The sequence below is a fragment of the Cannabis sativa genome, chromosome 2 (genome assembly GCF_029168945.1).
Source record: "Cannabis sativa cultivar Pink pepper isolate KNU-18-1 chromosome 2, ASM2916894v1, whole genome shotgun sequence".
In the NCBI taxonomy this organism is placed as follows: Eukaryota; Viridiplantae; Streptophyta; class Magnoliopsida; order Rosales; family Cannabaceae; genus Cannabis; species Cannabis sativa.
The window spans coordinates 12577323-12638270 of record NC_083602.1 but is presented as its reverse complement, the minus strand read 5'-3'; the positions used below and the strand labels follow the sequence as shown (position 1 = coordinate 12638270).

Sequence of the window (60948 nt, the reverse complement as noted above, 5' to 3'; positions counted from 1 at the left end):
GCAGCACTTTGGCTCACAACAGATCACAAACGGCTTTTTAAACCGGTGGCAATTTAGGCTCACAACGGACCACAAGTGGCTCTGATACCATGTTGCGAAAGAAACAAAGGAGAAAACAGAGAAAAGAAAGGATATTATTATTGAATTAATTAGCTTATTACAATGAGGGAATATATATATATATGCTAACCACCAACAATCCTTCTAACTAATATAACTGAAAGGAGCCACAAACAGTGGAAAAGGAAAATATAACAGAGAAACCAACTAACTAACACTAACTAACAGTCAGAACTGTTATTACATTGTAATACTTATTAAAGGCTAAAGACTTATTCACTATCTCAGATAATGGTGTGCTACAGTTTAAGAACTGAGTGTGTGTTCTTGAGAAAACAGAAATCAAAAAACAAGTCACATCCATCCTTACTTACCACCCTAGTTGGTCCTCTCCCCAATTGGGCCCAATGGAAATACTTTATTTATTATTATAATAGTCTCATTAGAAGGAAAAATCTTGTTTCACTAAGCTTTTTAATTAAGTGGCACCTTGCTAATCAAGGCCGAAGGGTGCCTTTTCTTATGAATAAAGCAACACCTTGTAAAAGGATCCCTAATTTTGTTCTTAAGCCAAGACGCGGGAACGATTGTGAGAGAACCACTATTGTTGTGCTGATACAACAACTCCCAATAATATTGATTCATGGATTAGGATTCATTAATGTCCGAATCACGTAAAAAATTTCATCTCATTTCATTTTAAGCTCTATTTTTCTTTATTTTATAATTATTAGTTAAGTTATTGAAAATCTCAGTCAACACTAAGAACAAAATATATATAATTAAAATGGTAAAATAGTAATTTTATTTCCTTTAATTATGAACCAGAATTGCTAGGTATTATCCTTTATCAATGTTGGGATGGGAAAAGTATTGTGTTAATAGGTTTGAAACAGGGGCATAATTGGTATAATACTTGAAAAAGAGGGTATAAATTAAATAATTTTAAAAAGGAGGTAAAAATGAGATGTACTGTGTTAAAAAGGCTATAGCATGTAATTTTCCTTTTTTTTTTCCTTTTAATATTCAGCCCATTTCATTTTAAATGGGATTTTTTTCAAAAATATACTTAAAATACAAAATAATTACAAAAATAACTTAACAAATCTCAATTACAATAATGTCTTGCCACGTCATTAAAAAATACCTTAATTCTAAAATAATATGCCTGAAATAAAACGAATCCCGATTTTTTTTTTAATTTTCCTGTGTTTCGAAAGTAACCTTTTAGTTACTTATGATGTTGATAAGAAACAAATAAGTAATTTTTTCATAAAAAAAAAGTATCACTTTTATATTATGTAATATGAGATACATTTTGGTTACTTCTAAAATTTACATGTATACACTTTAAAAATCAATTAATTATTAACGTTATATTAATACATTTGAGTAACCTTCAAGTTTATTTTCAAAACTAATAAGTTATCATCCAGTAAGCTACCATTTTAGTAAACTATATTTAAAAAAAAAAAATATATATATATCATGAGTGTTTATTTCAATCATATTTTTTAAATATAAATTAATATATGTATTTGAATAGTTAAATAAAGAATCAAGTTATAGATAAGTTTTAAATCATTACAAATAAGACACATTTTTTTGGACAAATTAGTTATTATTTCGATAAGATACCAATTGGTTACTTTTAATAAAATAATAAATTTTTTTAATGAATAGATGATGATTAGACCAAATATTCTATAATTAGATATGCCTGTACTCATATATTCCAAATAAACTTATTAGTTTATTTTGGGATATTGTTGCATATTGAAATAAATTTTCATTCTTTGTTTACATTTTTTGTATAGCCTAGCATCATATATGGTAATAAATCTATTAGTTTATTTTGGCTTAAACAAATTTTTATTTTTATATATTTGAACAATAATTCATTTCATTTCATAGCCTACCATTATATATGTCAATAAATCTATCAGTTTCTGTTTGTTGGAATAAGATTTTATTTTTTTTCAATACAAATTAAATTATAACCAAACATAATGATATACGCCAATAAACTTATTAGTCTATTTTGCTATATTGGAACAACAATTTAATTTTAGTTTCAAACATATGTGTGCCTATAAAATAACAACCTAATTAATTAGTTTATTGTTCTTCCAGGTTGAGACATCAAATCTGGTTGTATACAAAGTACATGACTGTAACATGTCTTACAAACTTACATAGTAAATCTCGATAATAATATATGCACTTGTCAAAGATTTAAATATAATGAGATGTCTTGCTCACATAAAATGTCTTGTTCGTAAGATTATTTGGCATATATGGCTATACTATGCCTATTCTAGTTTATTTTGGCATATTTAACTAAATTTTCATTCATTGTTTACACAACATCCTTTTTGTATAAGTTGTACTATTGTATATGTTAATTCCATTTTTGGCATATTTAATTGACAAAAATATTTTATTATTCATTGTATATTTTCGGCTGGTATACATTAATATGGTTTCCTATTTGGTGTATTCAAACTTGAAAGGAAAGTTGTCTAGCTTTCCTATTTTTGGAAAAAAGGTAAAAATGGTAAGTTTGGTTACCCATTTCGTTTTTATCTAACCAGCTGTGTAATCTGATCTTGTGTTGAGTTTCCCATTTTCTTAGATCAGGTTTCTTGAAGAGAAAATCGGAGCTAAACTTTCCTTTTCTATAAAAGGAAAGTTGTAGTTACTGCCCATGATTCTGTAGGTACAGAAACGGAAATTCCTGGACTGATTGAAGAATTATTTTAGGGAAGTTTCTAGTGGGTTAAGGTCTTGTTCAGACCGAATGTAAGCTGTCTATGAGATGTATATTCATTATAAATACATCTTATAGCTACTAGGTTTTGTATCTCTTTCATACACTTAGAATTGCTTTCATATCTTAAGGAAAGAGTGTCTTTGTTTAGTACCTCTCTTGGTACTTCTCTTGTATCTTTGAATTCCATTCATATCTTTAGAAAAGAGAGTCTTTGATTTGTAGAGAAGAGTTGTTCTACTCTTACTCTGTTTATTTGTTGTTTGTATTGTCTTGAGTCTGTATTCAAGTCTACAACGAAGAAGAACATCAGTGCACCTTCGGGAGAAGGGTATTTACAAGCTTTCGGGAGATTGCTTTTGAAGTCTTGCATCGGGAGGATACAAGCACACAACCTTCGGGAGATGGTTGTATAGGCTTTCGGGAGATAGCCTTTAAGCCTTGAATCGGGAGGATTCAAGCACTCTTCAATGTGATCGAAGGGAGTTCGAGCACTTGGAGTTTTATCAAGATTCGGTTAGTAGGTGGAATACATCAAGCTTGCGGCATACAATAAGAGGGAGTCTATTTATGCATAAGTCAATTACTTTGTATTTTTTGATACCGATCTAATGAATCTTATCTCTGGGCGTGACCCCGTGGACTAGTAACAATCTGAAAGGATTGTTGAAACCACGTACAAAAATCTTGTGTGTTTTTACTTTTATGCACTGTTTGTTTTTCTGGGTTTCTCTGGAGTTACAGAGTTGCATTCTGTAACTACAGAAAACTGTTTTCGATACCAGTTTTATTATTCCGCATTTAATTAATCATTTAATTAAATAATCAAACTGGGAATATTAAAATACGGAATTTCAATTGGTATCAGAGCAAGTCACTAAATTCTTAGTGAGATCTTGAGGTTATTCCGTTTAACTTGTTTTGTGTGAGATGTCTTTGTTTGTAGAAGGAAGTTCCATCTCTAGACCTCCTCTATTGAATGAGTCGAATTATCCTTATTGGAAGGTCAGGATGAGAGCTTTCATCAAATCGCAAGATGAGAAAGCATGGAGAGCTATTCTTACAGGTTGGTCTCAACCTACTGAAAATTATGAAAAAGGTAATACTCAGGTAAAATCTGAACTCAGTTGGACCACTGAAGATGAAAAACTGTTTGGTTATAATAATAAGGCTTTACATGCTATTTTTAATGGTGTTGGTGAAGGTTTTATTAAATTAATCTCATCTTGTGAATCTGCAAAAGAAGCATGGGAAATCCTTCAAATTCAATTTGAAGGTACTGCTGATGTAAAGAGATCACGATTTACCATGCTACAAACTAGATTTGATGAATTGAGAATGTCAGATACTGAAACTTTAAATGATTTCTATGAAAGATTATCTGATATTTCTAATGAGTTTTTTGCCTTGGGAGAAAAACTAGATGAATCTGTCTTGGTTCAAAAAATTGTTCGAGTTCTTCCTGACAGGTTTGATACAAAATTGCTTGCAATGGAAGAGGCAAAAGATTTTGGCAAGATGAAGGTTGAGGAACTCATGGGATCTTTAAGAACCTTTGAGTTGAATCAACAAATCAAGAAAAAGAGTAAGCAAAATCTCTTGAATGAGAAAAGCAAAGGTATTGCCTTTAATGCTTCTGAAAATTTTGTTTTTGATGATGAAAATGATGATGAAATGGTTCTATTGGCAAAAAATTTCCAAAAATTCATGAAATCTGGTGGAAATAAAAAGTTCTTTTCAAAGAACCCAAAAGGTAACATTTCTGGTAATATTCCCTCTAAACCTTTTTCATCTAACAATAAAAAAGGTATTAAATGCAGAGAATGTGAAGGTTTTGGTCACACTCAATCCGAATGTGCTAATACCTTAAAGAAAAATAAAAAGGGATTGAATGTTACTTGGAGTGATGATTCTGAGAGTAGTGAGGATGAAAAAGAAAAAGTTGTCCTAACAAGTGTTTTGTCAAGAAATTTGCAGGAAAAAGGAAAAAGCATTTGCTTGAATAATATCCTGATCAATGACAACAAGGAAGAATCCAGATCCGAATCAGATGAGTCAGAAATTGATGAGGATTCCATGGTTGAATCCTACAAGGTAATGTTTGGTAAGTGGTTGGAAACTAGTGCTGAAAATCGCTCCCTGGTTAAAGATAATAAAATTTTGTGTAACAACATTAATGAGTTGGAAGATAAACTCAAATGTTGTGAATCTGAATTGTCTTTAAAAGAGTCAAAAATTATTTCTTTAACCAAGGAAATTGATAACATTAAAAAGAATGTTAAAATGTTAAATCCAGGTTCCACCATCTTTGAAAAAATTCAAAAATTTGGCCAAACCAATCATGCTGGGCTGAGTTATGTTCCAAATCAACCTGTGTCTAATACCACTAATAGTTTTGTTTCTGGAAGAACTGTTTCTACCTCGCAAGTTTCTGTCTCTACAGCAAAGCACTCTGTTGTTACAGAAAAGAAGCAGCACGGTAAGTTTGACAATTTCAAAGGGAAAGGAAGACGTTTCATTCCTATTTGCCATTTTTGTGGAGTAAAAGGTCACATTCGACCTAAATGCATAACCATGCATAACATGTTTAAATCTAATTACATTGGAAATAAACATGTTTTACAAAAACAAAAATGGGTTGTCAAAAACAAATGCTTGGTAGGTTCTACTTGTTTTAAAACTGTTGCTTCTAACATGTGGTATTTTGATAGTGGTTATTCCAGACACATGACAGGTGAAAAAGAATTTCTTGTGAACATAAGACCAATGCACTGTGGAGAAGTTACATTTGGTAACGGTCTTACTGGTAAAGTCATAGGAATGGGAACTCTCAAGTTCGAAGGGCTTCCTAAACTAAAGAATGTCATGTTGGTTGAAGGACTAAAAGCTAATCTACTTAGCATTAGTCAGATTTGTGATCAGGGTTATACTGTGAGCTTTGATAGCAATCATTGCTATGTATATAATATTCTTGATGAAATTGTGTTACAAGGGCTGCGATCTAGTGATAATTGTTATACACTCACTACGCATGCCACTTGTCATTCTGTCATTGAAAATGTTACTGACCTATGGCATGAAAAACTTGGTCACAAGAGTATCCCGGATGTGAATACTACTAGAGTTCTCGAACTCTTGCACATGGACTTAATGGGTCCAATCCAGGTAGAAAGCTTAAATGGTAAAAGGTATATTTTTGTGTGTGTTGATGATTTTTCTCGATTCTCATGGGTGGATTTTTTGAGAGAAAAATCTGATACTTTTGAAGCTTTCCAATCTCTGTGTTTGAAATTACGAGTTGAAAAAGATTGTAACATTGGCAAAATTGTTATGATTAGGAGTGATCATGGTAAGGAATTTGAAAATACCGTATATGATGAATTTTGTAAAGCTAACGGTATTTCACATGAATTTTCTGCTCCTAAAACTCCTCCACAAAATGGAGTGGTTGAAAGAAAGAATCGTACTCTAACAGAAATGGCTAGAGTAATGTTGAATAGCAAGAAGCTTACAAAGCGCCTTTGGGCCGAAGCCATTAACACTGCTTGCTATACCATCAACAGAGTATTCTTGCGTCCAGGTACTCACAAAACACCATATGAAATCTGGAAAGGTAAGAAACCAAATGTAAGTCACTTTCATGTGTTCGGATGTATGTGTTATATTTTACGAGATCGTGATTACATTGGTAAATTTGATTCTAAAAGTGATGAAGGTGTTTTCTTAGGATATTCCACAAATAGTAGGGCATATCGTGTGTATAACATGAGAACCCAAACTGTTATGGAATCTGCTAATGTTGTTGTTGATGATCTAAAAGATTTTTCTGAGTTTTCCACAGAAGAACAGATTGAAGATTTGCTTGAAAAGCCTGCTGCTGAGGAAAAGGAACCTGACGAAGCTTCAGAAGCAGTCGTCGAGGTTACTGTGCAGGAATCTGTTGCTACAGAAAATCCAACAACAAAAGAATCCGAGTATCCTTTAAATTCAATCACTGAACCAATACAGAGGGAACCATCCTCCAGGGTTAAAAAGAATCATCCTTCAGATCTCATCCTCGGAAATTTGGATGAGAGCATGGTTACAAGAAGAAAATATGCCAATATAATTCAATTTTTATGTTTTATTTCTTCTTTAGAACCTAAATCTGTAAAAGAAGCTTTAATGGATGAAGATTGGTTTTTAGCTATGCAGGATGAGCTTCATCAGTTTGTTCGATACAAAGTCTGGAAAATGATTCCAAGACTACCGTTTGTGAACATCATTGGAACCAAGTGGATCTTCAAAAATAAGAGTGATGAGTTTGGCACTATCATTCGAAACAAGGCAAGGTTGGTTGCCCAAGGATACACTCAAGTTGAGGGTGTTGACTTTGATGAAACATTTTCTCCAGTAGCTAGACTGGAATCGATCAGGTTACTTCTTTCCATAGCTTGCATTCTTGGTATTAAATTGTATCAAATGGATGTCAAATCCGCTTTTTTGAATGGGATGTTAAAAGAAGAAGTGTATGTGGAACAACCTAAAGAGTTTGAGGATCCACATTTTCCTGATCATGTTTATAAGTTAGACAAGGCATTGTATGGTCTAAAACAAGCACCACGTGCTTGGTATGAGCGTCTAACTGATTTCTTGCTTTCTCATGATTACAAGAGAGGAAATGTTGATAAAACACTTTTCATCAAAAACATTAATTCTGATGTGATTGTTGCTCAAATATATGTTGATGATATTGTGTTTGGCTCTACCTCTAACTCTGAAGTGCAGGTTTTTGTTTCCCAAATGCAAAAGGAGTTCGAAATGAGTATGGTAGGTGAACTCACTTATTTTCTCGGTCTTCAAGTAAAGCAATCAGATGAGGGAACTTTTGTCACTCAAAGCAAGTATGCAAAGAACTTGGTGAAAAAGTTTGGTCTTGAGAAAGCCAAACATACCAACACTCCCATGAGCACAACTTTGAAATTAAGCAAAGATGAACAAGGAGTAAAGGTAGATCAAACTTTGTATCGAAGTATGATAGGAAGTTTGCTTTATCTTACTACTAGTCGTCCTGACATTTGCTATAGTGTTGGTGTTTGTGCTCGTTATCAGGCAAATCCCATGGAATCCCATCTTTCTGCTGTGAAAAGAATCATTCGCTATGTAAATAGCACTATTGATTTTGGGATTTGGTTTTCAAAAGACACTAATTCTAACCTTGTTTGCTTTAGTGATGCTGATTGGGCAGGTAATGCAGATGATAAAAAAAGTACTAGTGGTGGATGTTTCTATCTTGGAAACAATTTGGTTTCATGGCATAGCATGAAGCAAAACTCAATCTCTCTGTCCACAGCAGAGGCTGAGTACATTGTTGCGGGTAGTTGTTGTACCCAATTGTTATGGATGAAACAAATGATGGCAGATTATGGGTTTGATTTGAAAACTTTAACCATCTTTTGTGATAACACTAGTGCTATAAACATTTCTAAGAATCCTGTTCAACACTCTCGCACAAAGCACATAGACATTCGTCATCACTTTATTAGAGAGCTTGTGGAAAATAAAATTCTTGTCTTAGAATATGTTGAAACTAGCAAACAAATTGCAGATATTTTTACTAAAGCTCTTGACTCGGTCCGATTTATTTCTCTAAGGAAATCCTTAGGGGTTTGTACTGTTTAATGCTTTTATTTTTCCATAGTCCTTGATATTTGAGTTGTCTTAGAGTTCATAATGTCTTGTCTTTGTCCTAGAAGAAAATTTCAACCTTATAAGAATTTCAGTCATTATTTTATTGCTAATGTTGTAATATTATGATGTCATACAGGTTTGTCAGGAAAATTGTCCACTCCTCACAGGAATATTCAGGTTCATCAAACAGTGTTATGTAAGCTACCATTTTCGAATAATGTTGTTCAAAAACTGTGTGTTCAAGCTCCATTGGATGAATAGAGCTACCTATCTCAATGTGTGAAAGCCATCTCTGAGTAAGTTGGAACTATGTAATTAGGAGTTATGTAGAAGATACGCTACCATTGAAAAGGGCTACCACTGAGGTAGTGTGATAGCGTCTCCTATGGGTACAATTTATCAGAAAAAGTCTTTTTGACAAATTGGGCAATGTTCCCTGCTTACACTTTCACACACTAATGCTTGACACAGTTTGTGGTAAAATTTGTTTATTCTCGAAAATGGTGTTATAAAGCTATTACATACTGTTTGATGTGCTTTAATATTCTTGGTGATGGAGTCAATTTTTCCTGTGAACCGGTATGACCTCATTCTATTACTTCATTAGTTTGATAAAATAATTTCTGACTATTCTTATGAGTTTGATTTTTTCATCAGGGACAAAGACAAATGGACATTGTGAATTCTAGTTGCAAAAATATCAAGGTTATTTTATTTTTCTGTCTTTTAATCAAAAAAAAAAAATATATATATATATATATAAAAAAAGGGGGTTCGTGATCGAGTTGTCAAGTGAGCTTTGTTAAAAATTTTGTTATTTTTTTGTTATGTTTCATCATGTTCTTAGACACAATTTTTGCTCTTAAGTGGTGATTAGTGCTTTTTGTGTCTTGGTGTGTTCTCTTGTTCTTTATGTGCAATTTTTCTTTGGGGGGCATTGTTTGAAAAAATAAAAGAAAAAGGGGGGCATTATTTTTTTTCTTTTTCGAATTCATTTTCGAATCCTTGTAAATATTTTTTCTTTTATTTTTTCATTTTATGGAAACATGTTTTAATTGTATTTTTTTTAGAATGTTTCCTTTATTTGTGGAGATTGGGTCTTTTTGGTGTGTATAGGAAACTTGTAATTAAATAATTAATTACTTTTTGTTTCCTTTTTGGTGGCAATTTCGGTTTTGGTAAGGGTTTTTAAATTCTTAGATTTTGTGGGGATTGTTGGTTTCCTTTTTCCATTTAAGGAAACATTGACCAAAATTTTGAAAAACCTTTTTTGGTTTCCTTTTTCCTCTCCACACGTGGGTCAAAGGTAAGGAAGTTACCTTCCTTTTCAGTTTTTTTTCTTTAATTGGGTATTTAAAATTGAAAGTTATATATTCTCAACTACCCATAAACCCACGATCACCACTCTCTCTTCTCCTTCTATTTTTTTTTCTCAAAGGTCTAACATTGTTCAAAGTGTAAGAGGGTTTGTGTTCTAGGGTTTCAAAGAAAAAATGGCCAAAACTAAGAATGCCCAACCATCCAAGAAGCCCACTCGTGGATCTGCGTCTGCTTCTCCGGTGACTCCGCCTGCGCCGCCTGCACCAGCAACCGGAGCTTCTGGTTCGTCTTCTGCTCCGACGAAGTCTGCCAAGAAATCGAAGACCCAAGCTCGAAAATCAGTGGCAAAATTCTCATCTCCTCTTCTTGGTGCCTCTCCTATTGCTTCTCCAACACCTGGGTTGGGTGATCATGATGAATCCCATTCATCCGATCACACATTGTCGAAGTCCTCTTCTTCGAATGGTGCTCCTAATGTCGACCAAGCTTTGGTGACCTTGCCCACGGTGAGTTCTCGAACAAGGTCCAAGGTTTCCACTCCTAAAAAGCCTGAAGTGGTTAAACCTAAAATTGCATCCAAAGGGAAAAAGGTGGTTTCTTCATCTTCAAAGGCCAAAAATCTCAAGGAGAATCCCCCTTCGGTCTCTTCCTCGGATTCTGAACCAGAAGAAAGTGAGGAGGATCATGATTCAGAGGGCTTGTCCGATTCAAGTGAAGAATTTGTGCCCAAAGATCTTCCTGTTATTGATGATTCTAGATCCGAGAGTGAAGAACCAGAAACTGAACCTGTCACTACAGAATCTGTTCCAGGCCCATTGTCTCTACAAATCCTATTCTTCCACAGAAAAGAAAGAGGCCCTCTGGTATTTCTCTTGATAACTTCAAGCCCCACTCTCATTATTTTTGTTATAATGATCATGCTAGAGATATGAAATTCTATGAGAATAGGAATTTTACTGTGGAGAAAAATTTTAATGTTATTGCTCATAAGCCTTTTGGAGTGTATAACATGTTGAAAGAAAGACAATGGGTAGATACCTTGATCGGTTTTGATGGGTATGTGGATAGAATTGTGAAGGAATTTTATGCTAACATCACTGATGAGTTTCTCGATGAGGACTCTTTCATGTTTGGCAAAGTTTTTGTCAGAGGACACTGGTATTCCTTTACTGTGAAGGATGTTGCTGAGGCTCTCAATTTTCCTATGGGAATTGAGCCAACTGATGTGGAGTTTGATCGTCAAAAGGTGTTCGGTTATCTCTCTGGTGATAATGAAATTGAACTCTCCGACACCATGCATATGTCTCAACTCACCTATCGACATCTTTCCTTTCTCATGAGGTTTGCCCTATCCAATTGGTTTCCTTGCTCCAATCCGGTAAATGTTTCAAATGAACTTGCTTTCTTTTTGTATAAAGTTTCAATTGGTGCTAAAATTGATTTGGCTGACATGATTTGGGAGCAAATTGTCTCTCTTCGAAAGGGTAAGAAACCTAGGCTCAATCTCATTTTCCCTCACTTAATCTATAAAATTTTATCTGATCAAGAGGAATTGATTCTTGAGAATGAATCAATTGAGATGCCTGTTGTTGGAACCACTTTCAAAATTCCTGAGAAGCCTCCTCAAGGAAAAGCTGCTCAAAGAAAGGCTCGGTCTGCTTCCCCTGGTCTTGCAAATGATCCTGCTGCTGGATCTGCTTCCACTTCTGCTCCTACAGAAATGGCAGAATTCAACTTGCGTTTGGGAAGAATGGAGACAAGTCAGGCCCTGCTTCTTAGGAAGATGGACAGCATCATGAAATACTTCCGACCCAATGATGATGAATAAGTGGTTCAATCTTTTATCTTTTGCTTTTTATTAATGTTTATTTGAATTTATGACTTTGTTCTTGTTTGTTTTTGTTATCTTTGGCTCCTTGATAGACAAAAAGGGGGAGTAGTATTATTTTTTGGATTCATTGAATTCTTTGTTACAACTCTGGACCCTTGGTTTTAGGGGGAGTTGTTTGTTTGTTGTTTAACACTTTTCCGTTTAAAAAGTTGTTTATGGTTTAACACTTTTTCGTTTAAAAAGTTGTGTTCTTCGGTTTGCAAGCTTTTCCGTCCAAAAAAAGTTCTATGTTTTATGTGTTAGAGAGCTTTCATGCAGGGGGAGTATTTTCTATACTCTTGTATCTTTAAAAAGCTATTTGCTTTGGTTTCTAACACTTGATGCAGGTTTTCTCATAATAAAATGTTTTGTCAATCAAAGTGCCAAAGGGGGAGATTGTTAATTCTATTTTTGGCATATTTAATTGACAAAAATATTTTATTATTCATTGTATATTTTCGGCTGGTATACATTAATATGGTTTCCTATTTGGTGTATTCAAACTTGAAAGGAAAGTTGTCTAGCTTTCCTATTTTTGGAAAAAAGGTAAAAATGGTAAGTTTGGTTACCCATTTCGTTTTTATCTAACCAGCTGTGTAATCTGATCTTGTGTTGAGTTTCCCATTTTCTTAGATCAGCTTTCTTGAAGAGAAAACCGGAGCTAAACTTTCCTTTTCTATAAAAGGAAAGTTGTAGTTACTGCCCACGATTCTGTAGGTACAGAAACGGAAATTCCTGGACTGATTGAAGAATTATTTTAGGGAAGTTTCTAGTGGGTTAAGGTCTTGTTCAAACCGAATGTAAGCTGTCTATGAGATGTATATTCATTATAAATACATCTTATAGCTACTAGGTTTTGTATCTCTTTCATACACTTAGAATTGCTTTCATATCTTAAGGAAAGAGTGTCTTTGTTTAGTACCTTTCTTGGTACTTCTCTTGTATCTTTGAATTCCATTCATATCTTTAGAAAAGAGAGTCTTTGATTTGTAGAGAAGAGTTGTTCTACTCTTACTCTGTTTATTTGTTGTTTGTATTGTCTTGAGTCTGTATTCAAGTCTACAACGAAGAAGAACATCAGTGCACCTTCGGGAGAAGGGTATTTACAAGCTTTCGGGAGATCGCTTTTGAAGTCTTGCATCGGGAGGATACAAGCACACAACCTTCGGGAGATGGTTGTATAGGCTTTCGGGAGATAGCCTTTAAGCCTTGAATCGGGAGGATTCAAGCACTCTTCAATGTGATCAAAGGGAGTTCGAGCATTTGGAGTTTTATCAAGATTCGGTTAGTAGGTGGAATACATCAAGCTTGCGGCATACAATAAGAGGGAGTCTATTTATGCATAAGTCAATTACTTTGTATTTTTTGATACCGATCTAATGAATCTTATCTCTGGGCGTGGCCCCGTGGACTAGTAACAATCTGAAAGGATTGTTGAAACCACGTACAAAAATCTTGTGTGTTTTTACTTTTATGCACTGTTTGTTTTTCTGGGTTTCTCTGGAGTTACAGAGTTGCATTCTGTAACTACAGAAAACTGTTTTCAGTACCAGTTTTATTATTCCGCATTTAATTAATCATTTAATTAAATAATCAAACTGGGAATATTAAAATACGGAATTTCAGTATATACTAATAAATCTATTAGTTTATTTTAGCATATTGAAACAAATTTTTATTTTTCTTTTCGTATATACTAATAAATCTATTAGTTTATATTTTCCAATACAGAGTAAACTATAATCAAACATAATGATATACACCAATAAACCTATTAGTCTATTTTTCATATATTGAAACAACAAATTATTTTTCAAACACAATCTATAATCATGTGTGCCTATAAAATAATATTTTTTTTAGGTTCAATCGAGTAATGAGATAGTTCGAAATTTTTTTTAAAGTTAAAAAAAAAAAAAAAAAAGAGAGAAAAAATAGGTAAATGATGTACTCTTAAAAACCAAACTTAAAGTAAATAAATAAATATTAATAAACTTTTTCTCTCACTTTAAATAATTAAATAATTTTTTTTTATATATATATATATATAAAAAAAAAAAAAACTAATATCTAATATTGTACAGTATGTATCTTTTGTAAGAGGTAATGGTATGTGACATTATCAGTTGACATCAACACCTACCATGCATGTGTTAAGAGTGACTACAAATCCCATAGATTGATAGATATAATGTGAAAATTGATCATGATGTCAGCGAACAATAAGCAACTAAATACTTTGAAATTCAAAACAGCAAAAACTCACGGTAATATTAACAATTTGAACATATACGTTAAAATTGATATTAGATAGAAAAAGATGTGTCTAGGTGTAAAAATCCCTTTTTTATTTATGTAAAATTAATCCAAAGCCCAAAGCCAAGCCCTGGTCTTGTTACAGTTGCATTTGATTGTTAATAGCAATAGATGATCCCTTACCATCAACAAATCTATATAGACAAAGGAGTATTGATTTACAAGTAATTTAAGAATTATAACTATTAGTAACTAACTACCTTATAAAACTATGAAGAATACTAAAACTAAGACTAGTTGCAATGTAATGTAATTTAAAATAATAAAACACTATATAGATAAAAAAAAAAATAATTTAGGGGTGTGCAGAAAGTCATCCGATTCAATCCATTCCAATAAAAAAAATCAGTTAAAGCATTCAATGGATGGAACCGATCCAATCCAATACATCCATTGGATCAGATCGGATCGGATGACTCAATTCAATTGGATTAGATCGGATGACAAAATCCGTTGTCCAATAAATAATTGGATTGGATCGGATGGGTCCAAATCCATTGCATGTGATCCAATGAACACTTAATTTAAAATAATAATAAAATATTACATAATTTAGAATTCAGTTGCAATACTATTGTTCTCAAAAAAAATAAATAAATAAAGCACAATGTTAAGAGTTTAACTGAAAGTCGTCAAATTTTGGGTTGGAGGAGAATATATTGGTTATTAAATTGCATACATTATTTTATTTTGCCTATGATTTGTTTCATCTTAACACATGAGGTTTGTATAAAGCAATAATTACATTATACAACATCAAATAGAAAAATATAGTAGCAACAATTATTCATGCGCTAAAATAATACCAAAAGTAATCACAATACTTAAATCTTAGTTGAACATGTTGACAAAAGAGATACCAACTTCATGAAGTTAATCACTTTAGGGAAAACAACTGAGGACCTGTACACACACACACAAACACAAACATACATATATTAGCATAACAAAAAAAATATATAATCATGATAACTATACATTCCTCTATGTTATAAAATACTAATTAATATCAACAAACATCAATGGAATAGGGAATATGAGTATATACCATACCATATGTATGTAATGTATGTATGTATGTATACATCAACAACAAAAGTAGATGCATACCTCTTCCTTCGTTCTAATCAGCTTCACCAATAATACGATTGGGAACATGAGCAATCTTATGCCAATCTGAGCCTACTTCTGGTTTGCATGCTTCCTGTAATGCATCACAATCTTCAATCTCCAAATGTGTGAGGGAAGTGAGGCCTTCCATCCCATCAGGAAGGGACAACAATTCTGGGCAATTCCTAATCACAAGCTTCTCAAGTGACGTGAGTTTTGGCAGCCACTCCGGCAATCTCGATAATTTGGGACAACTTCCAATATGTAACTTTTGTAGGGTCTTAGCAGCTTGTTGGAGCCATTGGGGCAATTCTGTTGTCTCTGGTAATCCATAAATAAGAAATGCGTGGAGGCTCAACTGAACATCTTTATTAATAAATTCACTTGCTAAGTTGAGTTGATCACAACCACCTATTATGAGAGAACATAATGTATTGCAATTTATCAAGTCATGCGGCAAGGATCTCAAATTTTTACACCCACCAATAACCAATAAACGAAGAGACTTCAAGCATCCAATTCCACCTTCTGCCAAAAAGCTCTGTTTTGTTGTGAACGTAAGAGTCCTTAGGCTTACCAAATTCCCTATATCCTTGGGTATTTCCTCAAGCTCCACACATCTACTAAGAATCAAAGTTTGCAAACTTTGCAACTTGCAAATTGAATCAGGTAGTCTCTTCATATTTCTATTACCGCCCAAGTTAAGATATCTCAAATGCTTCATGGTCCCAACAGAATTAGGCAACACCTCAAAAGATAATCTTGACAAATCAAACACTCGTAAGTGCTTAAATGTTGAGATGCATGTAGAAAGGAATAACTGCACAACTTCATCCTTCTCATCTCCGGTATCCTCAATATGAACACTCTTTAGTTTCTTTAGCTTACTCAACTTTTTTAAGTTATTCTCATTGATAACAACTCTTAAATATCTAACCGTATCAGAAATCTCTCTATCGTCATTGGAATTTACAATTGAGCTCTCATTTTGGGTTATTGAGCATGCAAGGTTGTGAATTAAATCATGCACTCTAAACTCTTGCCACATTACAAAATAATCTTCATGAGGATCAAGTTGAAAGAAAGATCTGTTGCACAACTCTACAAAGCATGAGTCACCGATATCTTCGAGGTGCTTTTTATTTTTAGGCGAAGGAAGAATTCCAAGTGCCATCCAAATACTAATCAACTCAAAGTTCCACATCAAACTATCCTCTTCGAAAGTTGAGCAATAAGCAAAACATTGTCTCAAAGATGGAGACATTGCATTGTAACTTAATCGTAATGCAGGTAAAATGTGACCTTCTTCTTGTTCTAACTCCCAAATTTTGCTGTCTCTTACATTTTTCCACTCATGAGCTTCAGTCTTCAACCGAAGGAGACTGCCCAAAGTCTTCAACGCCAAAGGAACCCCGCTACACTTTTCCACAATTTCTTCACCAATTCTTTTGAGTTCAGGACATTTTGATGCGTCTTCTTCACCTCGAAATGCATACTTCAAAAACAAAGACAAAGAATCCTTCTCAGGTAGGCCCTCCAATTCATAAGGTCTTATTCCACCCATGATTGAAGCAACTTTACTATTTCGTGTTGTCACTATAATTTTGCTTTTCTTAGAACCCACAGACAACAACTCCGCCAATTCATGCCACTTTAAAAGATCCTCATTCCATACATCATCCAACACAAGTAGAAACTTTTTATCCTTCAAAGTCTGACTCAAAGATCTTTGCAACTGATCTAAATTAGTCAAGTTACTAATCTCAGCCTTATTATCAGTTGCACTCATAATAATATCTTTCACTAGTCTAGTAACATTGAAATCTAGAGACACGCAAACCCAAATCCTCAAATCAAACTTTTCTTTAATTGCATCATCATTGTATACTGATTTGATTAGTGTGGTCTTCCCTAAACCTCCCATCCCAATTACAGATATAACATCGATTATTTGATTCTTACTTTCTTGAGCTTGCTCCTTTAATACCATACCCACGATCTCCTCTTTTTCACGATCTCTACCAATAACATCTGAAGGGTTAACAAAAGAGTGAGTCATCATCTCCCTATTGTCATGCATTGGAGGGTTTTGATCCATATTCAGCTGAGTTTTGATCAAATGAAACTTTTCCATATTCTTAACAATCTCATCTAATTGTTGTCTGATCTCTTTAACTCGATGAACAACACTAAAACGATAAACAAGAGGATTGGACCATGAAAAGAAACGGCATACCTTTCTACCAGAAGACCCATATTGTTTGACAACTTGTCTCCTGAGTAACTCACACTCAAATTCATCGAGCACATCCACTGCTTCATGGAACACATCCTTAAGGTGACTGAGCCAGATTTTGAGCTGTGGATTATTTTCTTGCTTAGTTTCAGCATCCAGGAGCACATCTTGGAGGACTAATGTGATTAGCTTAAGCTTGTCAAGATCTTGTTTCATTCCCCATGCCAAGCTAACCTCTTGATAAGCAAGAGAACCCAGTTTGTCCAAGACATTTCCAGCTATGGTGTAAGCTAGATCTGCCATGAGAGATGAGAAGTTGAAGCAGTAGAGAGCAGAGAGAGCAGAATAAAGTTGTATGTTTTCACTTGTTGACTTGAATCTTTCTCATTCACAAGAGAGCAGTAGACATTTTTCCATTTTTTTTTTTTTTTGTGTTTTAATTTGGACAAACAAAAGTAAAAAGAAGAATTTTTTCTTTCTACTTTTTACTTAAAATAAAAATAAAAGAGGAACTGAGAAAAGGAAAAATACCCTTGTAAGCAAAGGAGCCCAACTTGTCCAACACATTTCTAGCTAAGTTGTAAGCTAGATCTGCCATTTTCAATCTTGGTGAACTGAGAAAGTTGTTAAGACTTAGAGAGAGTGAGTGAATAATTATTAATTAAGATAAGAGTAGTTGGCCTCATTATGATCGTTCTCATATATTCAACAACTCTTATAATATATTTAATGGACCCACTTTTTTTTTGATCGAAAAATCAATCTGATTTATTTCGTACCTTTCGCTCAATGAGAAAATAAGTCAGATTCTACAGGATCAAACCTATGGCACTTAAGGAATGATGGAAAAGAAGAAAATCAAAAAAGAAATAAAAAAAGAAAAGAGAGGGAAAAATAATAAAAAAAAGTTAAAGTAAATAAAAATGAAGTAGAAGAGCCCAGATTCAAAATGAATGAAAACGTGACTGAATTGGTCCTAGTTACTCTTCGGAACGAAGTGGAAGAAGGGAGAGGTTCTCGAACGAGGAAAAAGATCCAATGACTTCAAAAGAATTGAACGAGGAGCCGTATGAGATGAAAATCTCATGTACGGTTCTGTAGAGTGGCAGTAAGGGTGGCTTATCTGTCAACTTTTCCACTATCACCCCCAAAAAACCAAACTCTGCCTTACGTAAAGTTGCCAGAGTACGCTTAACCTCTGGACTTGAAATCACTGCTTATATACCTGGTATTGGCCATAATTTACAAGAACATTCTGTAGTCTTAGTAAGAGGGGGAAGGGTTAAGGATTTACCCGGTGTGAGATATCACATTGTTCGAGGAACCCTAGATGTTGTCGGAGTAAAGGATCATCAACAAGGGCGTTAGTGCGTTGTAGATTCTTATCCAAGACTTGTATCGTTTGATGATGCCATGTGAATCGCTAGAAACATGTTGAGCAACACACTGTATTAGGGGCATGTACGTAACTAATGTTATCTTTTTGTTTTCTGAACGTATTTTTTTTCTATACATGAATAAAAAATCAAAAAGAAAGAAAAGGAGAGTCTCCCTTGATATATATATAGAAGAATAAACTTATAAAACATCACATCATAGATAATAGAGAAAGAAATATTTAGGTTTGTGAAGCTTAAATAACTCATTAGACACTCCAATAGAAATGGAATATTTAAAATTTTGTACTAAATTTGTCACAAAAAATAAATTTGTGCTATATTTAATCCACTATTTACAATTACATTTCAATGCGCATGATGTAAATAAGAAAAAATAATGGGATTATTTCACAAATACACAAAAACAACAAAAAAATTACAAAAATACGGTTTCATAGAATTTTAAATATTTTTACGATTTTTTAATTTTATTTATAGAAAATGCGGCATTTTTATGTTGTACTCTTGTTAATTTGTTGTTATTTATTTATTATTTTCTTTTTATTTTGATGTTTCTTTCATGTTACGTTTATGTAATTTTTTTGCTATTTTTGTGTTGTTTCTATGAAAAAAACCGTAAAAAATGTAAAATAAAATTCTTTAAACGTAAAAATATAATTTTTTTTACAAAAAATAGTACCTTTTGTAATTATCCCAAATTTAAATAGCCCATATATTATCAGGGCCCAAATTTAAATGTTGGTTGTAAACACTGCAAGCACTCAGCAAAGCCCCCCAAACTCTTTCGTTGTGCTCTGTTGGCATCTCTTCGAATCGACCATGCATGCATGAATAGTGTTGTAGCCCTGAAACTATTTGATACTTGTAAATCATCAACTTAAAAATCCAACATGGCTGCAACCCAATTGAACTCATACAAAAGCAACAGAACCCAAATTTTGCATAACAGATGCATGCTGAAATCATTGAAATCCATGATACAATTCATACTGTTAAATACTTTACTTGCTTCTTCTAAACAACCACACTTACCATACATATCTAATAAAGCATTTTCCAACACTAAATTTGGCTAAAATTTCTTCATATCAAGAAATTGGGACTGCATCAGGTTCTTTTTCACAATTCTCAATCTGTAGAAATAGATCAAATGCTTCACCAAGCATTGAGTTACAAAAACTGTTATCATCATATTCCATGAAACCAAACTTTTCTAAATTACCAAACATCTTCTTAATGCATGAGACATTGTAAGATGATGTGCAATGCCTCAAAAAATATGTTTTCGTGCATGTCATGTTGTGTCGTGTCGTGCCCTAAAAAATATGTTGTGCCATAATTTTTAAAGGGTAGGCACAATACGAAACTTGATGTTTTCGTGTCGTGCTTTAATCGTGCCAGCCCGTTTTTATATCCGAGCTCAAATTCGTGCTTTACTTTTTCATATTTTTTTAACAATTAAAGAGTTAATTATTAAAATATATGTATATTTATAGTTTTAATTATATTTATATAAATTTTCAACAATATTTTACACACATAAAAAAAAAATTAAAATTATTAAAATTTAAATATTTACTTATGAAATTTCAAATTTTTGTATCACTCTATAAATAAATTAATATATAGTTTTGGTTTTACTTTATAATTATTTTTTTAAAAAAAAATCAAAAGTTTTAATTATGCAATTATAATATTTATTGTTATGTTTAAGTTTTATTGTTATTTTATTTTATTTATAATTGATAAATACACATATTATTATTATAATTATTAAATTATTGAGTTTTTAATGTTTCGTATCATGCTTTTTGGACTTGTCACATACCGTGTCTTTTGGACTAGTCTATTCGTACTTATGTGTCGTGCCAATTTATAGCACGTGTCATATCGTGTCCAAACCCATATTTTTTCATATCTAATCATGCTCGTGCTTTCCGAGCTCGTGTCGTGTCTAAAATCTCGCCTCATATTTACAACACTAGATGCGAGAGTTAGCCATTGTTCCAACATTAGGTCTTTGCCTAAGAGACTCTATTTCTTGACAAACTTCCAATGCATCATCAAACCTTGCATTATGAGTGTACCCTGTGTTTAGGGTTCTAGCTAAACATTTTATAAATGAATATATATTGCTTTAAATATATACATACATCATATATTATATATATATAAGGGTGACTATTCAATGGTTACATTTTTATTGTAACTATATGGTTACATTTTTTTTTAACCTGTAATAGCAGGTTACTAATAAGTAGACTTTCCTTTTTTAGATTTAATTAATTATAATTAACTATTTTCTTAAAATAATTAATTAAATAGACATTCCTTTTTTAGAATTATTTAATTATAATTAACTATTTTCTTAAAATAATTAATTAAATATTTAATAAGACCTCTTTTAGCAATTAATATTTATATTTAAATCCTTACTTGAATTATTTTAATAATTAAGCCATTTAATTATAATATTTACAATAAAATTTATTTTTTTTACAAAAATTAATCTTCTTTTGACACAAATTAAAATTCTCTTCTTATAATAAATTTTCAAATAATTAATTATTTTTAAATGATATTTAATTATTTTGTTACAATTATATGAACTAAGTATGAGGCCTCAAGCTAATCAATCGATAACAAGTGCAGCCATTTTTTTTTCTAAAAAATCATTCAACTTATTTTATTTTTTACTTTTTATATATTTAAATAGTGTAATAATTTAAAATTAAGATTACAAGTATAATAAAATTTAAATTATGAAATTATATGTGTATAATTTTAAATTATAAAAAGTTTTGCTATAAAATTTTAAATAATTTAAGTATAAAAAAATAAATTGCTAAAAGATCCTTATATAATAATAAATTGCAAAAAATTAATTAATAATTATAATTAATTTAATTTTAAAATATAATTAATCTTAATTAAAGTTTTATAAGGAAATAAATGATTAGGTTACTTTCAGGTTACAAGTTATTTATTATTTATTTTTATTTAATTTCCAAATTAATCCCAACCATTTAATAGTAATCCAATGGCTTAAAAAAATGTAACCATGATGGTTACAATAAAAATGTAACCATTGAAACCTCTTCCATATATATAAATATATATATATATATATATTGCTTTAAAAAATAAGACACAAATTTACGTAGTTCAACAAATTTTATTTGCCTACATCTACGGTAGCAAAGAGTCGATACTACATTTTAATTAATATGAAAGACTACAAAGATCAAGAGGAAATAGTATTTATTTCTGTACAAGATGATCAATTTTGGGCATGTATGGTAACTTAGATTAGGTTAGTTTTTTCCTGAGTATTTAGTAGATAAATAGGATGCATTATACAATATAATTATGTTTGTAAGAAGAAAAAAAATTGTGAATAGAGGAACTTATAAGTTATGAACAAGTTTGGTGAATTGTAAACACTATTGACGGATCAGAAGGTGGTGTAAGCACTTTAGTTTATAGAGAAGGTTATGAAATAGATAGCTTAATTTTCATAAAAAGTTATGAATTAGGTTTTCATAGAAGGTTATAAAATAGGCAGTTTGATTTTTATAGAAGCTTGTTAAATAAGCAATCTAGTTTATGTAGAAGCTTGTTAAATAAACAACCTATTATTTTATAGAAGCTTGGTGTGATTAATTAAAAAAACAATTAAGAATGTGATGGTTGTGTATAAAAGAAAAATGATGAGATGAGATGGTTGTGTGTAAGAGAGAAGAATAGGAAGCAATGATGAAATGAAAGCCAGTCCTCTTCTGCGCTTCTGAGTTGTGTGTTGTGAGTTCCATCAGCCTTCCTTTTATAGCAGCTAAGTATTAACCTACCCTACATACAATCTCCTCAACTAATTTCACTAATCTTATCTTTTTATCAACTTGTGAATCGACCAACTTATATGCGGATGATGGGGACAAAAATAATAGTGAATGCATATTTGATGAAAAATTGAATGATGAAAGTGAAAAACTTATAGAGCCATCTATTGCTATGGAGTTTGACTCACACCGTGATGCAAATGCTTTTTATTTGAAATACTCTAAGTTGATTGGATTTGGTATCTCAATAATGCATAGTCGTCGATCAAAAATATTAAGAGAATTTATTGATGTGAAATTTGCTTGTACAAGATATGGAGAAAAAAAAAATCTAGTGCTAGTAATGAACGTCCTTGTTTAAAGACAAATTGCAAAGCCATGTTGCATGTAAAAGTAAGGTTGGATGAAAAATGGTATGTCCACAATTTCATCAAGGAACATAACCATGAAGTTTATCCGAGTCATGCTCATTACTTTCCATGTCATAGACGCATTACTTCATCCGATAAATATCACATGATGCTTTACATGCGGCTGGGGTAAGCACAAGCAAAATTTATTCTACAATGGCCAAACGACATGGTGGATATGAAAATATTGGACACATGGAAAAAGATATTAGGAATCACTTGGACAAAGAAAGACGGCTAGCACTTGAGCAAGGTGATGCCAAAGCAATGCTTGAGCTATTTATGCATATGCAAGAAGAAAATCCAAATTTCTTTTATGCAATGGATTTAGACGAAGAACAACGTCTCAAAAATGTTTTTTGTGTAGATGCTAAAGTCGTGATGAATACAAAATTTTTGGTGATCTTGTCTCATTTGATACAACTTATATTACAAACAAATACAAAATGCCATTTTCTCCATTTATTGAAGTGAATAATCATTTTCAATCTACAATCCTTGGGTGTGCATTGCTTGCAAATGAAACTACTTCAACATTTGTTTGGTTAATGCAAGCTTAGAGCGATTGGTGGAAAAGCTCCAGGTGCTATTTTAACTGATCAAGACAAAGTTATGCAAGCTGCAATTAAAATTGTTTTCCCAAATTCAAAGCATCATTTTTGTTTATGGCATATATTAAAGAAAATTCCTGAAAAGATTGGGCATTTTGTAAAAGAAAATGCAAATTTCATGAGAGTATTTAATAATTGTGTTTACAATTCATGGACAGAGGAAGAATTTGAAAAGAGTTGGAAAAATATGATTGAAATATTTCAGCTTGAAGATAATGAATGACTTGATACCTTGTTTCAAGATCGCATGTATTGGATACCGACTTATGTGAGAGATACTTTTTTTGCTAGAATGTCTACAACTCAACGATCAGAAAGTATAAATTCTTTCTTTGATAAATATGTGAACAAGAAAACTTTATTAAAAGAATTTGTTGATCAATACAAGGTGGATTTCCAAGACAGACAAGAGAAAGAAGTTTATGCAGATTTTAATACATGGCACAAAAGTCCAGCTTTAAAATCTTCGTCACCATTTGAGATACAAATGTCAACAATATACACACACAAAGTTTTTAAGAAGTTTCAAGTTGAGGATATGGGGGCATTTGGTTGCTTTTCTATGAAAGAATTTGATGATGGCATCTTGAAAATTTTTAAAGTGCAAGACTTTGAGAGAAAAGAAAATTTTGTAGTAAATTGAGATTCAAATTCAACAACAATAACTTGTTTATGTCGCATGTTTGAGTATTACGGATTTCTTTGTCGGTATGCAATTTGTGTTTTTCAAGGCCTTGGCATTTTTAATGTGCCATTATATATTGAAACAGTGGTGCAAAGATGCAAGAAGTTTATACTCAACTATACAAAGTCCAAAAAGTATACAATCCATGAAACAACGTTTTGATGAGTTATACCATGAAGCTATCAAGTTGAGTGAAGAAGGGTCAATGTCCTTGAAGAGTTTTGACATTGCATATTATGCTTTGAAGGATGCACTAAAAAAATGTATTATGGAGAATCATTCACTAAAGAACTCCATAAATCCTAACATTGAGTCCCATGATCTTAACAAAAAAAAATATTGATAGCAATGTCATGCGTAATATTTCACTAAATGATCCACAAATTTTAAAGACTAAAGGAGCTCCGAAAAGAATGAAATGTAGAATTGAGAAAAAATCCAAGAAAAACACATCTAAAAAGGTATTTTAATTATTTTGATACATATAAAGTTATTATTATTTTATATTTTCTCAAATTAATATGTAGATTTTTATATTGAAGGCATTGAAGACAGTTAAATTATCTCATGAAGAAGTTGGATGTTCTTCTCAAAAGATGGTTTGTTTATTTATAAAATAATGATTATATTTATATGTTACTTTTATTTAAAGTTTTCTTTATTTGTAAAAATATCATGTAATTATTATGTATACAGGTAAAAAACAATATTGAATTCGCCTCTTATGAAAATCAAGATTTACATTATTATTCAGTAAGTAATTTTAATCAAGACAATTCATTTCAGTTTGTTCTTTAAGTAAGGAATATATTATAGAAAAGAAATATATGTAAATTGTATTTTTTGTGCTTATAGGGAGATGATAACATCTTAAAATTTTTGTCTAATCCACATTTTCAACATTTGGATCAATGATGAAGACAAAAGATAATAGAAATAGGTAAGCTATAATAATTTAATTTTAATAATAATATATATTAATTTGAATCTAATATTTTGTTTGATAAAAATTGTGTTACATGTACAAAGAGGACATTCAAATGTAATTCTTGAAGAAATTTTTGGAGAAATGTAATTTTAATGAAAGACAGCAAGCATTTCCCTTTTCGGATGTCCTATCTCACCTTCGAAGCTATTTTAGATGAGACGGGGGAAGAGGCTCCTTTAGGGCTATTTTTGATCCCTAGAAACCTTAACCATGCTGCACATGTGATCGCATCCTGGGCTGCGTCCTAAAACTTGTGTCGTTTTTTTTTTTCTGTTGGGAGATGTGAACTCGGTTGTTTAACTTTTTGGTTTGTTTTTCAATGGCAGCAGGTTTATAAAAAAAAGGGAAAGACAACAATATTATATATTATTTTTAAATATATATTATAAAATTATGAACACTAAAAGAAATGCATAAATTATTTTTAATTGGTATTTTCATCTCAAAATATATATATATATATATTAATTTTTTTTAGCCTGCTTTATATTATATGAATTATAATAAAAATATAAATTATAATAAAGATATAATTAATAAAAGTAAATGTAAATTTTCTTAGTTGACTGAAAATTGTAAGTTTTTATTGGTACATCTATATATTTAAATAAATATATTTAAATTCACGTAATAATGAAACAAGTGAAAAAAATTAAAATTTGGATAGCTATATATATTTATAGGCGAACGATTTTGTGCCCATAAGTGTGAATCACGGATTGGAATCCGTTGTACGGCAGGTAGGTCCAACGTTATAATAGTTTTTTTTTTTAATTATTTAATTTAGTTGGCAACAGGTTATTCTAAGTTTGTTAATCGGTTGTACAATTGTTTTTTTAATTAAAAAATAAAAAGGTACAATTAAATTACTGTTTACGTTAGTTAATGTAGGAAAAAGTACAACAGCTTTACTGTTCGTGGCAGTTAATTGTACAAATATACTGTAGGCAGTGGGTCCATGTTGTCGGAATGGGGTTATTTTGGTATTTTACATCATGTATGTAATTTTAGAATTGTAGTTGAGTACAAAATATCACGTACCGAGTACATTAATTGTTTATGCATGCTGTTTAGTAAAATTAGTGTAGAAAATATCACGTACCGAGTACAAAATATCACGTACAGAGTACGTTCATTTTTGTTTCGTAGTACATTGTTAAGAATAATTTGTTATAAATTATGAAATAATGTGTTGGTATATATTGAGTTTTACTTTGGTGTATTATTTTTATTTTTATTATTGTGTATAAAAAAAATTAATTACTTTGGAAATTTTGACCTTATAAGATTGAATTTTTTTGGCTAAAATAATTTATTTGTTCATTAATTATAATTTTGAGATTTGTTGAGATAATTACCTTAAACACGGCAAACATAACATGAAGTATATAAATCTAGAGTTTTTGAAGAAATAATTAGAGTCATAAACCTTAAAACATCAATGGTTAAAAATAGCTAGTTATATATATGAATGACCATAGTATGATTCTTGTGTGGAGGAAGGCGGTTCCAGAAAATACGCGTTGGAGTGTTCATTGAATGAGTCAGTTGTTGGTTGATTGTGTGCAGACTGTTGCCCCTGAGATCCAGTATTCTGTTGACGGTTTGGGCACCGTCGATAATCATGGCCTGATGAGCGAAAAATGCGACAATGTCTTGAGTTTCTTGGGATCTGCTCCCCGTTCGGTCCTTCCCTTGGATTTCTCGTACCCTTTGTTCTCACAACTTTGGGGTCTTTAATAATGTTGGGGTTGTTACGATATCTTTCAGGTTGTGGCGTCTCTCCTTCTGGATTGGAACTCATCTCAAATTCTTCCTTGAACATTAGAGTTAGCCGTTCAATCTCTTCCTTTGCACGCATGTACGAATCCTCTGTTTTTGCTGCATAGAAAGTGAAGTTATAAGTTAGTGAACTGAGAGATCCAAACCTAGCCATCTCATAAATGTGTTGTTGTTCTTGTGCCGGGGGGTTAAAATGTAGGTGGAGATTTGTCTTCGCGGATTTGCTCCATCGCTTCATGAGAAGAGTATTAGGTATTCTTCTCATGTTTAATCTTTTCATTGTAGCCCATAAATGTCTACAAGGGTACCCCTGACTTTCATATAGCATGCAGCTACAGTGTAATGCTCGTTGGCCTTCACAGTAATGAACTCGGTGTTGGACTTTTGGATGCTGAAACTTTCCAATGGTGTATATCTACCACTCTCCTTTTTGCTCCTGACTTATGACAAAATAATTATTCTCTAAATCAAGCTGCTCAGCAACCTTGTGGTACATAGTTCTTGTGTAGAATTCAGCACATTAGTTGTAGTACGTGGTCAAGCATGTAGGATTAGGTGGGTGAGGTCGAGTGCATATGCTTTTGAAGTCATTTGCAATCTCGTTGTGTTTGAGCTTTGAGACTGTCATATCTATGGTTGTTACAAATTCACGCAAGCAATAATTCTTCTCTAAAAGTTTTTTTAGGGCGGAGTTGATCGATTCGCAACGTTGTGTGGTTCTCATTCCTGCAACGAATGAACCCCTTAAATAAGTTTCTTCCCACTGTTTTCTTGTGTCGAATGTTGTTTGACACCATTCATTATCTGTTAGTTGTTGGGTTTCGATGACGTCTAACCATCTTGCTTCAAAATTCTCCTCCTCGTAGTAGTTGTACATTAGATCTTTAAATCTTTTCAAGAAGATGGGATCTTTAACCTTTCTGGAAGCATTTTTATTGAGATGCCAAGCACATAGACGGTGTGTAACATCTGGCGTGTGTTCCATGATGGCCTGTTTCATGGCCACATCTTGGTCAGTAACTACAACATTTGGCTTCTTATCTCCATGGCATTCGAGAAATTTTTGAAGTAGCCAACAATAGGATGGAAGCTTCTCGTGGAGGAGGAGAGCGAACCCGAAGATGCATGTGTTGAAATGGTGGTTTACGCCAATGAGAACAGTGAGAGGCTTATTGTACTCATTTGTCATGTAGGTGGTATCAAACCCTAGTACATCCCCAAAAGCCACATAGTCGACACGTGAGTTTCCATCTGCCCAAAATAAGTTAGCCAATCGATTCTCCTCATCCACCTGATATACAACGAAGTAATTTGGATCCCTCTCTATGAGACAATCAAGAAATCCCAATGCTCCTTCCGAGTCCGTCTCTATCTTTTCTTCTCGCTTGGCACCAGCAACCCTGTTGTAGACATCTCGAAGTTGACATGGCATTCTCTCGTAACCTCCACTTTGCAAAGCAACATGAGACAATATGTTGGCAGTTTTAATTCGAACAGAGTTCATCGACCTCACTTGGGCAAGCAATCCATCAGACACTACTCGGTATGATCTCAAAAATTGTACCTCACTTGATGAAGTGAGGTCGTGATTGTGTATTGTGCTGAACTCTTTGCATTTCCAAGTGTTAGACGGTTGTGTGAGTAAAATACGTATTGCTGCCTCACATCCAGTTCTAGTGACATCATGAGGTCTCTTTTTTCTTTGTCTTTCCGTTATTGTGATTCTTTTGTAACCCTCGGAACAACAAACCTTCCTGCGCATTACAATGACTCCTTGAGAACGTCGTACATCATCTTTTCTTGTGCCGAAACCCATCCGTTTCGCGTACATTTCGTAGAATGCTTCCCATTTTCCCAGTTTGTCGAGACTCTTGCCTAGGACGTCACATATTTGAATCTCATTCACTGGTTTTGTGATGTTTAACTCTGCTGTTATGCTTTCCCATTCGTAGGTTTGTTCCTCATTCATGTTCTCTGCTTGAGACTCGACCTCCATATTGTATCTGTTTCAATTAACAATTTAAATGATAAAGTTAATAGGTAAGGAATGTTTGTCGAGAAAGATCCAAAAAAAGGACTTACTGATAAGTAATCAATTGTTCCTTCGACGTTAATGTACTAGAGTAGAGTGTTCGATTGTTATTGATATCCAAGAATTTGAGATGAAGAGTAAGGGAAAGATAGTGGTGAGTCGAGTGAAATTAGATTTTATGAGATTGAATGCCTCAGATTGTAGAGTAATACATTTAAGTCTGTTGGGCTGATATTAATGGGCCTTTGCAAAATTGGAAACTCTATTCCACTGTCTTCATACTTTAGAACAGTGAAATAGTACAATTACATTTACTTTTGAATAAATTAATTGGAAAATAAGGTTATTGTATGAGTTTAGGGTTTAGAAATTTTGTTGAGTTGTATGGGTTGGTGGTAACATTTAAAATTGTTGGGCTTATATGAATGGACCTTTACCAACCTTGTTTAATGAATTAAACCATTTCGTACGTCATGAAAAAAGTAATAGTACATTTTTTTATTTGTGGAAAATAAAGATTGAAAAGTAAGGATCTTTTTTTTTTGGTTAAAGTAATGACATTTTTTAGTAGAATGGGTAGTTTCTCCCATTTATATATGTTGGGCATTTATATATGGGCTGATATTAATGGGCCCTTCACCTACATCTTCTTATGAATTAAACCATCGTCGTTTGTTAGAACAGTATCGTAGTACATTAGGTTTTTGGGAAAAACGAGATTGATGAATAATGTTGACATTTGACCATACTCCGTACGTCTACACATGTATTTAATTGTGTAATTCAGAGATTTAACCACCCCTCTTTTGACACATTAGATGTGCCCAATGGAGTACATCCCAATGGAGTACAGCTAACTAAAAAACGTACTATAACTTATCCTTCACGCCTTATATAACACACTTGAGACGTTTTCCAATCCAGCATCAAGTTTATAGAGAAATGAACTTGTAATTTAGTTATTAGCATTACAATATATCAAGTATGAGTTCAGGTCCACACTGGGTTATTTTCAATGGACCAAATGAAGGTATCTATAGTAGGTACGAAGATGCTGTAAGCAAAAACACTACTTCTGATGCGTCCATAAAAATAATTCGTTATAAATCTTTCATAGAATTTTTTTTGCTTTATGTCTACATGGCGAGACGGGACAATGCTTCACTGGGCAGCAAGTTAGAGAACTTTGCTGTGCTAATGAGTGTCCCTGCATGTGGGATTCTGATGATGATAATGATGAAGAGGCTATCCTTAATTCTGTTTGCTCATTGTTTGATGAGGGTGAATGCTTTGGTGCAAATAAATCACCCGAACAGGACAATGTGAATTATTCGACTGACAAAGGTGAGGACCGAAATGGAGATGATATAGAAGTTGGGGACAAAGGAGGAGTGGATCCTTCTCCCAAAAACAGTAAATGATGCACTGTGTTAGTGTCCAAGTTATGTTATTTAATATTTTCAAGCTATAATGTATTATGAGTGTTTGTTATGAACTCTGTACTTTGGTTTATTTTGGAGTATTAATGTAACTTTCCTCATTAATTAATTGTGAAATTAAAAGTGAAGTGAATAATTGTGAAATCACAACTGCAAACAAAAAGAAAATGTACTTCAAATCTATATATAATGGAGGTAAGTGCTTCAATCTCATTAAATGGCCTAACAAAAAGTTGATTCAACGGCCATATGAGATGAGTTCTAAAATAGGTACACTATATATATATATATATAAAATACTACGATTGAAACTGAACGGATGTTCAATCAAGTTCTATAACTTGAGGGAACTTCCGTTGAGACGGAGGGCTATTGTCTCTCAACAGGGACTTTGGTCGTGAAGGACTTTCTCTTGGAGTAGTGTTTAGTGATTCTTGTTTTGGATGAAGTGGGTAGTGGGTATGGAGACCTCGGTGTAGTCGAGAATGTCATCCATGATACCCTCCAATTTTTCTCTTGAAGTGTTGGCTTCTTGCATGGCACGGGCTGAATGGTAGAGGTGTTCCGCCAGTTTGTATGACTCTTGCTTGGCCTCCGTGACTCTTAAATGTGCCTTCCTTATAGGTTTTTCGTGTTCGTGGAGAACACTATCGAGCCTTGCACAGTTAGGACATCCTAAAATGGAGGCTGAACGGAGTCTTGGACTCCGTGACGGTGTACCTACGGGTCTTGTGGAAGAAAAAGGATGCGGTGGGGATTTTTGAGGACTTGTTTCAAAAGGGTTGAAGTTTTGGTAAGGGTCCATTTGATTTAGGTAACAGTAAAACGGGGTTTGAAAAAAATGCTTTGTTTCGATAACCTAACCGTTACTTATATAGTGGTTGGGTGGGTTGATGTACACGTGATTGGGTTCATGTAATAATAATGGATTTTTTTTCCCAATTTAACCATTTAATAGTTAATAAATTTTCACAATGGTAATATCCACTTACTACAATCAGAAAAATCGCAGTTTACCCATTTATTAGTTAACCAATTTTAATACAAGGAGAAGGTCAATCAAATCCCACAAACAAAATCTAAGCAATATCGGAAAAGTACTATGTGATTTGACATTTTTATATTAAAAACAAATAACCTACGGTTTTATGATTTAAATAATAATTTCCAGATTTAAGTAAAAATAAAATGCTTTTTAAAGTATTAGTACACATGGAAGACATAATGAATGAAGTCAATTGATTTATTACGGCCGTATAAAAATGTCACATCACCATCTTCAAATAATAAGTACATGGTTGAAATGGTGAAATTAAAAATGTGATATGACATTCACTCATTTCAGTAGTAAATAATTTAATAAAATTTGACATAATAATCGTTGTCGGTACTACTATCATAGTTAGTTTTGTTAATTTTGTTGGGTAATACTATCATAGGGACTACTATCATATTAATTCTTACCTAATTGATTTGTCCAATTTTTAATAAAAAAAAAGGTCATATTAGTATATTAGAACCCAAAAAATATTAAATCTCCTTAAGTAATGTAGGTAGGTTTGGTGTTTTGATATAGTATCCTAATTAACTCAAATCAGGGAATCACATAAGATCTGCATGTGATAATGTAATGAGTTTGATTTGACGTTACATTGTGAAATCCCTGACGTACGTTATTTAAAGTATAGGAAATACCCCATTTAACGTCAGTAAGTACACAGTGGGATGTACACAGAAAATTAAATAGTGATAAGACATCCTCTGGTTTTTTTAGTGAGTATTTAGAATTTAAAATTACAGCAAATAGTCCATACTTGGTTAAGAAGATTACATTATTTGGACAATTTTTAAATAATTCCCAACAACTTAAGAACGGAGACTATTAAGAATGGGTAGTAGTCCAAAATTAGTACAACTCCTAAAAAGAAAATGGTTTAAATTGCATTAAAATAAAGTATTGTACGAATAAATATGTCCGAAATTATAGTTTACATTTGAAAAGAAATCTCATTATCTCATTATATTCAAATATTGAGTAAACAAGTGATACCATACTGTATTTACGATGTGAAGTACTCTGTACATATATTGATGTACGTTATTTTCAAACTTGAACTTCTTGAGATATGGGAGATCCAGCTTCTGACGTACATTGAAATACGTTCCAAACATATTTTCATTTAATTTATTTCTCTGCCTGTAGGAGGTTCAATATTCAAAGTACTATTCCAAATGAAATTTGATTTCAGAGTTGGAAAGACATACATAGAAATGCGTTATTAGAATAAAGAAATCTTTTATATTTGCTAATTAATTTGTAGGAACCACATTACAATTTCACATTTTCATTAGAATAAAGTATTCAACATTAAAATTTTCCAATAATAAAAGTGAACAACCAACTACCATTACAAAATTGCAACTAGGCATAATTAAGTGGAACTCAAATGTTATGAATCCGTCTTGCGTCCCGATTTTGTTGGAGGGTTTGGCGCACCCGTGTTCGGTCCCTCAAATCTAACAACGCTCATCCCACGATGGCGTTGTGGACAGCGAGAAGGGGAGCTTCGGTTGGATGACAGATTTGGCTGTTTTGGAAGTAGTTCCATCCAGCCAACTCCACCCATTGGAAGTCCTTGTCCACATTTCCTGCATTTACATATAGTACATACCTAAAAATATTTAGAAAGAAATACTAATGATATAGGGTAGAAATAAATCAATGTAAGGAGTAGAGTTATTACTCGAAATTGTTATGAGATGATTTATTGAATTGTTAAAATTCCGTTAATGTACCTACAACACACGGTTGTAGTACATACCAAAACTTTTTTTTTTACACATCTTCATTGCAGTGCAACAACAATACATATTTTAATATCTTATATTTTTTAGGCTATACATATATCTATCAATTTTGTAGGGAAGAAAAAAATGACTTAACTTGTGAACGAGGGAGGATAACCTTTATATAGTACTTGTTGATTTGATGTGTGGCGTTTTCGATATAGTAAAATTAATATTAAATATTTAAATTTAAAACCTGATTTGATTAGACTATACAACCTATCAATGAAGATGATTTTGTCAATGCATTGGAGAAAGGCATTTGGATAAACCCAACCAAATGGACGGATTATTCAAATTTGAAATGAAAAATTAAAAAATTAAACATGTTCATTTCTATCATATTACTAATTATTTGATATTTATATGTAATTATTTAACTAATATTTTACCATCAATCCGTATAAGGTCACATCAGTAGGGTGTACGATCTACTTTCAAAACCCTAGCTCATACCATATCAAATATTAAAACAACACCAGAACACGCAAAGATATCCCAATAAGATTTTTAAATTGAAAATATTTTTTCATTTGTTCTCATAAAACTCAAATATGCTCCGTAGGTCACGCATTATTGAAATTTGAAAGTGACGTACTGTGTACAGACTTTGACGTACGTATTTTAAAAACTTTAAACATTTTGAAATACGCTGCGAATGTGAGGACTTACGTAAAAATACGTTATTAGAATAAAGAATTATTTATATTTGGTAATTAATTTGTAGGAACCACTTTCGCTATAAAGATGGAAGTTATTTTTGTGAGTAATGAAGGGTACAAAGTTAGGTGATATGAGATCCACTTATTTTATTAGGGAATTATTTTATAAAATCTGACATTGCAATTGTTGTTGATAAATTATTGGAATTAGTGTAACTCAATGGCACATATTCGGTAAACATAGTTCCATTCCAAATAAAAATAGAAGTTATTTTTGTGAGTAATGAAGGGTACAAAGTTAAGTGATATGACATCCAATTATTTTGTTAGGGAATTATTTTATAAAATCTGACATTGCATTTATTGTTGATAACTTATTGGAAATAGTGAAACTCAATGGCACATATTCGGTCAACATAGTTCCATTCCAAATAAAATTTAAGTTTATAGTTAGAAAGACATACCCAATAGAACACAATTTGTACATAACATAGTTCTATCCCAAATTAAATTTAATTAGGATGCTTTATTTTACACTGTATATATAGATTGTAGTGAGATGAATTTGTAAATATACTATAATATCGGTACTGTTATTACATGATGCTTTATCTGACCTAAGACTTTAAAAACGTTGACGTCTTCCTCCTCGCGTCTCGATTTTGTTCGAGAGTCTGGCGCACCGGCGGTTGTGTCAAATATGATAAAACTCATCCCACGGTGGCCTTGTGGACTGCGGGAGGTTGAGGTTCAGTTGGATGGCATATTTGGCGGTGTTGGAAGTAGTTCCGTCGAGCCTAATCCACCCATCTGAAGCCTTTGTCAACATTTCCTGAATATACATGTAGTACATACATAAAATTTTTAAGAAACAATTTGTAATAATATACTATTGAAATAAATAGACATAAAGAGTTGAGTTCTTACCCAAATTTTTTATGAGATGATTTATTGGATTGCTGAAATTCCCTTGATGCACCTACAACACACGGTTGTAGTGCATACCAATCCTTCTGTTTACACATCTTCACTTTAGTGCAACAACAATACATAATTTTTTTTTATATATTATCCCTATACATACGTCTACAGATAGGGAGTGACTTCTCTAGCAAAGAAAACAATACTAAATTGAGGTGTGAAGGAGTAAGGAGAGGTAGAGGGGTATATATAGTACTTGTGGATGCGATTGTGTTGTGTAGTCTTGTCAAAAATTAAAAAATAATAATTAATACAACTGGTACGGCTACCAACGGTTGAGTGCCACTAAGTAGAACCCTAGCTCGACTGGGTTCAGTGAGTTCGTTCGGAGAATAGTGACTTCGGTACACCACAGCTAACCTGAGTACATACTATGTGTCACAGGACCCATAAACACCGCCAGTGATAGTGTGAGTACTACCAACGGTTGAGTGCCACTCATTAGAACCCTAGCTCGACTGGGTTCAGTGAGTTTGTTCGAAGAATAGTGACTCCGGTACACCACAGCTAACCTGAGTACATACTATGTGAGAAGCAGTGATCGCAACCGTACGAATAAATCGCGAATAATAATCTCGTGAGGCTACTAGTGACACGGATACCCTGCAACTAACTTAATTCCCGAAACCACTAAACACGTACTTATGTAGTGAGAAGCAGTGATTGCAACCGTACTAATAAATAGCAATAATAATCCCGTGGGATCAATGCTGAATGCAATGATTGTAGGATTCACGCTGAATACACTGATAGCGGGATCGTGTGATGATGACTCATGTTGCGAGAAGCTTAATTTTCTAAGTGTTGGTCACCTAGCGTGGATTGCTAAAAACAAACGTATTGTGGGCATTGTAAACTGTTCGAATATTTTTGAAACAGGGATGACATTGTAACCATAACGAACACCCCGTGAAAAATTGTAATTTTTAAAAAATATTTCGACATGTAATTTTCGGCGTGAAGATTGAGACAGAGATAGTAACAGGATGTTCATTTTAGCAGTCCCACATAAATGATGATATGGACCCAGTGTATCCCAGTGTAAAATGGGACGTACACTATTCAATCGTTGTACTTTGTCAATTCACAGAGCACTAAAATATTATTTTAAAATAAAGGACTGCTTGTGACATGACATGACACACTTCCCAACGAAACAATCAGCCATGCCCTATTATGTTGTACGAATTAGGCTTTGAAATTGGGATTTTTTTTTTGGGAATTTACATTATGTACTAACTTTTTCCCATTTATTACAAAAATACTGTGACACGCTTATATTTACGTTTTTACTATTTTTTTTTTAATTTGGCAGTATACTGCCATTAGGTGTAGGTTTGTATATATTAATATTATATGACTTATAGGTGTCTTCATAGGGTTTAGCCTCTACATTTTTTTTAAAAAAATAGTGCTTTAAAAAGTGATGATTTGACATGTTGTGTCACTTTTTGTGACATTTTTTTTTATCTTTTTTGGGTTTTATTATTTTTATAAAATATTTTTAAATCCACTCTCCCATAATCCCTGCTCATCTTCTTCTTCTTCCACATGTGGGTAGTTTGATATTTCTTTTAAAAAAAATTGAGTTATTACATTTTCTTCTCAAACTTCCCTCTTAATTTTCCCCCATTTTTTGTTCCTTTTTCTCTATATAATACTACTCCTCCTCAAACTAAATGACAATTACACGTTCATCCTCATCATCCCCTATTGCTAAAAATTCCCCAAAACAACCCTAGAAAATGAAACCCAAACCAACAATAGGTAAGAAAAATTTGAAAGATAATCCTCCTAGCCCTACTTCTCTTGTTGTCCCTAAAAGAAAACTACTTGCTGGAACTTCCAAGAACACTTAAGGAAAATGTCCTCCAACTGTTGTGGAGAACTCGGACTTTGATTTTGAGTTGGAGATTGAGTTTGTAAAGTCTCCTAAATCTGTGAAGGTATTTTCTTATTGATCTTGTGTTGTTTTAGGGTTTTTTTTTTTACATTTTCATTGTATTGTTCATTTCTCTATAAATTATTTGGGGTTCTCATTTTGCATGTTGATTTTTTTGTTTCTTTTATTCTATGATTTTCTATTTTTTCATGTTGTGTATTGTTGTTGTTTTGGTTTTGTTTTCTTAAATTTTATGGAAAGGGTAAATCCCTAGTAAAGATTGTGCAATCAACAGATGTGGTTGAGGAAATAATTGGGAAAAGAGTTGTAGAGGTGTGTGATTTCATTTATTTTTTGTTCTATTTTTTTATGCTTGTTTTTGTTATTTTTTAATTTTTTTGGTGTTATTGTAGTATTGTTTTAGTAGTGTTTTCTTTTATTTTTTTTTAGGATTGGGAATCTAAGTACACCCGATCAGAATACTATCATTCTAGAGTAGTAACTTCTAGTTATAGCCAATATCACTGGAGAGTTTGCTGCTCTTCATTTTCAAGTACTATGTTCAAATACTAAAAGAAATGGAAGAAGAAGAAGAGAAAGTCAGTCTATTACTTCAATTCTCTTATAATAATACCCTTAGATGTTTGCAAGCCCGTTTGGCACTGAAGTTAGGGCCCAATATCCTTATCCATGTGAAGCAAAATTCCAAACTATAACTTCATGTAATTGTGGCTCTCACTGGAGAGTTTGTCATGTTGTATAAAATATTGATGGAACATCCTAATTGGTTACACGTGTCAGAAATGTAATAAAGATAGAGACTACTTTACTTCTAGGTGGTCATTGATAATATATATTATGTATATAAAGAATCTAAATGAATGTTGACTATCATCTTGTACACGTGTAAGATCATCCTCCTGCGTGGCACCAAAAGGCTCATCTAACAGACACCTATCTCATTTTGTTTTAAAAATAGATGTTTACAATTACACAACTTTTATACATATCATGGGTTAAGAAACTTTGATTGAAGTAATATTGGCTATACTCCTTCCTCCAGTGGGTGTTTTTCCTCCGCTTTGGTTGTGCGTAGTAGGTGAGGAAATTCTTCAGAGTTTCCTTGTTCTTCTGGGTGATGTTTGTCTGTTATTAGATTCGTGTTGTTGATGTCGAATTCTGGATCTAGTTTTTCACTATTGTTTTCAAGTTTTTCTACCATTTTTTCAGCAACCAGGTTCTCATAGTCAACTATGTCAAATTTTTCGTTTTCAAATTCTCTTGTTTCTGACTCTCCTCCTTCTTCTAATTGGTGTTCCAATGTGTATGATTCTGTTGTTGATGTGTTGTTTTCAAGTATTTGTTGTGTTATTTTCGAGCATTGCTCTTTATGAGAACTGGTATAGATTCCATGTCCTGTCATTTTTCACAATATTTCATTTACGTAGCCTTTTTTTCATATTAAAACAACAGTAAAATAACACTACAAAACAGTAATTTGTTGTTGATTTAGTAATTTTTTCTCTTTGCCAGATTTTATAGTTTTTTCTTGGTGTTTCGAAGATTCCGGTGTTGATTTGTCCGTCCCCAACCACGAAGGAGAGGTGTCGTTTGTGTTTTGTTATTGTTTACAGTATAAAAGTAAATATATTGGGCCTGGGCAGTATAAAAGAAATAAAAATGGGATTGGACAGTAAAAATGTAAAGTTTGCCGTGTCCCAGTATTTTTGAAAACATTTGGTAAAAAAGCAGTATTTTTGTAAGTTTCCCTTTTTTTTGGCACCAAGCTTTATCAACTTAAAAGTGAAAGTGAAAAAGTTTTAAAAAAAAAGTTCATTTTCCCCCCACTAACTCATTTCGAACAGCCTATATATAAACAGGTCCCCCCTTTCCTTGTGAGTAACACACATTATCTCCACCATAGTTAGAACAAATAAAAAAAAAATTGTATTCCTAACACATTATAGTACATCGAACATGGTGGCTGGTGGTGGAGAAGACTCATGCGGGTTAAAGGGGGGTGGTCCGCCTTGGAGAAATTCACTTCACGGACACCCCTATTACTACTCTGGTGATCTAGCTTATGTTTGGACTTCTAGTAGTAGAGAAAATCCTGGTCGTCGATTCTTTGGATGTCCACACTATGTAAGAGTTTTGTCTTTTTAGATTCAAAAGTACTTGTCATTTATGTTTCCATTACTTAGGCAGCCATGATAAACTAATATGGTTATTTTCAACTCAGGAGAACGATGAAAGTCGAGGATGTGATTACTTTTGTTGGATCGATAAATCACATGTTAAAAAAAGTACAGATGCTACACCTGGATTGAGAAACCAAATCAAGATTTTGGAGGAAGATAAGAAACGCAATGAGAATGTTATTAAAAAATTAATTTTTATCATTTTTATTTGCCTTTTCATCATTGTCCAACTTATATTGCGTTAAAGATATGGGTTGTCGCAAAATGAGTATGTTTTGTATATCTTATGTTCCCAAAAATAATGTTCAACTTAATTGTGTAGAACTTAATAGATACGTGTGGATGATGATAAAAATTACATTTGGTTAAAAGAACCCGCTTCGTTGTCAAAATTGTATGTTTTCTAATTTGTGTAGAAATTTTCGTAAATGGGTTCGATGTGAAGTTGCAAAATTATATGTTATTCACATTTTCGTATTTATTATGTGAAGTAGCGCAATGAAAATGTTCTATATTCCATATGTTCTCTCATTAATATGTTATGAAAAAGCAAATTTACGGTATTTGTTAAGGGGGCTATTGTCTATTTACATTTGGTTAAAGTAATGGGAGTATGTTTTCAACCTTGTGTACAAATAATTGTGAAGTATGGTTTCAATCTGAAATTTAATATGTTGTCAAAACTTAGTTTAAACTTCAATGAGTACAAAGATTTGGTAAGATTTGGTAACTAACATGATTTTCTTCAAATAATTAAGAAGTCACCTTTGTCGTGATTTCTAATGGTATAGAACAAATCATAAAGTTTTGGGGTTAAATAATTTTAGTGAAGTACAATCATGTACAAATTATATCATTACAGTAACTTAAAATTGCTTCGCATCAAATTAGATCGATGGATAAAAGAAATGGGAAATGATGTGTTTTAAACAGTAATGACAAATATTTCTCAAGTAAGGGTACATTGTCAAACTTAATATAGTGTGAGTACAAAGATTTGCTAAGTATGGTACAATCTCAAAGTTAATATATTCTGAAAACTAAAATAAACACAAGTCTGTCAACATAATAACCAGTTCCAAACGTGAACTAATAAAAACAGATGTCTAAATCCAAATGTTCCCAAATCCAAACTAAACAACACAATAATAACACAACCTACTAATAACACAACCTAATAATAACACAAGTTTTTTTACGGACTATTCACCATATGAAATCTTAGCCTTGCTAGACCGAATCTTAGGGGAGGCTTTTGAGGGGGGAAACATGTTTGCGTGGCGAGACTTCGCCGTACTGAACCGAGGATCGCGTGGAGACTTTGACAGACTACGCAAAGGGGCCGAGGATGATGCAAATGAGCTGCCTTGTGCAGCCCTACGATCTTCAACCACTTTGGTACGAATTTCATTTTGTTCATCAGTTATGAACCTCGCAGCGATTTCCAAACGTGCCTCTATCGGTTGAAACTGTGGGACAATACAGAAACAAAAACAAAAACTTAGAAAATGTAATTAACTCTAATCAAGTTGACAGTAGAACACAGAATTAAATTTAAATTAGACAACGTTAATCTCAATCAAACTTGGGTAGTACATTCTGAACTAAATAAACAGTTGTATACCTGATCAACTACTTCTTCCTCATTAGCCACAACCTCCATGTACTTCATCACGTATACACCGCAATCTCGGTCATTGTCTTGTTGAGGAAGCCCGCGATCTTTACTGTCAATTCCGAAATCCACAAAAGGCACATTCTTTGACTTATTCTCATCAAACAAAAGGTCCAACGTCGACAGCTGCAAACATATACAATTAGTTAGATTAAATGAAGAATGAGTTCACATCAAACAATGAAACTTTGCAACTTTACCATTTCTTTCGTAGCGTCAACACGATACTTCTCATCCATTGCGATGTGTAGCGATTCCAGAAATGAGACAATCTTGGACTTCATATTAAGTTCGGCACCAAACCAATGTGGTGCACCTTCTAGCGTCAACACCGGCACAAACATTTACAATTGAATAGAGGAACAATAAAGTCATAAATAAATTCAAATTACAGACCCTATAGATATTCGACACTACAATGACCAATATGCATCGCTAACATAACTCAGTTTTCAAAATTACAATTAAGAACGACCATGTGTATATGATGAAGTACCTTGACGCATTTTTTGAAGTTGTCTTCGTAAAATAGTGTTGACCATTCTCATTCTTTCACAATCCTCTTCACATTAAACGAACCGGGAGTTTTTTGCTGCAAAAGCATTGTTCATCTTGCCAAGTAACAGAAATTACAACCAAACTCAAGAAGTACAAAATTTAAGATAAGTTGTACAACAAAGCAATTACCGAGATGCGAGTGGGCATGTACCAAACACGGGGTTGGTCAGGTAATCGGCTATCACGTTCGTACTTGTTCATTAGTATAGAAAAACAGTCAATGATCTGCAACAAAATGAAATATGATTTAGACATGTACAATAAATGATGCATATGTAGTAACTACTTTCACACTTACGGTGTTGGGTTTTATGCCCTAAATAAAACTCTTTACAATCTGATTAGCTATCAATATAAGAAATTTGAAGTGATTTATGTTTGCATGAATTTTACATGCTAATGGTTTAACATGTTTATTACATTTACACACAAAATCAGTTAAATCAAGATCATATGTTTATTCACAATTACAGTATCGTCAACACAGTGGAATGTGATTGTGATCATATTGAATCAAAAGACTAAGTCCTTGTTTCAACAGTGTTTTGGATTTACACTAATGTGATAATCAGCGATGATGTGTACTTACACTTGGAGTAAGTGTTATGTTCTTTCCAGGACATTAGTAAAGTATACTAGTTTCGAATGTATGGAGTATACATTGGATTGGACTGATATTGCAACTAAGTTAAGATATTACAAACTTACCGTGATATATCTTTCCAAGTCAATATCAGTAGTTGATCTTAAGATTAAAAGAATCTAAATCCTGAAATGCTTGGGCTCAACTCAGGAGTGATATTCCTGTTCTTTGATTTATTAGTTAAGCCTACTTTTGGGTCAGGGTGATACGTATATTTTAGGAACATGATAGTATGATTGAGTGGGAGTGCTGAACATAAATATGGAATCTATAGCTTCTACTGGTGTATAGAAGTCAAGTGATGATTCCCTTCGAGCTTAGCAAATAGAAGTAAATGGATGAGCTCTTGTTTAACTGACTAATAATTAGATCACTAAACACCATTTACAGGTAGCTAAGTGTTTTAAGGGGCAAAATACATTGAGGGGTGAGAACGGTAAAATTATCCCATCTCGATGTAAATCATCTATATAGAGGATCTTTAAATCACAATAAGATTATAACAATGGTTAAATGAGATAGCATATCTATATTGTGGAACATATAATATGCTCTATATAAGTCTGAGAGTGCAATTCTATGTTCTAAGAGTGAATTCAACGAAGAATTAATAAGTAGGAATTTACTTGGTAAATTTGGTTCACTTATTGGAAGCTCAGCATATAGATCCATGGTCCCCATTCTAGTTGAGAACATTCTTCTTGTAAGACTCATTAATTGATTCGTGATTGATCAATTATAATTCTAAAAGTTAGACTATGTCTAATTTATGAATTTTCACTAAGCAGGGGCGAAATTGTAAAGAAAAGAGATTCTAGGTTTATTTATTTATTAATGGACTTTATATTTCTAATTAATAATTAAATTAAATGACAATATTATTTAATAATTTATTTTAGTTATTAAATAATTAGTTTTGGCATTTAAATGGTTAGAATTGGAAAATTGGCGTTTTTGAGAAAATAGAAATAAATTTGTTAAAACTGCAAAATCAAGTGGGCCCATTATCTACACCATGGCCGGCCACTTGTTTGACTTTTTCAAATTGATATTTTCATTATTTTAATGCCAAATAATTCCTAACCTAAACTTAGTAGTTGCCTATAAATAGAAAGTGATGGCTCAGTCAAATCACAAGTTTTGAATAACCTTTTCTGACAGAAATTTCTCTCTTCAGAAAAACTGAGCCTTCCCCTTTTCTATACCTTGGCCGAACCCCTCTCTTCTCTTTTCTTCTTCTATATTTCGAACCTAGTGATAGAGTAAGTGCCCACACACAGCAAGCAGTAACTCAATCATAGATTGGAAGACTGTGAAGGATCAAACTCAAAGAGAAGGACATTCGGGCTCAGATCTTGATAATACTCTGCGACAGAAAGGATACTAGGGTTAGAGATCTGAGTGGAAGGAGACATTAATTCCGCTACATCAATGTAAGGTTTTCTTAACTTTATATGTGTTTATTTTATCGTTTTAGAAAGTTCATATTTAGGGTGTTAAACAACATACTTGTGAGTAGATCTAAGATCCTGGTAAAATAAGTTCCAACAACTGGCCTCAGAGCCATGGTAATTGATTTGCTTGCAAGAAATTTGGACTTTAAAACGATTGTTTGTTATTTGGATGGTTTCATGTTGTATTGAGTGTTATTTGATGATTGATTGATGTTTGTGAATTTTCGTGAAAAATAATTGAAATTTTGTTTCTAGAATTATTTTTATTGGATAGTATGGAAAAAATTAAGCAAGTTACTTTTTTTACAGAACTCAATTTCGATTTAATTTGAATTAGTTATGATTTTTTGAAGATTCGAAAAAAGATAGGACAGCAGCACTCACTCACGCGCGCGGACAAGGGGCATTCAGACAAGCAGCTCGCCCAGCGCCTGTCTGAAGCCTCATACGCGCGCGGAAATGCTGCACGCTTTCCCTTCCGCCGAGGTTTCTCGGCCAGCACCCATTAGTGCGCGCGCGGACGAGTATGCAACGCATACCGTGCGTACAACTCACAATATTTTCGTTTTTCTTCGTTTTTTCATGCTTTTTCATGGATTTAACTTCTGATTTTTTGTGTAGTTCTGTATTTATACATTTACTATTCCTAATTCAATTCTAATTATCATAATTAATTTATTTAATAATTTTTAAATTTAATTCATGATATTAGTGTAATTTGAATTTGAAAATAGTAAATATCTATCTTTTTGCTTAATTATCTATCTTATTTTTAAATTTGATTATATCTTATCTTATTTTTTAAATTTAAGGTCAGATTTTAAATTTTAATTTAATTTCTTTTTAAATATTTTGACCTTATTTAAATTTAAAATAAGATAACTATAATCATGTAATTTTAAATAGATGTAAGATATTTTTACTAACTTTTAAATTTTGTTATTTTTATTTATTTAAATTACATTTAAAATCTGAAAAAGATATTCATTTATCTTTTTTAATTTTTTATTTAATTTTTATTTATAAAATAACATTCAATTTTTTAAAAGTAGTTAGCAAATTTTAAAATGATATTTAGGTTAGTTGAAACCTAATTTGTCACAATTGTAGGTTTAATTTTAAATATTTATTTTAAATAATTTCGAAATTAATTTTTTTTTTATTTTCGAAAAATAAATAATTTTTTTTAATTTTTCGAAAAATAAATTTTTTTTTATTTATTTATTTAACTATTTTATTTTCGAAATTTAATTATTTAAAATTAAATAAATCCTACTTCCAACTATCCAGCTAACCTTGTTGCAGGAGTATGTGGTTTTAGCTTGTTTGTAAGTTTTCAAAACCTATTATTACTTGATTGCAAATAGTCATGGTTAACTTGTTGACAGATCCAATGATCTGATTTTAACTCATGGTTCCCTTGGTCAAGTTAATAATTTGTAACAGGTATATTTTACAATCTTCTTTCATCTGTGTATGACCTAGCAACATGATAGGATCCATCCAAATGTGTGCCTGTGTGAGCCTATATGTTTATTTTATTATATAGATGCATATAGGTTGTTGCTAAATAAAATGTCACACCCTGATAGATTTTATTTAGGTCCATTTAGTTTTTGGACCTATTCAATTAATAACAGTTATTTATTTTAAGGTTAAATTCCTCTCTTTTGGGCCTTGTGTGAGAGTTGGGAGCCATAGAAGTGGGTACGACATACTGAACCCAGCACCCCCTCACATGAACTACCCCAATTGTGAAGGCCCATTTGCCTGATTTGAATAACTGTACTAGGTTAATTATATTAATTTGACCTAATAAAATTGACTTATCAACATAATTAACTTTTAAAATATATGAAAAATTTATTTTTATTTTAATATTTTAAAGTTAATTTTAAGAAAAACACTTTTAGTTTTAGATATTATTTCTAGACAAACTATTTGTATTTTTCTTGTATTTAATTAAATAAAGAATTTTAACTAATTAGATTCTTTCTAGAACTTATTTAATTAAATATTCCTATTTAAGTTATAAATTAGTTATTTTAACTGATTTTTCATATCTAACTTAAATTTGAATATTTTATTTAAATTTTAAATTAAGTTGAGGAATCCTAGGCATTAGTTATTAAAGATTCTTAAGATATTTTTTAAGTTAGTTTTAAACTTAAAATGGAATATTTTTCAAATTAAGTGGTTATAACTTAATTTTTGATATTTAATTAAATCTAAATTTTAAATTATTTAAGTTCTAGATTTTTTCTAACAACTTAAATTAGATATTTTTCAAATTTTTTTTTGAAAAGATACTTAGTCAAATAAGATATTTTCTAGATAGTTATTTCTAGACTACTTATTATTTCTAATATTTAAAAAGGAAAACATTATACATTGTGAAATTAATTATTTAAATAATTAATTTTGGTACAATTTTATTTAAGTATATTTTTCCTATTATTAAACTAGAAACTAATAATTAAGCCTTCTTTACACTTAATTATTTATTTCTTGAATTTAATATATTTAATTAAATTGAAAAATTTAAATATCTAAGTTGATTCTTATCATGATACTTAAATATTTATTTTTCATGACATTTAATTAAATAGAAAATTATTTTTAGGTTGAAATTTAATTTTTCAACTTAAATTTAAATAATTTTCAAAATATATATTTTTTTATTATTTTATTAATCAATTTCGAAAATTGCATTTTAATTATGCAATATTTTTGAATTTATCTTGAAAAATAGATTGAGTTGTAAATTAATTATTTATTTTAATTAATTCTTGGACCAACTTAAATCAATGATTTTTTTATTTAATTGATTAATTTAAAATAAATGAATTTAATATATATTTATTATTAGAAATTGAATTAATTGGTCAAAAGAAAATCTAGATAGGTGATATTTTTGCTTGAAGTATTTTTTCTAAGTATTTATTAGTATTTTCGAAAAATTTGTATGGTTTTATACTTTATTTTTCGAATACAATAAATATATTCTTATGGAAATTTTTAAGTTGCTAATTAATTTAAATTAATACAACTTAAATTAATTTCCTTAATATTTATATTTAAAATTACTACTAAGATGGAAATAATTAATTTTATTTCAATCACCATCAAAGTATAATTTTATAAATATTATATTAAATTCTTATTTTTGAATTATTTTTTAATTCTAAATTTGATATTTAATGAATATATTTATTAGAATAATAAAGAAAATACATTTTAAAGAATGAGCTTTATTATTATTAAGATATTCGATCTCCATTGTTGGTTTTACATCGCGTTTGTTTTAGTGAGTAATCCTCCCTAATGGAGGAACGTTCATTAGCAATTTCGCACTATTTAATCTCAAAAGATAAGTAGTTTGTAAGTGTTTTATATGGTATGGATCACCCTAATGGTGGCGACCATATTTGACTTGCAAATTGCGAAACAATGGTAGTAGCTCATAAGATAGAATAGCCTTGACTCTCGCCTAAACAGGACAACGCTGGATTCCAATCTTGATCGAATAAAAGGTTGCTAGAATGTTTAACATTTTAGATGAGCTGACAACTCTATTCAATAGATGGTAGCTTTGACTCTCGCCTAAACGGAACACTGATATCAGTTTATTGAAAAACCTTAGAAATTATTTAGGATTGAATTTTTTTTTTAAGTATTTTCTCTTATCACTCCTACTTGCTATGTGCTTATAATTTCTGATTTGATTTTGTGTTAAACCATTATTGATTTGTTGATTTCTATTATTTTGTAGTATCCTGTATTATCATAATGAATCCCATGTTATCACTGTTGACTGAAAATAAGCTGAATGGATCTAACTTTCCTAGATGGAATGAGAACATTAATATTGCTCTCATAGGAGAAAGTGCCTTGTTTGTTTTAACTGAGCCGTCACCTGAAGTGCCTGGGGATAATGCATCTAAAGCTGTGAAAGAAAAGTATGAGCGTTGGCAGAAAGCAAATGACAAAGCTCTATACTTTATGCTTTCCAGCATGGTTGACACCCTCAAAACTCGGTTTTCTAAAACCGAAAAGGTTGCTGAAGTAATGACGAAGTTAAATGAGCTATTCGGTAAGGCATCACTTCAGTCTCGCTTTGACGCGACTAAGAAGTACATCAATGCACGGATGGAACCCCATCAAAACGTGTGTGACCATGTTCTCCTCATGGCAAGTTATTTCCAAGAAGCCCAGGATCATGGTGCTGGAATGGACAGCGCTACTCAAGTAAGCCTTATCTTGAATAGCCTGACTCCAGCATTTCTACCATACACATCAAATTATGTCATGAATAAGAAGGAAATAGACTTTCATGAGTTAGTCAATGACCTTCAAACTTATGAAAATTTGATTGGAGGACCCAAGAAGAAAGGGAGTAAACCTCACAATCCTGGGAATGGTAATGGGACGATAAAACCTGAAGCAAATGTTGCCTCTGCTTCGAAACCCAAATCGAAGAAGAAGTGGAAGAACACCAAGAAGCGTGCAAAAGCCATGAAACACAAAAAGGCTGCTGCTTCTGGTGATGCTACACTTAAAGGAAAGTGTTTCTACTGCAATGAGAAAGGTCATTGGAAACCCCAATGTCCTAAACTTATTGCAAAGAAACAAGGTATTTCTATTTATAAACTTTAAGAGTTTTAGTGAATTATTATCCAATTGGATTTATGATTCTGGACTAACTTTGTTTATTTGTTTTCTTCTTTTTATAGGCCAAGCTACTTGAACTCAGATGAGTTGGATCGGAAAGCTGGACCATGGGTGAAATCGTCCAGATGAAGATGAAGCTCTTCTATCTATTTTGAATTAATTGTTTTAGTTTAAAGACAATTTAGATTTCAAATTTTAGTTAGGGATATTTATCTCTGTTTTTCTCATATTGTTGCAATATTTTTTTTATTATTATTAATAAAGTTTATTTATTTTCGAATTCAAACCCATTACAATTTTTGAGATTCAGCTTCATTTATTTTATCTTCATCAACAATTACCACATTATATATATATATATGTTTGTATGTGTAAGTGTTTTTATTATTGATGCAAATTCTATAATATTTACAACTCTTCATAGAGTTATATTAAATAAACACTAGAAACTAATTCTATGTTTATTAATAATTATTCATTCTAATACAATTATTAAGAATTTGATTATAATAAAAGGATCTTTTGATCTGATAGGGGTGGAAAAAAGTTAAGAAAACTATGCAGTTCAACGATCTTTTGAACTCTGGATAGTATTCAACTCCACATAAACTCTATCACACTTAGAGAATCATGATCTTTACAACCTTTAGGGGTGGATCATAATCTCTATATACTTAGGGGTGGAGTTTATCCACAATACCCTATATGTATATACTATTGGGTTTTATGCCCTAAATAAAACTCATTTCATATAATCAGATTTATTTATTAATAAAGATCAGAAATAACATTTTATGTTGCATGATTCACATGATTTATTTCATGATTATATGTATATAATGTATGAATTCTTTTTAAGTCTAGAACATATGAATTTGTTAAAGATTATAGTGTTGTCAGCACAGTGGAATATAATCTTTATTATATGTTCAAATGTTTATTCCCTGATTTGTCAGAACACTGGATTTAGACTGACATGGTATAACCAGCGATAGGTATTCTTACACCTTGGAAAAGTGTTATGTCCTTTCCAGGACATTGGCAAAGTTTACCAGTATCGGATGTATGGAGTATACATCGGAAGGGACCGATATTGAACTTTGATTAGATATATTAAAATTTACCGTAATAACTATTCAATTCAATATCACCTGTTGATCCTAGATCAAATGATCTTAATCCTGATATGGTTAGGTTCAATCTCAAGAGTGTTATTCGTGTTCTTTGATTTGTTAGTTAAGCCTACTTTTGGGTCAGGGTGATACGTACATTTTGGGAACACGGTAGTGCAATTGAGTGGGAGCGCTAACATAAATATGGAATCTATAGCTTCTATTTGGCAAATAGAAAGTAAAGGATGATTTCCTTCGAGGTTAACCAAACGAAGATAAATGGTAGAGATCTCATTTCACTTAGCTGAAATATCATTTATACAGGGTTAAGTGTTTTAAGGATAAAATACATTGTAGGGTGTTACGGTAATTTAATTCCTTTACAGTATAAATCATCTATATAGAGGATCATTGATCACATTAGGGTTATAACAATGGAAAACTAATGACGTGTCTATATCGTGGAACATATAGAGCGTTCTATATGACTGAGAGCGCAATTCCAAGTTCTAAGTGTGGATTCAATGAGGAATTAATAAGTTAGGGAATTTACTTGGTAAATTCAGTTCGACTTATTGGAAGCTCGGTTATACAGACCCATGGTCCCCATACTAGTTGAGACCATACTGCTTGTAAGACTCAGTTAATTGATTTTAATTAATCAATTATAATTCTAAAAGTTAGACTATGTCTACTTTATGAATTCTCACAGTTTAAGGATGAAATCGTAAATAAAAGGGTTTCTAGGCTTAATTATTAATTAAGAGACTTTATATGTCTAATGAATAATTATTTTAAATGACAATATTATTTAATAATCTATTTTAGTTATTAAATAATTAGTTTTGGCATTTAAATGATTAGAATTGGAAAAATGGCATTTTTGGAGAAATAGAAATAAAATTGAGGAAACTGCAAAATTCAAGTGAGGCCCATTTCACCCTATGGCCGGCCACCTCTTTGTGTGTTTCCCAATTATTATTTTCAATTTTAATTGTCATGTAATTGCTAATCAAAGCCTAGCAATAATAGGAAAGTGGTAGATCACACTAAATAAAGCAGTTAATCAATTACACAGTAAAAGAGGAAACTGTTTATTTGGAAAGTTGTGCTCTCCCTTTTCCCTATATAAAGCAACCCTTGTTCTCTTCTCTTGTATGCTTATGTATGCTTAAGACCACGAAATTAAGAGAGAAAAAGAGAGAAAATTTCGAAATCCTTGTGAGATGAGTAGTGCCCACACACATCAAGTGGTACCTCAATCATAGTATGTAAGACTATGGAAATTCTGCATCAAAGAAGGAGAAAAGAAGATCCAAGTTCAGATCTTGGTGATGCTCTGCTACAGAAAGGAATCAAGGGCTAGAGATCTGAACGGAAGGAGTCATATTATTCCGCTGCACCCACTGTAAGGTTTTCTAACTTTATATGTGTTTATTTTCATTGTTTTAGAATTCATATTAGGTTGTTAATCCAACATACATGATAGTAAATAGATCCTGGTAAAATAATTTCCAACATATACTTAGGGGTGGAGTCTATTCCACATTAACCTATGCAACACATATTTTCTTTAAACATGGAAGTAATATAATGAATTAGCTATTATCAATATAAATTCTTGATCTTGATTGTATGTTCCATTTTGTTTTACTATTGTAGTAAAAGTTTGATACCTATAAAAGTTCTTTGATAAAGTTTCACACTACCTTAATTGAGTGGGAGAATTTTAAAATTCTATACCCATCTTCATCAGGTTGACACTTGTGATAGGTACTTAAGAACATTACTGAAAAGCAAATCTAACCATACACATGGATAGGTATAACTTATCAGAATTATGAGAATAAGATAAAGAACTCTAGTTCAGTCTATTCGAATGACTTGAACCAAGAATTCTTAATCCTCATAAAATTTTATGGTATCTTAATTTTGATTACTTAATCTCTGGCATGTATTTTTCACTTCAAATACTAGTATGCTATGTTGATGACTTAGTCTTAACTTAAAATTTCAGACTAATACAAAAGTCACAACTAGATAACTCTCCAAACAATAAGAGGTTAAAAGTATTATTTAACCAGACATCTGCTATTGAGTGGGAGGTATCTGAGATATAATAAAATAGGGAACATTAGAAGATATTCAAGAAAGATTTATGAAAGTGATCTATATGTTAGATATTAAGGAACTGTGTATCAGTTGTCCTGGTATCTCACCAACTCATTTCGAAATCTTTGAGATGGTGCTTACTTTGGGGGTGGAGGAATTATTCTATAATAATTCAAGCTCTACCAAAGAAGAGTTATAACTTTGTAAATTTCGAAAAATACCAGAAAGTTATATTGCTGAAGAAAAGTCTACACTGTATTATCTCAATTACATATTTTAAAATATGAGAGATATGTCTTCTGTTAATTCAGGTGTACTTTTAAAACAGTAAAGATTTCAGTATCCCTTGATGAGTAAAGCATATAGTAAAGGATGTTTCATAAGTGAATTTATGAACTAGTTTCCAGAAGTTTGGGTGGATTCAAATATACTACACTTGATTTGAAGATCAAGACATCAGATTGACCTATTTGCCCAGTTTGTTTTATGTTAGTGTAAGTGGGAGTTTGTTGGGTTTTATGCCCTAAATAAAACTCTTTACAATCTGATTAGTTATCAATATAAGAAATTTGAAGTGATTGATGTTTGCATAAATTTTACATGCTAGTGGTTTAATATGTTTATTACTTTTACACACAGAATCAGTTAAATCCAGATCATATGTTTATTCACAATTACAGTATCGTCAACACAGTGGAATGTGATTGTGATCATATGAATCAAAAGACTAAGTCCCTGTTTCATCAGTGTTTTGGATTTACACTAATGTGATAATCAGCGATGATGTGTACTTACACTTGGAGTAAGTGTTATGTTCTTTCCAGGACATTAGTAAAGTATACTAGTTTCGAATGTATGGAGTATACATTGGACTGGACCGATATTGCAACTAAGTTAAGATATTACAAACTTACCGTTATATATCTTTCCAAGTCAATATCAGTAGTTGATCTTAAGATTAAAAGAATCTAAATCCTGATATGCTTGGGCTCAACTCAGGAGTGCTATTCATGTTCTTTGATTTATTAGTTAAGCCTACTTTTGGGTCAGGGTGATACGTATATTTTGGGAACATGATAGTATGATTAAGTGGGGGGTTGTTGAACATAAATATGGAATCTATAGCTTCTACTGGTGTATAGAAGTCAAGTGATGATTCCCTTCGAGCTTAGCAAATAGAAGTAAATGGATGAGCTCTTGTTTAACTGACTAATAATTAGATCACTAAACACCATTTACAGGTAGCTAAGTGTTTTAAGGGGCAAAATACATTGAGGGGTGAGAACGGTAAAGAAATCCCATCTCGATGTAGATCATCTATATAGAGGATCTTTAAATCACAATAAGATTATAACAATGGTTAAATGAGATAGTATATTGATATCGTGGAACATACAATATGCTCTATATAAGTCTGAGAGTGCAATTCTAAGTTCTAAGAATGGATTCAACGAAGAATTAATAAGTAGGAATTTACTTGGTAAATTTGGTTCACTTATTGGAAGCTCAGCATATAGATCCATGGTCCCCATTCTAGTTGAGAACATTCTGCTTATAAGACTCATTAATTGATTTGTGATTGATCAATTATAATTCTAAAAGTTAGACTATGTCTAATTTATGAATTTTCACTAAGCAGGGGCGAAATTGTAAAGAAAAGAGATTCTAGGTTTATTTATTTGTTAATGGACTTTATAGGTCTAGTTAATAATTAAATTAAATGACAATATTATTTAATAATATATTTTAGTTATTAAATAATTAGTTTTGGCATTTAAATGGTTAGAATTAGAAAATTGGCATTTTTGAGAAAATAGAAATAAATTTGTTAAAACTGCGAAATCAAGTGGGCCCATTATCTACACCATGGCCGGCCACTTGTTTGACTTTTTCAAATTGATATTTTCATTATTTTAATGCCAAATAATTCCTAACCTAAACCTAGTAGTTGCCTATAAATAGAAAGTGATGGCTCAGTCAAATCACAAGTTTTGAATAACCTTTTCTGACAGAAATTTCTCTCTTCAGAAAAACTGAGCCTTCCCCTTTTCTATACCTTGGCCGAACCCCTCTCTTATCTTTTCTTCTTCTATATTTCGAACCTAGTGATAGAGTATGTGCCCACACACAGCAAGCAGTAACTCAATCATAGATTGGAAGACTGTGAAGGATCAAACTCAAAGAGAAGGACATTCGGGCTCAGATCTTGATAATGCTCTGGGACAGAAAGGATACAAGGGTTAGAGATCTGAGTAGAAGGAGACATTAATTCCGCTGCATCAATGTAAGGTTTTCTTAACTTTATATGTGTTTATTTTATCGTTTTAGAAAGTTCATATTTAGGGTGTTAAACAACATACTTGTGAGTAAATCTAAGATCCTGGTAAAATAAGTTCCAACATACGGATCCCTCAACTTCTCGCAAGGGTCGCAACGATGCCATGCACCTCCTATCCACTTCAAACTTTCAAAATTTTGCAAGCACATATCTGATTCAGTTGTAATCAATGTAACTGTTATTAAAAATTTCTGTAAGTATATGATAATGAGAAATTCCAAAATAACATTTACTTACCCCGGATCTAATGTGTTGCTAAAAACAAACTTGTAAAACCCATATTGGTTACGGGGGATCGCTTCCTTCGTCTTGAACGGCCCGACAACAGTTCTGCCCAACTCAATAAATTGCTCGTAGGCCTTATCGTTAAAGTCATCCTCAATTAAATGCACATTCTCCGACTGTCTTCTTTGATTTGACGAGGGCTTTGCCTTTATTCCAGAAAGACGCCACTTCGACTATATCAAAGTCGTCATCCTCAAAGGTCTTATGTGCATAACCTTCATCTTCAACAGATTTTGTACCAGATAGTGAAGGCGTAGTTACTGATTCCACCACATTTTCCTCGGATTGACCAACAACATTAGTCTTCGAACGGACAGGGGACTTCAACGGGGACTCCTCCACGGCGTGGCTGCACTCCGCCTTCTTCCCCACTTCCCCAGCAGCATCCTCCTCCAACTCTCGGTCAATACCACTTACACCTTCTCCTTTGTCCATAAATTTCAAAGAAAATGATCTCAACTGAGACTTTAACTCATTGGAGAAGTACTCCTTCAACTCATTGATAGAGTTGACAAAGTGGTCACTACTGTTTCTTCCTTCCGAGTCGGAGTAGCAGTTGGGCAGTATTACGGGATTCAAAGTGAGCGTTATCTGTTAAACATAACAAAGTAAACAAATTTAATTTTTCAATCCCAAAATAATTAATATCAACTAAAATCACATTACCACATTATAACCAAAATTCGATGAACCTTGTCGCTGTTGGGACACCCATTGTCTTTCACAAATTTGTAAGCGGACTTACATTGTTTATGTTGGGTTTTTTGCCCTAAATAAAACTCCAATTCAATGTAATCTATTTTATTCAACATCAATAAAGAAACAGAAGTATTTTTCATTCATTTGTGTATGTTTTGGTTCACCTTATCAATTGCTTGTCTATTTGATTTATAAATTCATCTGAAACCCTTTTCACATACTTGATCTTGTTTATTGTGTTGTCAACACTTTGGAAAGTAAACATGACTATGTGAATAAAGTTTCCTAGATTTATCAGACACAGGGTTTTACTGATATGTTAATCTACAACAAGAGTTTACTTGCATTTGGAGAAATGCTATGTTCTTTCCAGAACATTGGTTAAATTAAATCTCAGGTTGGATGCATGGAGTATGCATCGGAAGGGACCGATATTGAACTTTGATTTAGATTTATTAAACTTACCGTAATATCTATTCAAGTCAATATCGCCTAGTTGATCCTAGATCAAAGGATCTTAATCCTGTTATGATTAGGCTCAATCTCAGGAGGCTATTCGTGTTCTTTGATTTGTTAGTTAAGCCTACTTTTAGGTCAGGGTGATACGTACATTTTGGGAACACGGTAGTGCAATTGAGTGGGAGCGCTAACATAAACATGGAATCTATAGCTTCTATCTGGCGAGTAGTAAGCAAAGGATGATCTCCTTCGAGCTTGACCAAACGAAAATAAATGGTGGAGTACTCATTTCACATAAGCGTAAATATCATTTATACGGGGTCAAGTGTTTTAAGGATAAAATACATAGTAGGGTGTAAAGGTAATCTAATCCCTTTATAGTGTAGATCATTCATACAGAGGATCATTGATCAAATTAGGATTATAACAATGGATAACTAATGATGTGTCTATATGGTGGAACATATAGAGCATTCTATATACTGAGAGTGCAATTCTAAATTCTATGCGTGGATTCAACGAAGAATTAATAAGTCAGTGAATTTAAGTAATAAATTCTTGATCTACTTATTGGAAGCTCGGTTATATAGACCCATGGTCCCCTCACTAGTTGAGATAATATTGCTTGTAAGACTCATATAATTGGTTTTGATTAATCAATTATAATTCTCAAAATAGACTATGTCTATTTGTGAATTTTTCACTAAGTAAGGGCGAAATTGTAAAGAAAGAGTTTTAGGGGCATATTTGTTAATTATGATACTTTGTATGGTTCAATGAATAAATATGATAAATGACAATATTATTTAATGATTATTTATAGTTATTAAATAGTTAGAATTGGCATTTAAATGATTGAATTAGAAAATTAGCATTTTTAAGAAAATCAGATGCAAAAGTGATAAAACTGCAAAATTGCAAAAAGTGAGGCCCAAATCCATACTGCCATGGCCGGCCACTTTTATAGGAATTATCCTCTGATATTTTCATTATTTTAATGCCAAATAATTCAAACCTAACCCTAGTGGAATGCTATAAATAGATAGTGAAGGCTTCAGGAAAATTACACTTTTCATTCAGAAAAACCTGAGCCTCTCTCTCTCTATCTGGTCGCCCACTCCCTCTCTCTCTTCTTCCTTAAGATTTCGAAATACTTACTGATTAGAGTAGTGCCCACACACAGCAAGTGATACCTCAATCATAGTGAGGAAGATCGTGAAGAAAGACTTTCCGCAAGAAGGAGTTTCAGCACTAAAGAATCAGAGAAAGAGATCCAGGTTCAGATCTTGATAATACTCTGCGATAGAAAGGATACAAGGGTTAGAGATCTGAACGGAAGGAGTCATATTATTCCGCTGCACCCAATGTAAGGTTTACTAAACTTTATATGTGTTTATTTCATCGTTTTAGAAAGTTCATCTTTAGGGTGTTAATCAACATACTTGTGAGTAGATCTAAGATCCTGGTAAAATAATTTCCAACAACTGGCCTCAGAGCCATGGTAATTGATTTGCTTGCAAGAAATTTGGACTTAAAATGATTGTTTGATGTTTTGGATGGTATCATGTTATATTGAGTGTTACATGATGATTGATTGATGTTTGTGAATTTTTCGTGAAAAATAGTTGAATATCTGTTTCTAGAATTATTTTTATTGGATAGTATGGAAAAAAATTAAGCAATTTACTTTTTTACAGAACTCAATTTCGATTTAATTTGAATTAGTTATGATTTTTTGAAGTTTCAGAAAAAATCAGGAATCATGCAACAGGGTTCCGCGCGCGGAAATCATGCTGGAACCCTCCCTGCGCCGAGAAAACTCGGGTGTGCACTTCCCTGCGCGCGCGGACGTGTATGCACAGCATACAGTCCGTACAGCTCGCATTTTTTCGTTTTTCTTCGATTTTTCATGCTATTTCATGGATTTAACTTCTAATTTTTTGTGTAGTTCTGTATTTATACATTTACTATTCCTAATTCAATTCTAATTATCATAATTAAATTAATTAATATTTTTTTTTTAATTTAATTCATGATATTAGTGTAATTTGAATTTGAAAATAGTAAATATCTATCTTTTTGCTTAATTATCTATCTTATTTTTAAATTTGATTATATCTTATCTGATTTTTTAAATTTAAGGTCAGATATTAAATTTTTTAAATTAAATTTTTTTTAAAATAATTTGACCTTATTTAAATTTAAAATAAGATAACTATAATCATGTAATTTTAAATAGATATAAGATATTTTGCTAACTTTTAAATTTTGTTATTTTATTTATTTAAATTAAATCATAAAATCTGAAAAAAAAAATATTTATTTATCTTTTTTTAATTCTTATTTAATTTTTATTTATAAAATAACATTAAATTTTTAAAAGTAGTTAGCAAATTTTGAAATGATATTTAGGTTGGTTGAAACCTAATTTTTCAAAATTGTAGGTTTAATTTTAAATATTATTTTATTAATTTCGAAAATATTTAAATTTTATTTTATTTTATTATTTTTCGAAAATAAATTTTTTTTATTTAATTAATTTTTCGAAATTATTTATTTAAAATTAAATAAATCCTACATCCAACTATCCAGCTAACCTTGTTGCAGGAGTATGTGTTTTAGCTTGTTTGTAAGTTTTTAAAACCTATTATTGCTTGATTGCAAATAGCCATGGTTAACTTGTTGACAGATCCAATGATCTGATTTTAACTCATGGCTCCCTTGGTCAAGTAAATAATTTGTAACAGGTATATTTACAATCTTCTTTCATCTGTGTATGACCTAACAACATGATAGGATCCATCCAAATTGTGTGTCTGTGTGAGCCTATGTGTTTAATTTTATTATAGATGCATAAAGGTTGTTGTTGCTAAATAAAATATCATAATTCTTGATAGATTTTATTTAGGCCCATTTAGTTTTGGGCCTATTCAATTAATCACAGTTGTTCATTTTAAGGTTAAATTCCTCTCTTTTGGGCCTTGTGTGAGAGTTGGGAGCCATAGAAGTGGGTACGACATACTGAACCCAGCACCCCCTCACATGAACCACTCCAATTGTGAAGGCCCATTTGCCTGATTTGAATAACTGTACTAGGTTAATTAAATTAGTTTAACCTAATAAAATTGATTAGCAATATAATTAATTTCATTTATTTTGAAATTAATTTAAGAAAACCATAGTTTAAAGAATTTTATATTCTAAGCTAAACTATATGTATTTTCTTGTATTTAATTAAATATAGAATTATAACCATCTAGATTCTTTCTGAAGCTTAATTTAAATTTTTCATTAAATATTCCTATTTAAGTTGATATTTAGTTATCTATAACTAACCAGTATCTTTTGGATTTAAAATTTCAAAATTAAGTTGAGGAATTTAGGCATTGGTTATAAAGATTGTTTAGATATTTTTTTTAAGCTGATATTTTTTCAAATATCAACTTAAAATGGAATATTTTCAAATTAAGTGGTTACAACTTAATTTTAATTTAATTAAGTCTAATTTGAAAGATATTTATGTTGATTTTTTAGATTCTTCTAAAACAACTCAAACAAGATATTTTCAAATTTGTTCGATATTTATTCGAATTTAAATAATAATTGAAAATTCATTAAAGTTGATTTTTTATTTAAACCAACTTTAATTTGTAATTTTTTATTATTATAATATGAAATAAATGATTATACAAAATACATATTTTAAAATAATGAGCTTTTAATCAAGAGACATTCGATCTCCATTGTTGGTTTTACATCGCGTTTGTTTTAGTGAGTAATCCTCCCTAATGGAGGAACGTTCATTAGCAATTTCGCACCGTTTAATCTCGAAAGATAAGTAGTTTGTAAGTGTTTTATATGGTATGGATCACCTAATGGTGGCGACCATATTTGACTTGCAAATTATGAAACAATGGTGGAAGCTCATAAGATAGAATTGCCTTGACTCTCGCCTAAACGGGACAACGCTGAATTCCAATCTTGATCGAATAAAAGGTTGCTAGAATGATTATCATTTTAGATGAGTTGACAACTCTATTCAATGGATGATGCTTTGACTCTCGCCTAAACGGGACACTGTATCAGTTTGTTGAAAGACCTCGGAAAATAAACTATGTTAGATTTAGTATTTTTATAACATATGTGATTCTTTGTTATTTTCTGAACATGAGTACGAATTTATGAACCGAAACCTTACTTCTATTTTATTGATGTGTTGTAGTTCCATTATGAATAACCCTCACCCCGATCCTCTCCTAGCTAATATCTTAGCAAAAGAACTCTATAGTGTGAAAATGCATCCTGGTAGTTGCAGAAACTCGCACCTATTGATGATGAATCTGAAGTTCCAAAAGGCAAATCTATTAGGAATTGATTTTTCAAGAGAACAATGGGTCCAATTCATTCTTAATAGTCTTCCTCCGGAGTATAATGAATTTGTTGTTTTTTACATGATCAACAATTTCAACTCCTCCGACACGGACAAGCTCGAAGCAGAATTACGAGCCCATGAACGGAATCTGATTGCAATGGGTCCCCCTGGGTTTGCAATTCATAATTAGAGGAAAAGGATTAAGCATGAAGGCTCTAGCAAAGCTGCTTCTTCAAGTACAATTATCAGACATAATCTTCTATGTTCGAATTGTAATGAAAAGGGACATCAAGAAGAACGATGTCCCCAGCTTCTAAACAATTCAAACGAAGGTAATGCTTTTGTCTTTGAATCATGTGTTTTAGAGAACGACAAATCCGTTTGGATTGTTGATTCTGGGTCTACTAACCATGTATGTTCTTCACTGCAGCTGCTTGAAACTTGGGAAAATCTGCTTCCAGGAGAGTTAGAGCTTAAAGTTGGTAATGGCGAGTTAGTGTCGGTCAAAGCTAGAGGAAAAGCCCGCATCAAGTTTAAACAAAGATTTTTAATTTTAGAAAATGTTTTATTTATTCCAAACTTTAGTAGAAACTTGATTAGTGTCCCATGTTTGCAAACACAAACTTATATATTGAATTTTCGAGTACAAATTGTTCAATTTCTCATAATGGATTTCAAATATGTGTTGCTACCATGGAACAAGGGCTTTATCTTTTAAGACCGAATACACAAATCTCACTAAACAGTGAACTTTTCAATGTAGCTAAACCTAGAAACCTAAAAAAAAAAGAGATTGATAATGATGATCAAACTTATCTATGGCATTTACGTTTAGGTCATATAGGCTTTGATAGACTCAATAGGCTAACCAAAGGCGGTCCATTGAAAAATGTCGTCCTAGGTGAATTGCCAGTATGCGAGTCCTGCCTGGAAGGAAAAATGACTAAGCGTTCTTTCTCTACAAAGGGAGAGCGTGCCAAATACCCCCTACGGTTAGTGCATTCTGATGTTTGCGGACCACTGAATGTAAAAGCCCGAGGAGGTTATGAGTATTTTGTCACTTTCATTGACGATTACTCTAATGCAAAAGAAATCTGAAACGTTTGAAAAGTTTCAGGAGTTTCATGCTTTGGCACAAAACCAATTAGGTAAATCATTAAAGATCTTGTGAACTGATAGGGGTGGAGAATATATGGATATGCAGTTCAAATATCATTTAATTGAACTTGGAATTGAATCCCAATACACTGCCCCAGCCACTCCACAACAAAATGGAGTTGCAAAAAGAAGAAATCGCACTCTTTTGGAAATGGTTAGGTCTATGCTGAGTTATTCAACTCTGTCTACGTCCTTCTGGGGATATGCTATACAGATGGCTAATGACATTTTAAATGTTGTTCCATCTAAAGCAGTCCCTAAGACACCCATCGAACTTTGGAATGGTCGTACACCTAGTTTA

The 60948-nt window shown here is 32.1% G+C and overlaps 2 protein-coding genes across 2 annotated transcripts; both read right to left on the bottom strand.

Annotated features, from left to right (window-relative positions):
• Positions 1-14665: 14665 nt before the first annotated feature.
• On the bottom strand, positions 14666-18036 carry LOC115721387 (disease resistance protein RGA2-like). Its single transcript, XM_030650673.2, has 3 exons — positions 17884-18036; positions 15117-17648; positions 14666-14909 (listed from the first exon to the last, which is right to left on the bottom strand). The coding sequence occupies exons 1-2, from the start codon at positions 17948-17950 to the stop codon at positions 15130-15132; spliced, it is 2586 nt and encodes an 861-aa protein (XP_030506533.2). The 5' UTR covers positions 17951-18036; the 3' UTR covers positions 14666-14909; positions 15117-15129.
• Positions 18037-27587: 9551 nt separating this feature from the next.
• Positions 27588-29063, bottom strand: LOC133034125 (protein FAR1-RELATED SEQUENCE 5-like). The gene has a single exon (XM_061109148.1). The coding sequence runs from the start codon at positions 29061-29063 to the stop codon at positions 27588-27590; it is 1476 nt and encodes a 491-aa protein (XP_060965131.1).
• Between the last annotated feature and the right edge of the window lie 31885 nt (positions 29064-60948).

Excerpts from the sequence above, each read along its gene's own strand:
- LOC115721387 (XM_030650673.2), bottom strand. The coding sequence starts at position 17,950 with ATGGCAGATCTAGCTTACAACTTAGCTAGAAATGTGTTGGACAAGTTG. Across the intron at positions 17,649-17,883 it reads GGGCTCCTTTGCTTACAAGG|ATCTAGCTTACACCATAGCT; the intron begins GTATTTTTCCTT and ends CTCTCATGGCAG.
- LOC133034125 (XM_061109148.1), bottom strand. The coding sequence starts at position 29,063 with ATGGAGGTCGAGTCTCAAGCAGAGAACATGAATGAGGAACAAACCTAC.